Consider the following 72,089-nt stretch of genomic DNA (forward strand, 5'->3'; position numbering starts at 1 on the left):
GCTATTGGTTATTGACCGGAGACATGTCTCGGTCATGTCTACATTGTTCTTGAACCGTAGGGTCCGCACGCTTAAGGTTTCGATGACAGTTATATTGTGAGTTTATGAGTTTTGATGTACCGAAGGAGTTCGGAGTCCCGGATGAGATCGGGGACATGACGAGGAGTCTCAAAATGGTCGAGACGTAAAGATCGATATATTGGATGACTATATTCGGACATCGGAAAGGTTCCGAGTGATTCGGGTATTTTTCGGAGTACCGGGTAGTTAGGGGAGAAGCAATGGGCCTTGATGGGCTTTAGTGGGAAGAGGAGAAAGGGCCAAGGGGCTGCTGCGCCCCCCTCCCCTCTGGTCTGAATTGGACTAGGGAAAAGGGGGCGGGCCACCTTTCGTTCTCCTCCACTTCCTTCTCCCTTCCTCTCCTCTTGGTGGACTCCTACTAGGACTTGGAGTCCTAGTAGGACTCCACATCCTGGCCACACCAATTGCCTTGGCCGGCCTCCTCCTCCTCCATCCTTTATATACTGAGGCAAGGGGCACCCCATGAACACAAGTTGATCTTCATGATTGTTCCTTAGCCGTGTACGGTGCCCCCCTCCACCATATTCCACCTCGGTCATATTGTAGCGGTGCTTAGGCGAAGCCCTGCGACGATAGAACATCAAGATCGTCACCACCCCGTCGTGCTGATGGAAATCCTCCCCGACGCTTTGCTGGATCGGAGCCCGGGGATCGTCATCGAGCTGAACGTGTGCCAAGAATTCGGAGGTGCCGGTGTAACGGTGCTTGGATCGGTCGGATCGTGAAGACGTACGACTACATCAACCGCGTTGTCACAACGCTTCCGCTGTCGGTCTACAAGGGTACGTAGATCACACTCTCCCCTCTCGTTGCTATGCATCACCATGATCTTGCGTGTGCGTAGGAATTTTTTTGAAATTACTACGTTCCCAACAGTGGCATCCGAGCCTAGGTTTTTATATGTTGATGTTATATGCACGAGTAGAACACAAGTGAGTTGTGGGCGATACAAGTCATACTGCTTACCAGCATGTCATACTTTGGTTCGGCGGTATTGTTGGACGAAGCGGCCCGGACCGACATCACGCGTACGCTTACGCGAGACCGGTTCTCCCGACGTGCTTTGCACATAGGTGGCTTGCGGGTGACAGTTTCTCCAACTTTATTTGAACCGAGTGTGGCTACGCCCGGTCCTTGCAAAGGTTAAAACATCACCAACTTGACAAACTATCGTTGTGGTTTTGATGCATAGATAAGATTGGTTCTTGCTTAAGCCTGTAGCAGCCACGTAAAACTTGCAACAACAAAGTAGAGGACGCCTAACTTGTTTTTGCAGGGCATGTTGTGATGTGATATGGTCAAGACATGATGCTAAATTTTATTGTATGAGATGACCATGTTTTAAAACCGAGTTATCGGCAACTGGCAGGAGCCATATGGTTGTCGCTTTATTGTATGCAATGCAATCGCGCTGTAATGCTTTACTTTATCACTAAGCGGTAGCGATAGTCGTGGAAGCATAAGATTGGCGAGACGACAACGATGCTACGATGGAGATCAAGGTGTCGCGCCGGTGACGATGGTGATCACGACGGTGCTTCAAAGATGGAGATCACAAGCACAAGATGATGATGGCCATATCATATCACTTATATTGATTGCATGTGATGTTTATCTTTTATGCATCTTATCTTGCTTTGATTGACGGTAGCATTATAAGATGGTCTCTCACTAATTATCAAGAAGTGTTCTCCCTGAGTATGCACCGTTGCGAAAGTTCTTCATGATGAGACACCACGTGATGACCAGGTGTGATAGGCTCTACGTTCAAATACAACGGGTGCAAAACAGTTGCACACGCAGAATACTCAGGTTATACTTGACGAGCCAAGCATATACAGATATGGCCTCGGAACACGGAGACCGAAAGGTCGAGCGTGAATCATATAGCAGATATGATCAATATAGCGATGTTCACCAACGAAACTACTCCATCTCACATGATGATCGGACATGATTTAGTTGATTTGGATCACGTAATCACTTAGAGGTTTAGAGGGATGTCTATCTAAGTGGGAGTTCTTAAGTAATATGATTAATTGAACTTAAATTTATCATGAACTTAGTCCTGGTAGTATTTTGCAAATTATGTTGTAGATCAATAGCTCGCGTTGTTGCTTCCCTGTGTTTATTTTGATATGTTCCTAGAGAAAATTGTGTTGAAAGATGTTAGTAGAAATGATGCGGATTGGATCCGTGATCTGAGGTTTATCCTCATTGCTGCACAAAAAAATTATGTCCTTGGTGCACCACTAGGTGACGGACCTATTGCAGGAGCAGATGCAGACGTTATGAACGTTTGGCTAGCTCAATATGATGACTACTTGATAGTTTAATGCACCATGCTTAATGGCTTAGAATCGGGACTTCAAAGACGTTTTGAACGTCATGGAGCATATGAGATGTTCCTGGAGTTGAAGTTAATATTTCAAGCAAATACCCGAGTTGAGAGATATGAAGTCTCCAACAAGTTCTATAGCTAAAAGATGGAGGAGAATCGCTCAACTAGTGAGCATGTGCTCAGATTGTCTGAGTACTACAATCGCTTGAATCAAGTGGGAGTTAATCTTCCAGATAAGATAGTGATTGACAGAATTCTCTAGTCACCATCACCAAGTTAGTAGAACTTCGTGATGAACTATGATATGCAAGGGATAACGGAAACGATTCCCAAGCTCTTCGTAATGCGGAAATTGATGAAGGTAGAAATCGAGAAAAACATCAAGTGTTGATGGTAGACAAGACCACTAGTTTTAAGAAAAGGGCAGAGGGAAGAAGGGGAACTTCAAGAAGAACAACAAGCAAGTTGCTGCTCAAGTGAAGAAGCCCAAGTCTGGTCCTAAGGCTGAGACTAAGTGTTTCTACTGCGAAGGGACTGGTCATTAGAAGCGGAACTATCCCAAGTGATTGGCAGATAAGAAGGATGGCAAAGTGAACATAAGTATATTTGATATACATGTTATTGATGTGTACTTTACTAGTGTTTATAGCAACCCCTCAGTATTTGATACTAGTTCAGTTGCTAAGATTAGTAACTCGAAACGGGAGTTGCATAATAAACAGAGGCTAGTTAAGGATGAAGTGACGATGTGTGTTGGAAGTGGTTCCAAGATTGATATGATCATCATCGCACACACCCTATACTTTCGGGATTAGTGTTGAACCTGAATAAGTGTTATTTGGTGTTTGCGTTAAGCATGAATATGATTTGATCATGTTTATTGTAATACAGTTATTCATTTAAGCAAGAGAATAAATTGTTGTTCTGTTTACATGAATAAAACCTTATATGGTTACACACCCAATGAAAATAGTTCGTTGGATCTCGATCATAGTGATACATATAATCATAATATTGAAACCAAAAAGATGCAAAGTTAATAATGATAGTGCAACTTATTTGTAGCACTGCCGTTTAGGTCATATTGGTGTAAAGCGCATGAAGAAACTCCATGCTGATGGGATTTTGGGAATCACTTGATGCTTGTGAACCATGCCTTATGGGCAAGATGACTAAGACTCCGTTCTCCGGAACAATGGAGCGAGCAACTGACTTATTGAAAATAATACATACTGATGTATGTGATCCGATGAATATTGAGACTCGCGACAAGTATCATTATTTTCTGATCTTCACAGATGATTTGAGCAGATATGAGTATATCTACTTGATGAAACATAAGTCTGAAACATTTGAAAAGTTCAAAGAATTTCAGAGTGAAGTGAAAAATCATCGTAACAAGAAAATAAAGTTTCTACGATCTGATCGTAGAGAAGAGCATTTGAGTTACGAGTTTGGCCTTCAGTTAAAAACAATGTGAAATAGTTTCACTACTCACGCCACCTGGAGCACCACAATGTAATGGTGTGTCCGAAAGTCATAACCATACTTTATTAGATATGGTGCGATTTATGATGTCTCTTACCGATCTACCACTATCGTTTTGGGGTTATGCATTAGAGACAACTGCATTCACGTTAAATAGGGCACCATCTAAATCCGTTGAAACGACACCGCATGAATTATGGTTTGGCAAGAAACCTAAGCTGCCGTTTCTTAAAGTTTGGGACTGCGATGCTTATGTGAAAAAGTTTCAACATGATAAGCTCAAACCCAAATCGGAGAAGTAAATCTTCATAGGTTACTCAAAAGAAAATGTTGGGTACACCTTCTATCACAGATCCGAAGGCAAGTTATTCATTGCTAAGAATGGATCCTTTCTAGAGAAGGAGTTTTTCTCGAAAGAAGTGAGTGGGAGGAAAGTAGAAAACTTGATAAGGTAATTGTACCTTCTCCCTTATTGGAAAATAGTTCATCACAGAAATCTGTTCTTGTGACTACTACACCAATTAGTGAGGAAGCTAATGATGATGATCATGTAACTTCAGATCAAGTTACTACCGAATCTCGTAGGTAAACCAGAGTGAGATCCGCAACAGAGTGGTACGGTGATCCTGTTCTGGAAGTCATGTTACTAGACCATGACGAACTTGCGAACTATGAGGAAGCGATGATGAGCCCAGATTCCGCAAAATGGCTTGAGGCCATGAAATCTGAGATGGGATCCATGTATGAGAACAAAGTATGGACTTTGGTTGACTTGCCCGATGATCGGCAAGCCATAGAAAATAAATGGATCTTCAAGAGGAAGACGGACGCTGATAGTAGTGTTACTATCTACAAAGCTAGAATTGTCGCAAAAGGTTTTCAACAAGTTTAAGGTGTTGACTACGATGAGAGTTTCTCACTCGTATCTATGCTTAAATCTGTTCGAATCATGTTAGCAATTGTCGCATTTTATGAAATCTGACAAATGGATAACAAAACTGCAATCCTTAATGGATTTCTTAAAGAAGAGTTGTATATGATGCAATCAGAAGTTTTTGTCAATCCTAAAGGTGTTAACAAAATATGCAAACTCCAGCGATCCATCTATGGACTGGTGTAAGCATCTCGGAGTTGGAATATACGCTTTGATAAGTTGATCAAAGCATATAGTTTTATACAGACTTGCGGTGAAGTCTGTATTTACAAGAAAGTGAGTGGGAGCACTACAACATTTCTGATAAGTATATGTGAATGACATATTGTTGATCGGAAATAATGTAGAAATATTCTGCAAAGCATAAAGGAGTGTTTGAAAGGAGTTTTTCAAAGAAAGACCTCGGTGAAGTTGCTTACATATTGAGCATCAAGATCTATAGAGATAGATCAAGACGCTTGATAAGGTTTTTCAATAAATACATACATTGACAAGATTTTGAAATAGTTCAAAATGGAACAGTCAAAGAAGGAGTTTCTTGCCTATGTTACAAGGTGTGAAATTGAGTAAGACTCAAAGCCCGACCACGGCAGAAGATAAAAAGAGAATGAATGTCATTCCCTATGCCTTGGTCATAGGTTCTATAAAGTATGCCATGCTGTGTACCAGATCTATTGTATACCCTACCACTGAGTTTGGCAAGGGAGTACAATAGTGATCTAGGAGTAGATCACTGGACAGCGGTCAAAATTATCCTTAGTAGAATAAGGATATGTTTCTCGATTATGGAAGTGAAAAAAGGTTCGTCGTAAAGGGTTACGCCGACGCAGGTTTTGACACTAATCTAGATGAATCTAAGTCTCAATCTAGATATATATTGAAAGTGGGAGCAATTAGCTAGACTAGCTCCGTGCAGAGCATTGTTGACATAAATATTTGTAAAATACTTACGGATCTGAATATAACAGACCCGATGACTAAAATTATCTCACAAGCAAAACATGATCACACCTTAGTACTCTTTGGGTGTTGATCACATAGCGGTCTCGCTCCTGCCAGCGCTGCCTGCCTTTTTGACCCGCCGGAAAGACTAAAATGCCCTTGGCCCATTGAAAAGACTAAAATGCCCTCGGCGGGATGCAGAATTTACAAGCGGTGGCATAGCGATTATATGAGGCGAATTGGAGGCGCGGTCGTGACTACGAGTCTAGGAGGGTTTATATGTTCAATGTACTCACACCTGGTAGTCAAGTATGCACAACTGTTGAATTGCTTGGCTCTGGAGTACTCCCTCCATCCGGAAATAATTATCGGAGAAATAAATAAAAATAAATGTATCACGAACTAAAATATATCTAGATATATCTATTTCTCATACAAGTATTTTTTAGAACGCAGGGAGTATTTCATACGATCATCGAGGTTTGCACACATGAAACAAAAAGTGTACCTCGTCAACCATCCTTGGCCTAGCTAGTGGAAATTGATGGTATTCTTGATTCCTTATTCATATAAGTTACTCCCTCCGTTCACAAATATAAGATGTTTTAGATATTTCAATATGGACTAAATACAGACTAAAATAAATAAACAAACACACTAAAATACGTCTATATATATTTAAATTAGAAAAGAAAATTCAAACATCTTATAATAATGAACGGAGGGAGTGAAAGAAATATGCCCTAGAGGCAATAATAAATTTATTATTTATTTCCTTATATCATGATAAAAGTTTATTATTCATGCTAGAATTGTATTAACCGGAAACATAATACATATGTGAATACATAGACAAACAGAGTGTCACTAGTATACCTCTACTTGACTAGCTCGTTAATCAAAGATGGTTATGTTTCCTAACCATGGACAAAGAGTTGTCATTTGATTAACGGGATCACATCATTAGTTGAATGATCTGATTGACATGACCCATTCCATTAGCTTAGCACCCGATCGTTTAGTATGTTGCTATTGCTTTCTTCATGACTTATACATGTTCCTATGACTATGAGATTATGCAACTTCCGTTTGCCAGAGGAACACTTTGTGTGCTACCAAACGTCACAACGTAACTGGGTGATTATAAAGGAGCTCTACAGGTGTCTCCAAAGGTACATGTTGGGTTGGCGTATTTCGAGATTAGGATTTGTCACTCTGATTGTCGGAGAGGTATCTCTGGGCCCTCTCGGTAATGCACATCACTGAAGCCTTGCAAGCATTGCAACTAATGAGTTAGTTGCGGGATGATATATTACAGAACGAGTAAAGAGACTTGCCGGTAACAAGATTGAACTAGGTATTGAAATACCGTCGATCGAATCTCGGGCAAGTAACATACCGATGACAAAGGGAACAACGTATGTTGTTATGCGGTCTGACCGATAAAGATCTTCGTAGAATATGTAGGAGCCAATATGAGCATCCAGGTTCCACTATTGGTTATTGACCGGAGACATGTCTCGGTCATGTCTACATTGTTCTCGAACCGTAGGGTCCGCACGCTTAAGGTTTCGATGACAGTTATATTATGAGTTTATGAGTTTTGATGTACCGAAGGAGTTCGGAGTCCCGGATGAGACCGGGGACATGACGAGGAGTCTCGAAATGGTCGAGACATAAAGATCGATATATTGGACGACTATATTCGGACATCGGAAAGGTTCCGAGGAGTACCGGGTAGTTACGGGAGAAGCAATGGGCCTTGATGGGCTTTAGTGGGAAGAGGAGAAAGGGCCAAGGGGCTGCTGCGCGCCCCCTCCCCTCTGGTCTGAATTGGACTAGGGAAAAGGGTGCCGGCCACCTTTCCTTCTCCTCCACTTCCTTCTCCCTTCCTCCCTTCTTGGTGGACTCCTGCTAGGACTTGGAGTCCTAGTAGGACTCCACATCCTGGCCGCACCAATTGCCTTGGCCGGCCTCCTCCTCCTCCATCCTTTATATACTGAGGCAAGGGGCACCCCATGAACACAAGTTGATCTTCGTGATCGTTCCTTAGCCGTGTACGGTGCCCCCCTCCACCATATTCCACCTCGGTCATATTGTAGCGGTGCTTAGGCGAAGCCCTGCGATGATAGAACATCAAGATCGTCACCACGCCGTCGTGCTGACGGAACTCCTCCCCGACGCTTTGCTGGATCGGAGCCCGGGGATCGTCATCGAGCTGAACGTGTGCCAAGAACTCGGAGGTGCCGGAGTAACGGTGCTTGGATCGGTCGGATCGTGAAGACGTACGACTACATCAACCGCATTGTCACAACGCTTCCGCTGTCGGTCTACAAGGGTACGTAGATCACACTCTCCCCTCTCGTTGCTATGCATCACCATGATCTTGCGTGTGCGTAGGAATTTTTTTGAAATTACTACGTTCCCCAACAGGGAGTATATTCCTGTCATTTGTGCTAGCTGTGCTTGCTAGTTTGACTGGATTAGGTAAGTCTACAAGCAACAATTTCGACTTAACTCATGATTTCTTACCCCTTTTTTTAGAAAAGGAGGATGTACTCCCGGCCTCCGCATCTAAACTATGCATGCAAACGTATTATTAATTATTCACAAAGACTATGCAAAGTGATACATCACTAAGGCTGAAGCCATCATCTTGGTAACGTTGTTGCTACTCCTATCCCCTTGATGAAGGCGTGCCGAATGTCCGGGCCTAATACCAAACAGACATCGCACCAAAGCCTAACATCTAAAGCCGGGTGTCCCATCCCAGCCACTACCTGGATTGGGTCCCATACCGGTTTGGCACACTCTCAGTGAGCACCGTACGCTACAAGAGCTGTCACCTCCATCTTCCCTCGGTCCATCCTCAGAGCAGAACTGATGCACCGATCTTGCCAGGCCTCTCTGCCATCAACGCCACCATGACGCCAGACAACTTCCTCCTCCTGCGCGAGTCCATCTCCAATACGTGCCCATCGCCGAACCTCCGCGGCGCCATGCCGTTGGGAACCGCCGTCGGCCTTGCGGTAGATGTAACACATCTCCTCCTCTTGCCCCTGCAGCCAACACGTGCTCCAAAACGATGCCCCCAGGAAGGACAACGACATCGAAGGTGCCATCGTCGTTCGATCTGGTAGACCCAGATCTAGGGTTTCCCCCGGAGCATCACGAGTGGGGCACCATGACCTACAACAACGATGCCTCAAGAAGGGAACGACGTCATAGACACCGCCATCGTATGCCATGACCGTAGTCGGCGCGATTTTCACCATAAATCATGGCCCCCCAATCTCGCAGCTGACTAAAACCGAACGGAGCTTCGCCGTGAAGACCAAAGCCGTCGCCGGCACGCCTGCAGGGAGCCTCCAGCCGCCCGTCACCGGTCCTCCACACGCCACCGGTTGCCATGCCGGGGCGGATCTGGACGGGACGCCAGATCCGCGGCTTTTTTCGCCCATCTCCAAGCATAGACTCCACCGAGGGGAAGAGCACCATGCCGGCCATGGATCTAGCTGCCGCCGCATAGGCAAGGGAGGACGCCCTACCTGCTGCTCGCGGTTCCAACACCGGAGTCGCTCTTGTCGCCTCCGGGTGATCCTGCAGCCCCCGCCATGTCTGGCCCTCCACGCGCAGGACGAGGCACCGCAGCACCGCCACCGGACCTGCCCGCGAGCCGTCGCGCCCTGGATGAACGCGATGCCGCCGCCCGAGGATGCCCGCCAACGCCGATCCCTCGCGCGAGGAGGAGATGGGCCCCGCCGCAGCCAGCACATACCGGGCTTTGCCCAGCGGCGCGGATCGGCGGCGGCGAGGGAAGAAGAGGGGCGGCGGGACCTGAGGCGCCGGCGGCTAGGGTTGCCCCCTCGGTCGCTCGCAGGGGGAGCGACGCGAGAGTGTTCGAGAGAGGCGATTTCGTCAGTCAGATTCTCTACATGATAACTCAGGGTGCCTGGGTCCAACTAGCTTAACTATCGGCAACAAATAGAAGCATGTGGTTATATATACACTGTCCCATGTGCTGATAACGACATTCACAAGCACGTACGCGATGAGCACAAGTGGCTGCCCGTGGAGAGGCGCCACGGCCGATATGGCATGCAACACATGTTTGGGTATGCAGGTAGTAGTTGTACAAGTGATGCTGTTGCCCGTGGAAGTTGGTTTCACTAGGGCACTTCCAATACTTATCGGATTTTTGCTTAGGTGGCATATTTAAAGTATATTATATCACTAGTAGAAAAACGACCTTACGTTCACCTCGCTAGTCCCGGTTCGATTACGGCCCAGTACTAATGTGACCATTAGTCCCGGTTTCGACGGCTAGGGCACGGGCATCATTAGTTCTAGTTCGTGGTGTATCTATAGTTTCAATTTGTGTCACAAACCGGGACTAAAGGGATGGTGGCAGGCTGGGTTGAAGCAACCAACCGGGACTAAAGGGGTCTAACCTTTTAGTTTCGGTTGGGGGCTCCAACCCAGACTAACCTTTAGTCCTGGTTGGTGGCTCCAACCTGGACTAAAGGGGCTCTGCAATTTTCAAACTCTACCCCCGTCCCCCTTATCGCCTTTTCAGTTAAAAAAATAAAAGAAAATGATAAAAACTTCAAAAATTAAAATCCTTCGAGATATAGTTATGTTACTACATCTACTAGTTAGAGAAATTTAAAAACACAAATTGCGACACGTTTGGCAAATAAGTGTTATGAAAAAGTAAAATGACTATAACTTTTGCATACGATGTAGAAAAAACGTATAATATATCAAAATGTTCAACACGAAAAGCCAATTCCAATTTTGGCGGCCATAGGCCGTTTTGCAAATTTTAGAATCCTCAAATTCTGAAAGAAAAAAGTTATCGTCAAATTTAAGTTTTTTGAATTTTGGTCAAACTATGGTCAAACTACTTATTCAAATAATATTAGTGTTAATAAATAATTATTGTTTTTTAGCATAATAGTTTGAAACTCAAACGGTGAAACATATGACTTCATGCTCAAGCTAAACTCCTAAGGGTGAATAGGATTGGCAGCTTACTATTGTTAGGAAAACAACAAGTTAGACTTAGAAACTAGGGGGAATAGAACTTGAAAGTTAAGCGTACTCAGACTGGAGTAGTGAGAGGATGGGTGACCGGCTCCACACTTGAGCAGTGATGAGGGGTGATTAGATAGTAAATTGTTAAATAATTCAGAAATTTGAAAATTAGAATAAACTTCAATTTTTTCCATAATAAATAAAAAAATTCAAAAAAAATTCCTTTAGTCCCGGTTGGTGTTAGTAACTGGGACTAAAGGTCCCCAGCCCTTGGCGCGGGCTCGTGCCACGTGATGGGCCTTTGGTCCCGGGCCGTGTTGAACCGGGACTAAAGGGGGGACCTTTAGTCCCTACTCCCTCCGTCCGGTGAAGAGTGTACATCTAAAGATTTTAGGACAAATTATGAAGTGAAATAAAAAATGCATTGAAAAAGTGCATGCCACCATCTCTCTTCTCTTTAATTAACCAACCCCAATGAGCTAAGTGCATGTAAAAATTAAGAAGACCATGTGTAGATTGTTATTAGTCTAGATTACCATGTGATGAGAGAGAAGTATTTTTTTCTACTTTAAAGTGCATTGGAAAGATATAAGTACATTCTTTTGTGGACAAATTTTGAAGCCAAACGTACACTCTTTACCGGACGGAGGGAGTATCCTTTAGTGCCGGTTACAGAACCGGGACTAAAGGTCCTTACGAACCAGGACTAAAGCCCAATTCTACACTAGTGTATGATGAAGCTTGTGGAATTGAATGGTGTGACTAACAGAGATTTGTCGTGAGCAAAGTGATCAATATAGTAGATCCATTATCATTGGGACGAACATAGAGATTATTATACGCTAAGTAACATCAGAAGTGCGGTTTTTCGAAGATGAAATGTCTAATATTTTTTCGCCCGGAGAATTAATCGTACTATTGCGAGGGGGGCGGCCATCCCAGGTCTTTGCTAGCGGAGCAGGGTAACCCTTAATTACCTAGCGGCCAGCGACTAGCACCATCAAGCTCCGTCATTGTTCGTCGCCCCGGCAAATTTATATTCTTCCATCCGCCAGTAAATGTGATGACACCAATTGTATTTGGAATGCAAAAGCGTGGAACAAATTTCCTCTCTTGTGGCTAGCAGAATGCATGCATATTGACATCGATCTTTGAAAGAAAAAGGATTTCCGAGGAGCTTGCTAGAAGAGTTAAGCTATGGCTTAAATGAATCTTGCCATAATGTTAAATCTTATGCATGTTTTTCTCTTAAGTCTCTTTTCCACGACCGAGTTTCCCTACACTTCAAGACATGCACCTCATCAAATGCTAAAAAGTGACTGTTAGCATAAGTGAATAGACGGTAGGAATGTACGTAGCTACGTGCTCTCGCCTAAACGCATCTTGCTAACCTTTTCTCTCACTTTCACAAACCAGCCAGTTTTAGGTTTGCTACTCTCTTGCAAAACGGTTAACTAGCTAACCCGTGAAATCGCCTAACTCATGCTGCTTCGTTGGAGTTGGATGCGTTGACCTATTTGTAGTGAGATATCCGACTTAGGCCTTGTTCGGTTGCTGGGGTTTGTTCCCCACATGGAACTAACCCCTGCAGGGATTGGGCTAATCCCTTACCGTCACCCAACCCCCACCAGCCCCTTCCTCGCCATTCCACTGCGGCTTAAACTCTGTTCGGTTATGCCATGGAAACAGATCAAGCAGGCAAGGACCCGTATGAATTTCCAAGGACCACCGCAAGCCGTAGAAATTAAGACATGGGAGGAGAGGGGAACGAAGACGAGGAAGATGCGACTGGGAGTTTGCGGGGAGGAGGGAACGCCGGAGGTGGGGTCCTTGCAGTCACCGCCGAGCTTGCGCCGTCGCTGCAGTTCACCTTCGGGTCGCCGGCGAGCTGCGGTTGGATGCGGTGCTTCACACGGGGAGGCGAAGGGAGAAGAACGCGGCCGTCGTCTCCTCGGTCGCCATCGCCGCTGATGTCCCTCTGTCCCTGCCGTCCTCGCCGCCGTCGCGCGAGAATAGGTGTCTTGCTGTAATGTTTCGCAAGAGAGAGAGAGAGACGGGGGTTGGTTCCACGGGGTAGGAGGAGTGGCTTTTATCCCGGTGGAATCCCGCGTGGTTTTCGAGAGGTTACACTGGGGAGCGATCCCTAACGTGTTTAACCAAACGCACATAAAAGATCGACCGGGATCGAACCCCCGTCGGGGCGAAACCACGTGGTTCTGCAGGGATTTGAGCCCAATCCCGGCAGGGTGGGGTCTAACCGAACGAAGCCTTAAGGGTCATCGAGACTCAGATTCCTCAACCATACGATCCACTTGGTGCGCAAAAATTCTATGCAAGGGCAGTAGGCTCACACTAGTCATACCCGTCTTATATTCTTGCCTAGTTTATTTTATGACTTTGTTATAGTTTGCCGATCGCGGATCTGATCGCTTTGAGGCATTTTTTCTTTTTTCTCGCCTACCATAGTTTTGGTCTTATATGACTTTGCTATTTGCCGACGTGTTTTTGTGTGGGTGCGTTGGTGTTGGTCGTGTGCATCCTAGCAATGCAGAGGCCGGATGTGTTCTCATTGTGTTTATATCCTCTTAATGCTTCATTTTGAGTCAATAAAGTCCATTCTTTACCGAAAAAAGTTTATTTTATGGCCGTTTTTTGGATCCCAAGAAAGTGCTCAAAGCATGCATCGGTACCAAATGTCTTGTTGCTTGAAGAAATGTTCGGAAACCAAAAAATTTGGTAGTTTAGCCATCAAAATCTTGCATGTGCAGAATTATTGCCTCACGAAATTTGTTGTCAAACTATTCTCTTCGGAAAATAAACCATGGGCCCACTAGTTTCCCTCACCACGCCTGTACGCCTTCCTCACTCGACCAACCACACCTCATTCTTTGGAAAACTGCAAACACCCACCGAACTTCCCTATAAAAAAATTTGCATTTGACCCAAGTAGAGTTTGCCACAATACTTTCTGTTTCCGCGGAAACAGAGGAAATTAGATCCTCAACCAGTAAATGTAATTCAACATCAAATTTCAAAGACACATCACATGATGTTCATCAGTCAAAGCCCGACATCAATGTGTAGAAATATTTTTGTGTCGGGACATCGAAACACCTTCACACCACTGTTGTAGGAAATTATAAGGAGTTACAAGGAATAAATGGATTATCCACAAATTTATCGATTCTACCAGAATCATATAACATAAAGAGAATCATATAACATAAAGACTACATTTATTGACGTATATTTCTTCTCAAAATTGTTAATACTTTTTGGGCTCTGAAACAAAATCCATGGTAAGTACCTCTTGCATCATATTAGTTCGCAAGAGGAAGCAAGTTAAAGAAGAATAACAATCACCCAGCAAAAGAGTTGTATTTACCGATGTAATACATACTCCTCATAATTATTTACTACATGGAATAAATTAACATCTCATTCATAAGAAAAATTTATGAGCTAGTGAGAAAGCAAGGCTTTTAGAAAATGTGTACATGTAGACCCGACATCTATTACGCTGTATCGTACCCTCTAGATATAAGTGGAATTATGCTTCGATACTAAAAATCATTGGTAGTATATAAATCATATAATTCATGCAATTAATGGATGAAAGAACTACATACTCATATGGGTCACTTGTTTTAGATATCTATACTGAAGTTCCTAAAGGGCTTAAAATTCTGAAATTGTGCAAAATTATAAAAGTCACTCTATGACTCAAGTAAGAAAATTATACAGTACGACTAACCACACGAGTCCCTTTTTCAGAGGATTATACGAATAATGATGATTTTTTATGTTTACTCATAAAGAAATCCTGAACTTTGTTTTCTTACATCACCTCGGTGTATATCGATGACCTCATCAGCAATATCTTTACAAGACCTACATACACAAAATCATCTTAAGATGAATAAAAATTGGGTTCAACCAAATTTAACATAAGTTTACAAATTGAGCATTCTCTGAAGAATGCATATACACATCAGTCTAGATATATCCAAAACATATAGGAGAAATGTTTCTGCCATACTGTACTTGTGAGATGTGTAGTCTGTACGACCCTGTTGGCTTCCTGAATGGCTTGAACCAGATGCTGGGACAGCGGCCTCTGCGGCGGCGGAGTTCATGCCTTGGCGTAATGGTGGCGGCATTCTGCACCGAGCAGCGTCCGTTGACCCCACCGCGGTGGTGGAGGCCGGCGCCGTCGTGCACTACGGTGCTGTGATTGGCAAGGAGGTGGTCATCGGATCTGGGACCGTGGTCGGGCCTTCGGTATCCGTGGGGCAGTCCACCAGGATCGGGTATGGCGTTTTGCTGGTGTCATCTCAATGTTGAGACAGAGCAATCTCTGTTTGGTTGCAGTGATCATTTGTTGCAGATGAGTTATGTGTTGATATGTGCAGGTATAATGTTGTGTTGAGCAACTGCTCGGTGGGCGAGTTCTATACGATCCACAATGGCGCCTGCATCGGTCAAGACGGTGAGCACTTTCTCACCTAGTGTTGCAAATATGTCAATTGGCAGCATGGTATGTTCTATGCTCTACCACACTACAAAGAACATGTCACGTTACTTATTTCAGATACGTTGCACATGTTTACTAGGAACACTAAATTGCAGCTTCTCGGCTGATCAAAACAGTTCAGTTCTCTTAGTCATTTTAGCTGGTGACTTGCATCTCAAGTTTTTTGGTACTAAAGCCTATTTGGTCTGTTTATTGTCAATTTTTTAATTTTCTTTGTTTTACTGTTATAGTAGCTGAATAGTAAATATTTGGTTTATAAATTACTATCAAACAATAGGGCTTGATTTCTGATGCTATGTAGATGTAGGTGTCCATTGCTGATGTATCCCTTGCAGATTTTGGTTTCTTTGTGGACAAGGATGGACAGGTCAAGAAGAAACCACAAGTTAGTCCTCATCACTATCACTCGGTGGAAATTAAATACATGGGTGAACTGTTGGTGAAGATTACAAATAACTACTAAGTATTAAGGTTGAAGTGTTTTGTCACAATTATTGGGTTGAGTGGTGAAGAAGTTCTTGGTTAATATATGTTAAAACAAATGTGCAATGCTAGTAACAGAGAACAGAGGAAACCCAGAGGTAATGCTTTTACAACGTGACATGGAAGAAATAATGTCTTTCACTAAGAAGTGCCTACTGACTGAGTGACTCTGTATATCGTAATTTGATATTTTTTATGCATATAAAAAAAATTAGGCCTCATAGAAAAAGCTTTGTATTCTTCAGGAGCTTTATGCAAGAATTGGAGACAATGTGGAAATAGGCGCAAATACATGCATTGACAGAGGCAGGTAACTTGTCACCTTTCTATCCTTTCTAAATTTATGTATTTTGATAATGTTCGATAATTCAAAGCTCATAGAGTCGGCGTGCTAATGTCCAGGGAATGCTTAGCTTGGCTAAGGCCTCTGTTGGCTAGTCCATGATTGATCTCAATATACCTGACGAACTATGTACCCTTTCCATGCCACCATTATACATTTGACTGCAACTGATTCTTGCTAACAACTTCTAACTATATTTGTTAACTGCAGTTGGAGAGACACAATGATTGGAGATGACACGAAGATTGATAATCTGGTTCAGGTATTCTCTCCCCTGTTTTAGTTATCAGATTCAGGCTTTTCTCTCCTTTTTTGTGAATTGGCATCCCTCTTGCAGATAGGTCACAATGTGGTGATAGGAAAGTGCTACTTGATTTGTGGACAAGTAGGGATCGCAGGTTCTGCAACGAACGTATACCTTCATCTCATGGATGAAGTGTTCATTCCTCTTAGGTGTGTTATATAATTTGTCATGTGTGCCTTTTGAAATTTGTCCTATTATGTACACACAGGTTGAGTGACTACATAGTATTAGGTGGTAGGGTGGCCATCCGGGATCATGTCTCCATTGCTTCAAAGGTGCTGTTTTCTCGGCTCCGTTCTTTTGACCTTGCTTTATTTTTATTCCACAATATTTGTAATTTCCATGCAATTCTTTGTTGTCATGTGCTAAAAACTAGCTGCATTCACTAGTAGAAAAAGGGTCAAATGTGAAGCACATTAGTGCCGGTTTGAATTTGAGCCGGCACTAATGTGACCATTAGTGCCGGTTCCAATGACTAGGCGAGCGGGCATCATTAGTACCGGTTCGTGGGCAACCTTTAGTACCGGTTCATGCCATGAACCGGTACTAATGAGGCCAGTGTGGCTGTGGTCAGGCTGGGCCTCCCACGAAGACCTTTAGTACCGGTTCATGGCATGAACCGGTACTAGAGTTTTTTAGTAAGCTGGTTTTTAGTCCCACCTCGCCAAGAAAGAGGCAGTATGAGCGGTTTATAAGCCGTGAGTGCAGAGACAATGACGAAGAGGCGCAATGCTCACCTGCACGTTGATTAGCTTCAAGCCTTTCGGAATAGCATAGATTGCACTTAGCTATGTAAAGTGCAATCTACACTATTCTGAAAGGCTTGAAGCAAATTAATCACCATTGCACCTCTTTTTTATTTTTAATAACTTATTTGAACTCCGGACTACTTCTGTTCCGTATGCAGCATTCAAAGCGACGTCATCAATTTCCAACATGTTCTGACATCATTTGTTGTCTTTCAGTCATTTACCTAATTGTTTAGAGAGCTAAATAACGGTGAAATTGAAAATCACTATAAAATGAACTGTGAAAATGTTGAAATTTAGCATGGTATCATCATTTCACCCGCATAGCATGTGCGAAAGAGTAGAGAGGGTCACGGCAAAAACTGAACGCACTTCATGTACAAACTGGACAATCTCTTTCGGAGTATCAGGATTTCGGACGAGAACTCATCTGTTACACGGGCACTTCAATGTTTTTTAAACTTATTTGAACTCCGAACTTCTTTTGTGTCCAGTATGCAGCATTCAAAGCGACGTCATCACTTTCTAACATGTTCTGACATCATTAATTGTTTTTCAGTCATTTACCTAATTGTTTAGAGAGCTAAATGATTGTGAAATTGAAAATCACTACAAAACGAACTCTGAAAATGTTGAAACTTGGCATGGTATCATCATTTCACCCGCATAACATGTGCGAAAGAGTAGAGAGGGTCACGGCAAAAGCTGGACGCACTTTGTGTACAAACTAGACAATCTATTTCGGAGTATCAGAGTTTCGGACGAGAACTCATCTATTACACGGGCACTTCAATGTTTTTTAAACTTATTTGAACTTCAGACTTCTTTTGTGTTCAGTATACAGCATTCAAAGCGACGTCATCAATTTCCAACATGTCCTGACATCATTTGTTGTTTTTCAGTCATTTACCTAATTGTTTAGAGAGCTAAATGACCGTGAAATTAAAAATCACTACAAAATGAATTCTGAAAATGTTGAAACTTGCAATGGTATTATCATTTCACTCGCATAGCATGTGCGAAAGAGTAGAGAGCGTCACGCCAAAAACTGGACGCACTTCATGTACAAACTGGACAAACTCTTTCGGAGTATCAGGGTTTTAGACGAGAACTCATATGTTACACGGGCACTTCAATGTTTTTTAAACTTATTTGAACTCCGGACTTCTTTTGTGTTTAGTATGCAGCATTCAAAGCAACGTCATCAATTTCCAACATGTTCTGACATCATTTATTGTTTTTCAGTCATTTACCTAATTGTTTAGAGAGCTAAATGACCGTGAAATTGAAAATCACTACAAAATGAAGTCTGAAAATGTTGAAACTTGGCATGGTATCATCATTTCACCTGCATAGCATGTGCGAAAGAGTAGAGAGGGTCACGGCAAAAACTGGACGCACTTCGTGTACAAACTGGACAAACTCTTTCGGAGTATGAGGGTTTCGGACGAGAACTCATTTGTTACACGGGCACTATAATGTTTTTCAAACTTATTTGAACTCCGGACATCTTTTGTGTTCAGTATGCAGCATTATGCAGCATTCAAAGCGACGTCATCAATTTCCAACATGTTCTGACATCATTTGTTGTTTTTCAGTCATTTACCTAATTGTTTAGAGAGCTAAATGACCGTGAAATTGAAAAATCACTACAAAATGAAGTCTGAAAATGTTGAAACTTGGCATGGTATCATCATTTCACCCGCATAGCATGTGCGAAAGAGCAGAGAGGGTCACGGCAAAAACTGGACGCACTTCGTGTACAAACTGGACAAACTCTTTTGGAGTATGAGGGTTTCGGACGAGAACTCATCTGTTACACGGGCACTACAATGTTTTTTAAACTTATTTGAACTCCGGACTTCTTTTGTGTTTAGTATGCAGCATTCAAAGCGACGTCATCAATTTCCAACATGTTCTGACATCATTTGCTGTTTTTCAGTCATTTACCTAATTGTTTAGAGAGCTAAATGACCGTGAAATTGAAAATCACTACAAAATGAATTCTGAAAATGTTGAAACTTGGCATGGTATCATCATTTCACCCGCATAGCATGTGCGAAAGAGTAGAGAGGTCACGGAAAAAACTGGACGCACTTCGTGTACAAACTGAACAAACTCTTTCGGAGTATGAGGGTTTCGGACGAGAACTCATCTGTTACACGGGCACTACAATGTTTTTCAAACTTATTTGAACTCCGGACTTCTTTTGTGTTCAGTATGCAGCATTCAAAGTGACGTCATCAATTTCCAACATGTTCTGACATCATTTGTTGTTTTTCAGTCATTTACCAAATTGTTTAGAGAGCTAAATGACCGTGAAATTGAAAATCACTACAAAATGAAGTCTGAAAATGTTGAAACTTGGCATGGTATCATCATTTCACCCGCATAGCATGTGCGAAAGAGCAGAGAGGGTCACGGCAAAAACTGGACGCACTTCGTATACAAACTGGACAAACTCTTTCGGAGTATGAGGGTTTCGGACGAGAACTCATCTATTACACGGGCACTACAATGTTTTTCAAACTTATTTGAACTCCGGACTTCTTTTGTGTTCAGTATGCAACATTCAAAGCGACGTCATCAATTTCCAACATGTTCTGACATCATTTGTTGTTTTTCAGTCATTTACCAAATTGTTTAGAGAGCTAAATGACCGTGAAATAGAAAATCACTACAAAATGAAGTCTGAAAATGTTGAAACTTGGCATGGTATCATCATTTCACCCGCATAGCATGTGCGAAAGAGCAGAGAGGGTCACGGCATAAACTGGACGCACTTCGTGTACAAACTGGACAAACTCTTTCGGAGTATGAGGGTTTCGGACGAGAACTCATCTGTTACACGGGCACTACAATGTTTTTTAAACTTATTTGAACTCCGGACTTCTTTTGTGTTTAGTATGCAACATTCAAAGCGACGTCATCAATCTCCAACATGTTCTGACATCATTTGCTGTTTTTCAGTCATTTACCTAATTGTTTAGAGAGCTAAATGACCGTGAAATTAAAAATCACTACAAAATGAATTCTGAAAATGTTGAAACTTGGCATGGTATCATCATTTCACCCGCATAGCATGTGCGAAAGAGTAGAGAGGTCACGGCAAAAACTGGACGCACTTCGTGTACAAACTGGACAAACTCTTTCGGAGTATCAGTGTTTCGGACGAGAACTCATCTGTTACACGGGCACTTCAATGTTTTTTAAACTTATTTGAACTCCGGACTTCTTTTGTGTTCAGTATGCAGCATTCAAAGCAACATCATCAATTTCCAACATGTTCTGACATCATTTGTTTGTTTTCAGTCATTTACCTAATTGTTTAGAGAGCAAAATGATCGTGAAATTGAAAATCACTAGAAAATGAACTCTGAAAATGTTGAAACTTGGCATGGCATTATCATTTCACCCGCATAGCATGTGCGAAAGAGTAGAGAGGGTCACAGGAAAAATTGGACGCACTTCGTGTACAAACTAGACAAACTCTTTCGGAGTATGAGGGTTTTGGACGAGAACTCATCTGTTACACGGGCACTACAATGTTTTTTAAACTTATTTGAACTCCGGACTTCTTTTGTGTTTAGTAGGCAACATTCAAAGCGACGTCATCAATTTCCAACATGTTCTGGCATCATTTGCTGTTTTTCAGTCATTTACCTAATTGTTTAGAGAGCTAAATGACCGTGAAATTGAAAATCACTACAAAATGAACTCTGAAAATGCTGAAACTTGGCATGGTATCATCATTTCACCCGCATAGCATGTGCGAAAGAGTAGAGAGGGTCACGACAAAAACTGGACGCACTTCGTGTACAAACTGGACAAACTCTTTCGGAGTATGAGGGTTTCGGACGAGAACTCATCTGTTACACGGGCACTATAATGTTTTTCAAACTTATTTGAACTCCGGACTTCTTTTGTGTTCAGTATGCAGCATTCAAAGCGACGTCATCAATTTCCAACATGTTCTGACATCATTTGTTGTTTTTCAGTCATTTACCTAATTGTTTAGAGAGCTAAATGACCGTGAAATTGAAAATCACTACAAAATGAATTCTGAAAATGTTGAAACTTGGCATGGTATCATCATATCACCCGCATAGCATGTGCGAAAGAGCAGAGAGGGTCACGGAAAAAACTGGACGCACTTCGTGTACAAACTGGACAAACTCTTTCGGAGTATGAGGGTTTCGGACGAGAACTCATCTGTTACACGGGCACTACAATGTTTTTTAAACTTATTTGAACTCTGGACTTCTTTTGTGTTTAGTATGCAACATTCAAAGCGACGTCATCAATTTCCAACTTGTTCTGACATCATTTGCTGTTTTTCAGTCATTTACCTAATTGTTTAGAGAGCTAAATGACCGTGAAATTAAAAATCACTACAAAATGAATTCTGAAAATGTTGAAACTTGGCATGGTATCATCATTTCACCCGCATAGCATGTGCGAAAGAGTAGAGAGGTCACGGCAAAAACTGGACGCACTTCGTGTACAAACTGGACAAACTCTTTCGGAGTATCAGTGTTTCGGACGAGAACTCATCTGTTACACGGTCACTTCAATGTTTTTTAAACTTATTTGAACTCCGTACTTCTTTTGTGTTCAGTATGCAGCATTCAAAGCAACGTCATCAATTTCTAACATGTTCTGACATCATTTGTTGTTTTTCAGTCATTTACCTAATTGTTTAGAGAGCAAAATGACCGTGAAATTGAAAATCACTACAAAATGAACTCTGAAAATGTTGAAACTTGGCATGACATTATCATTTCACCCGCATAGCATGTGCGAAAGAGTAGAGAGGGTCACAGGAAAAATTGCACGCACTTCGTGTACAAACTAGACAAACTCTTTCGGAGTATGAGGGTTTTGGACGAGAACTCATCTGTTACACGGGCACTACAATGTTTTTTAAACTTATTTGAACTCCGGACTTCTTTTGTGTTTAGTAGGCAGCATTTAAAGCGACGTCATCAATTTCCAACATGTTCTGGCATCATTTGCTGTTTTTCAGTCATTTACATAATTGTTTAGAGAGCTAAATGACCGTGAAATTGAAAATCACTACAAAATGAACTCTGAAAATGTTGAAACTTGGCATGGTATCATCATTTCACCCGCATAGCATGTGCGAAAGAGTAGAGAGGGTCACAGAAAAAATTGGACGCACTTCGTGTACAAACTGGACAAACTCTTTCGGAGTATGAGGGTTTTGGACGAGAACTCATCTGTTACACGGGCACTACAATGTTTTTTAAACTTATTTGAACTCCGGACTTCTTTTGTGTTCAGTAGGCAGCATTCAAAGCGACGTCATCAATTTCCAACATGTTCTGGCATCATTTGCTGTTTTTCAGTCATTTACCTAATTGTTTAGAGAACTAAATGACCATGAAATTGAAAATCACTACAAAATGAACTCTGAAAATGTTGAAATTTGGCATGGTATCATCATTTCACCCGCATAGCATGTGTGAAAGAGTAGAGAGGGTCACGGCAAAAACTGGACGCACTTCGTGTACAAACTGGACAATCTCTTTCGGAGTATCAGGGTTTCGGACGAGAACTCATCTGTTACACGGGCACTTCAATGTTTTTTAAACTTATTTGAACTCCGGACTTCTTTTGTGTTCAGTATGCAGCATTCAAAGCGACATCATCACTTTCCAACATGTTCTGACATCATTTATTGTTTTTCAGTCATTTACCTAATTGTTTAGAGAGCTAAATGACCGTGAAATTGAAAATCACTACAAAATGAACTCTGAAAATGTTGAAACTTGGCATGGTATCATCATTTCACCCGCATAGCATGTGCGAAAGAGTAGAGAGGGTCACGGCAAAAACTGGACGCACTTCGTGTACAAACTGGACAATCTATTTCGGAGTATCAGAGTTTCGGACGAGAACTCATCTGTTACACGGGCACTTCAATGTTTTTTAAACTTATTTGAACTCCGTACTTCTTTTGTGTTCAGTATGCAGCATTCAAAGCGACGTCATCAATTTCCAACATGTCCTGACATCATTTGTTGTTTTTCAGTCATTTACCTAATTGTTTAGAGAGCTAAATGACCGTGAAATTAAAAATCACTACAAAATGAATTCTGAAAATGTTGAAACTTGCACTGGTATTATCATTTCACTCGCATAACATGTGCGAAAGAGTAGAGAGCGTCACGGCAAAAACTGGACGCACTTCGTGTACAAACTGGACAAACTCTTTCGGAGTATCAGGGTTTTAGACGAGAACTCATCTGTTACACTGGCACTTCAATGTTTTTTAAACTTATTTGAACTCCGGACTTCTTTTGTGTTCAGTATGCAGCATTCAAAGCGACATCATCACTTTCCAACATGTTCTGACATCATTTATTGTTTTTCAGTCATTTACCTAATTGTTTAGAGAGCTAAATGACCGTGAAATTGAAAATCACTACAAAATGAACTCTGAAAATGTTGAAACTTGGCATGGTATCATCATTTCACCCGCATAGCATGTGCGAAAGAGTAGAAAGGGTCACGGCAAAAACTGGACGCACTTCGTGTACAAACTGGACAAACTCTTTCGGAGTATTAGGGTTTCGGACGAGAACTCATCTGTTACACGGGCACTACAATGTTTTTCAAACTTATTTGAACTCCGGACTTCTTTTGTGTTCAGTATGCAGCATTCAAAGCGACGTCATCAATTTCCAACATGTTCTGACATCATTTGTTGTTTTTCAGTCATTTACCAAATTGTTTAGAGAGCTAAATGACCGTGAAATTGAAAATCACTACAAAATGAAGTCTGAAAATGTTGAAACTTGGCATGGTATCATCATTTCACCTGCATAGCATGTGCGAAAGAGCAGAGAGGGTCACGGCAAAAACTGGACGCACTGCGTGTACAAACTGGACAAACTCTTTCGGAGTATGAGGGTTTCAGACGAGAACTCATCTATTACACGGGCACTACAATGTTTTTTAAACTTATTTGAACTCCGTACTTCTTTTGTGTTTAGTATGCAACATTCAAAGCGACGTCATCAATTTCCAACATGTTCTGACATCATTTGCTGTTTTTCAGTCATTTACCTAATTGTTTAGAGAGCTAAATGATCGTGAAATTGAAAATCACTACAAAATGAATTCTGAAAATGTTGAAACTTGGCATGGTATCATCATTTCACCCGCATAGCATGTGCGAAAGAGTAGAGAGGTCACGGCAAAAACTGGACGCACTTCGTGTACAAACTGGACAAACTCTTTCGGAGTATCAGTGTTTCGGACGAGAACTCATCTATTACACGGGCACTTCAATGTTTTTTAAACTTATTTGAACTCCGGAATTCTTTTGTGTTTAGTATGCAGCATTCAAAGCAACGTCATCAATTTCCAACATGTTCTGACATCATTTGTTGTTTTTCAGTCATTTATCTAATTGTTTAGAGAGCAAAATGACTGTGAAATTGAAAATCACTACAAAATGAACTCTGAAAATGTTGAAACTTGGCATGGCATTATCATTTCACCCGCATAGCATGTGCGAAAGAGTAGAGAGGGTCACAGGAAAAATTGGACGCACTTCGTGTACAAACTAGACAAACTCTTTCGGAGTATGAGGGTTTTGGACGAGAACTCATCTGTTACACGGGCACTACAATGTTTTTTAAACTTATTTGAACTCCGGACTTCTTTTGTGTTTAGTAGGCAGCATTCAAAGCGACGTCATCAATTTCCAACATGTTCTGGCATCATTTGCTGTTTTCAGTCATTTACCTAATTGTTTAGAGAGCTAAATGACCGTGAAATTGAAAATCACTACAAAATGAACTCTGAAAATGTTGAAACTTGGCATGGTATCATCATTTCACCCGATTCTAAACGTTCATAACATCACATGCTCCGATTCTAAACGTTCATAACATCACATGCTCCATGACGTTCAAAACGTCGTTGAAGTCCCGATTCTAAGCCGTAAAGCATGGCACACTGAACTATTGAGTAGTCATCAGCTTTGCTCTGCCAGACGTTCATAACATCTGGCGTTGCTCCAGCAGCAGGCCTGGCACCCAGCGGTGCTTCCACGACGTAATTCTTCTGTGCAGCAATGAGGATAATCCTCAAGTTACGGACCCAGTCCGTGTAATTGCTACCATCATCTTTCAACTTTGCTTTCTCAAGGAACGCATTAAAATTTAACGGAACAACAGCACGAGCCATCTATCTACAATCAACATAAACAAGCAAGATACTATCAGGGACTAAGTTCATGATAAATTTTAAGTTCAATTAATCATATTACTAAAGAACTCCCACTTAGATAGACATCCCTCTAATCCTCTAAGTGATCACGTGATCCAAATCAACTAAACCATAACCGATCATCACGTGAGATGGAGTAGTTTTCAATGGTGAACATCGTTATGTTGATCATATCTACTATATGATTCACGCTCGACCTTTCGGTCTCCGTGTTCCGAGGCCATATCTGCATATGCTAGGCTCGTCAAGTTTAACCTGAGTATTCTGCGTGTGCAAAACTGGCTTGCACCCGTTGTAGATGGACGTAGAGCTTATCACACCCGATCATCACGTGGTGTCTGGGCACGACGAACTTTGGCAACGGTGCATACTCAGGGAGAACACTTCTTGATAATTTAGTGAGAGATCATCTTATAATGCTACCGTCAATCAAAGCAAGATAAGATGCATAAAAAGATAAACATCACATGCAATCAATATAAGTGATATGATATGGCCATCATCATCTTGTGCTTGTGATCTCCATCTCTGAAGCACCGTCATGATCACCATCGTCACCGGCGCGACACCTTGATCTCCATCGTAGCATCGTTGTCGTCTCGCCAATCTTATGCTTCCACGACTATCACTACCGTTTAGTAATAAAGTAAAGCATTACATCGCGATTGCATTGCATACAATAAAGCGACAACCATATGGCTCCTGCCAGTTGCCGATAACTTGTTTACAAAACATGATCATCTCATACAATAAAATTCAGCATCATGCCTTGACCATATCACATCACAACATGCCCTGCAAAAACAAGTTAGACGTCCTCTACTTTGTTGTTGCATATTTTTACGTGGCTGCTACGGGCTTAAGTAAGAACCAATCTCACCTACGCATCAAAACCACAACGATAGTTTGTCAAATAGACTCCGTTTTAACCTTCGCAAGGACCGGGCGTAGCCATACTTGGTTCAACTAAAGTTGGAGAGGCAGTCGCCCGCAAGCCATCTCTGTGCAAAGCACGTCGAGGGAACCGGTCTCGCGTAAGCGTACGCGTAAGGTTGGTCCGGGTCGTCTCGTCCAACAATACCGCCGAACCAAAGTATGACATGCTGGTAGGCAGTATGACTTGTATCGTCCACAACTTACTTGTGTTCTACTCGTGCATATAACATCAACATCATTAACCTAGGCTCGGATGCCACTGTTGGGTTTCGTAGTAATTTCAAAAAATTTCCTACGCGCACACAGGATCATGTGATGCATAGCAACGAGAGGAGAGTGTTGTCTACGTACCCAACGCAGACCGACTGCGGAAGCGATGACACGACATGGAGGAAGTAGTCGTACGTCTTCACGATCCAACCGATCAAGCACCGAAACTACGGCACCTCCGAGTTCGAGCACACGTTCAGCTCGATGACGATCCCCGGACTCCGATCCAGCAAAGTGTCGGGGAAGAGTTTCGTCAGCACGACGGTGTGGTGACGATCTTGATGAACTACAGCAGCAGGGCTTCGCCTAAACTCCGCTACAGTATTATCGAGGAATATGGTGGCAGGGGGCACCGCACACGGCTAAGGAATCGATCACGTGGATCAACTTGTGTCAACTTGTGTGTTTAGAGGTGCCCCTGCCTCCGTATATAAAGGAGCCAAGGGGGGAGGGTGCGCCGGCCAGGAGGGAGAGGCGCAGGAGGAGTCCTACTCCTACCGGGAGTAGGACTCCCCCCCCCAATCCTATTCCAACTAGGATTCCCAAGGGGGAAAGAGGGAGAGGGGTGGCCGGCCACCTCTCCTAGTCCTAATAGGACTAGGGGAAGGGGGGAGGCGCGCAGCCCCCTTGGGCTGCCCCTTTCTCCTTTCCACTAAGGCCCATGATGGCCCATATGGCTCCCGGGGGGTTCCGGTAACCTCCCGGTAACCCGGTAAAATCCCGATTTCACCCGGAACACTTCCGATGTCCAAACATAGACTTCCAATATATCAATCTTTATGTCTCGACCATTTCGAGACTCCTCGTCATGTCCGTGATCACATCCGGGACTCCGAACAACCTTCGGTACATCAAAATGCATAAACTCATAATATAACTGTCATCGTAACCTTAAGCGTGCGGACCCTACGGGTTCGAGAACAATGTAGACATGACCGAGACACGTCTCTGGTCAATAACCAATAGCGGGACCTGGATGCCCATATTGGCTCCTACATATTCTACGAAGATCTTTATCGGTCAGACCGCATAACAACATACGTTGTTCCCTTTGTCATCGGTATGTTACTTGCCCGAGATTCGATCGTCGGTATCCAATACCTAGTTCAATCTCGTTACCGGCAAGTCTCTTTACTCGTTCCGTAATACATCATCTCACAACTAACATATTAGTTGTAATGCTTGCAAGGCTTATGTGATGTGTATTACCGAGAGGGCCCAGAGATACCTCTCCGACAATCGGAGTGACAAATCCTAATCTCGAAATACGCCAACCCAACATCGACCATTGGAGACACCTGTAGTACTCCTTTATAATCACCCAGTTACGTTGTGACGTTTGGTAGTACCCAAAGTGTTCCTCCGGTAAACGGGAGTTGCATAATCTCATAGTCATAGGAACATGTATAAGTCATGAAGAAAGCAATAGCAACATACTAAACGATCGGGTGCTAAGCTAATGGAATGGGTCATGTCAATCAGATCATTCTACTAATGATGTGACCTCGTTAATCAAATAACAACTCATTGTTCATGGTTAGGAAACATAACCATCTTTGATTAACGAGCTAGTCAAGTAGAGGCATACTAGTGACACTCTGTTTGTCTATGTATTCACACATGTATTATGTTTCCGGTAAATACAATTTTAGCATGAATAATAAACATTTATCATGATTATAAGGAAATAAATAATAACTTTATTATTGCCTCTAGGGCATATTTCCTTCAGTCTCCCACTTGCACTAGAGTCAATAATCTAGATTACACTGTAATGATTCTAACACCCATGGAGCCTTGGTGCTGATCATGTTTTGCTCGTGGAAGAGGCTTAGTCAACGGGTCTGCAACATTCAGATCCGTATGTATCTTGCAAATCTCTATGTCTCCCACCTGGACTAGATCCCGGATGGAGTTGAAGCGTCTCTTGATGTGTTTGGTCCTTTTGTGAAATCTGGATTCCTTTGCTAAGGCAATTGCACCAGTATTGTCACAAAAGATTTTCATTGGACCCGATGCACTAGGTATGACACCTAGATCGGATATGAACTCCTTCATCCAGACTCCTTCATTTGCTGCTTCCGAAGCAGCTATGTATTCCGCTTCACATGTAGATCCCGCTACGACGCTTTGTTTAGAACTGCACCAACTGACAGCTCCTCCGTTTAATGTAAACACGTATCCGGTTTGCGATTTAGAATCGTCCGGATCAGTGTCAAAGCTTGCATCAACGTAACCTTTTACGGTGAGCTCTTTGTCACCTCCATATACGAGAAACATATCCTTAGTCCTTTTCAGGTATTTCAGGATGTTCTTGACCGCTGTCCAGTGATCCACTCCTGGATTACTTTGGTACCTCCCTGCTAAACTTATAGCAAGGCATACATCAGGTCTGGTACACAGCATTGCATACATGATAGATCCTATGGCTGATGCATAGGGAACATCTCTCATATTCTCTCTATCTTCTGCAGTGGTCGGGCATTGAGTCTTACTCAATTTCACACCTTGTAACACAGGCAAAAACCCTTTCTTTGCTTGATCCATTTTGAACTTCTTCAAAATTTTGTCAAGGTATGTGCTTTGTGAAAGTCCAATTAAGCGTCTTGATCTATCTCTATAGATCTTAATGCCTAATATGTAAGCAGCTTCACCGAGGTCTTTCATTGAAAAACTTTTATTCAAGTATCCCTTTATGCTATCCAGAAATTCTATATCATTTCCAATCAGTAATATGTCATCCACATATAATATCAGAAATGCTACAGAGCTCCCACTCACTTTCTTGTAAATACAGGCTTCTCCGAAAGTCTGTATAAAACCAAATGCTTTGATCACACTATCAAAACGTTTATTCCAACTCCGAGAGGCTTGCACCAGTCCATAAATGGATCGCTGGAGCTTGCACACTTTGTTAGCTTCCTTTGGATCGACAAAACCTTCCGGTTGCATCATATACAACTCTTCTTCCAGAAATCCATTCAGGAATGCAGTTTTGACATCCATCTGCCAAATTTCATAATCATAAAATGCGGCAATCGCTAACATGATTCGGACGGACTTAAGCATCGCTACGGGTGAGAAGGTCTCATCGTAGTCAATCCCTTGAACTTGTCGAAAACCTTTTGCGACAAGTCGAGCTTTGTAGACAGTAACATTACCATCAGCGTCAGTCTTCTTCTTAAAGATCCATTTATTCTCAATTGCTTGCCGATCATCGGGCAAGTCAACCAAAGTCCATACTTTGTTCTCATACATGGATCCCATCTCAGATTTCATGGCTTCAAGCCACTTTGCGGAATCTGGGCTCACCATCGCTTCTTCATAGTTCGTAGGTTCATCATGATCTAGTAGCATGACTTCCAGAACAGGATTTCCGTACCACTCTGGCGCGGATCTTACTCTGGTTGATCTACGTGGTTCAGTAGTATCTTGATCTGAAGTTTCATGATCATTATCATTGGCTTCCTCACTAACCGGTGTAGGTGTCACTGAAACAGTTTTCTGTGATGAACTACTCTCCAGTAAGGGAGCAGGTACAGTTACCTCGTCAAGTTCTACTTTCCTCCCACTCACTTCTTTCGAGAGAAACTCCTTCTCTAGAAATGATCCATTCTTAGCAACGAATGTTTTGCCTTCGGATCTGTGATAGAAGGTGTACCCAACAGTTTCCTTTGGGTATCCTATGAATACACATTTCTCCGATTTGGGTTCGAGCTTATCAGGTTGAAGCTTTTTCACATAAGCATCGCAGCCCCAAACTTTAAGAAACGACAACTTTGGTTTCTTGCCAAACCATAGTTCATAAGGCGTCGTCTCAACGGATTTTGATGGTGCCCTATTTAACGTGAATGCGGCCGTCTCTAAAGCATAACCCCAAAATGATAGCGGTAAATCTGTAAGAGACATCATAGATCGCACCATATCTAGTAAAGTACGATTACGACGTTCGGACACACCATTGCGCTGTGGTGTTCCGGGTGGCGTGAGTTGTGAAACTATTCCACAGTTTTTCAAATGTACACCAAACTCGTAACTCAAATATTCTCCTCCACGATCAGATCGTAGAAACTTTATTTTCTTGTTACGATGATTTTCAACTTCACTCTGAAATTCTTTGAACTTTTCAAATGTTTCAGACTTATGCTTCATTAAGTAGATATATCCATATCTGCTCAAATCATCTGTGAAGGTGAGAAAATAACGATATCCGCCACGAGCCTCAATATTCATCGGACCACATACATCGGTATGTATGATTTCCAACAAATCTGTTGCTCTCTCCATAGTACCGGAGAACGGTGTTTTAGTCATCTTGCCCATGAGGCACGGTTCGCAAGTACCAAGTGATTCATAATCAAGTGGTTCCAAAAGTCCATTAGTATGGAGTTTCTTCATGCGTTTTACACCGATATGACCTAAACGACAGTGCCACAAATAAGTTGCACTTTCATTATCAACTCTGCATCTTTTGGTTTCAACATTATGAATATGTGTATTACTACTATCGAGATTCAGTAAGAATAGACCACTCTTCAAGGGTGCATGACCATAAAAGATATTACTCATATAAATAGAACAACCATTATTCTCTGATTTAAATGAATAACCGTCTCGCATTAAACAAGATCCAGATATAATGTTCATGCTCAACGCTGGCACCAAATAACAATTATTTAGGTCTAATATTAATCCCGAAGGTAGATGTAGAGGTAGCGTGCCGACCGCGATCACATCGACTTTGGAACCGTTTCCCACGCGCATCGTCACCTCGTCCTTTGCCAGTGCCCGCTTATTCTGTAGTCCCTGTTTCGAGTTGCAAATATTAGCAACAGAACCAGTATCAAATACCCAGGTGCTACTGCGAGCTCTAGTAAGGTACACATCAATAACATGTATATCATATATACCTTTGTTCACCTTGCCATCCTTCTTATCCGCCAAATACTTGGGGCAGTTCCGCTTCCAGTGACCAGTCTGCTTGCAGTAGAAGCACTCAGTTTCAGGCTTAGGTCCAGACTTGGGTTTCTTATCTTGAGCAGCAACTTGCTTGCTGTTCTTCTTGAAGTTCCCTTTCTTCTTTCCTTTGCCCTTTTTCTTGAAACTAGTGGTTTTGTTAACCATCAACACTTGATGCTCCTTTTTGATTTCTACCTCCGCAGCTTTCAGCATTGCGAAGAGCTCGGGAATAGTCTTGTTCATCCCTTGCATATTATAGTTCATCACGAAGCTCTTGTAGCTTGGTGGCAGTGATTGGAGAATTCTGTCGATGACGCAATCATCCGGAAGATTAACTCCCAATTGAATCAAGTGATTATTATACCCAGACATTTTGAGTATATGCTCACTGACAGAACTGTTCTCCTCCATCTTGCAGCTATAGAACTTATTGGAGACTTCATATCTCTCAATCCGGGCATTTGCTTGAAATATTAACTTCAACTCCTGGAACATCTCATATGCTCCATGACGTTCAAAACGTCGTTGAAGTCCCGATTCTAAGCCGTAAAGCATGGCACACTGAACTATTGAGTAGTCATCAGCTTTGCTCTGCCAGACGTTCATAACATCTGGCGTTGCTCCAGCAGCAGGCCTGGCACCCAGCGGTGCTTCCAGGACGTAATTCTTCTGTGCAGCAATGAGGATAATCCTCAAGTTACGGACCCAGTCCGTGTAATTGCTACCATCATCTTTCAACTTTGCTTTCTCAAGGAACGCATTAAAATTTAACGGAACAACAGCACGAGCCATCTATCTACAATCAACATAAACAAGCAAGATACTATCAGGGACTAAGTTCATGATAAATTTTAAGTTCAATTAATCATATTACTAAAGAACTCCCACTTAGATAGACATCCCTCTAATCCTCTAAGTGATCACGTGATCCAAATCAACTAAACCATAACCGATCATCACGTGAGATGGAGTAGTTTTCAATGGTGAACATCGTTATGTTGATCATATCTACTATATGATTCACGCTCGACCTTTCGGTCTCCGTGTTCCGAGGCCATATCTGCATATGCTAGGCTCGTCAAGTTTAACCTGAGTATTCTGCGTGTGCAAAACTGGCTTGCACCCGTTGTAGATGGACGTAGAGCTTATCACACCCGATCATCACGTGGTGTCTGGGCACGACGAACTTTGGCAACGGTGCATACTCAGGGAGAACACTTCTTGATAATTTAGTGAGAGATCATCTTATAATGCTACCGTCAATCAAAGCAAGATAAGATGCATAAAAAGATAAACATCACATGCAATCAATATAAGTGATATGATATGGCCATCATCATCTTGTGCTTGTGATCTCCATCTCCGAAGCACCGTCATGATCACCATCGTCACCGGCGCGACACCTTGATCTCCATCGTAGCATCGTTGTCGTCTCGCCAATCTTATGCTTCCACGACTATCACTACCGTTTAGTAATAAAGTAAAGCATTACATCGCGATTGCATTGCATACAATAAAGCGACAACCATATGGCTCCTGCCAGTTGCCGATAACTTGGTTACAAAACATGATCATCTCATACAATAAAATTCAGCATCATGCCTTGACCATATCACATCACAACATGCCCTGCAAAAACAAGTTAGACGTCCTCTACTTTGTTGTTGCATGTTTTACGTGGCTGCTACGGGCTTAAGTAAGAACCAATCTCACCTACGCATCAAAACCACAACGATAGTTTGTCAAATAGACTCCGTTTTAACCTTCGCAAGGACCGGGCGTAGCCATACTTGGTTCAACTAAAGTTGGAGAGGCAGTCGCCCGCAAGCCATCTCTGTGCAAAGCACGTCGAGGGAACCGGTCTCGCGTAAGCGTACGCGTAAGGTTGGTCCGGGTCGTCTCGTCCAACAATACCGCCGAACCAAAGTATGACATGCTGGTAGGCAGTATGACTTGTATCGTCCACAACTTACTTGTGTTCTACTCGTGCATATAACATCAACATCATTAACCTAGGCTCGGATGCCACTGTTGGGTTTCGTAGTAATTTCAAAAATTTCCTACGCGCACACAGGATCATGTGATGCATAGCAACGAGAGGAGAGTGTTGTCTACGTACCCAACGCAGACCGACTGCGGAAGCGATGACACGACGTAGAGGAAGTAGTCGTACGTCTTCACGATCCAACCGATCAAGCACCGAAACTACGGCACCTCCGAGTTCGAGCACACGTTCAGCTCGATGACGATCCCCGGACTCCGATCCAGCAAAGTGTCGGGGAAGAGTTTCGTCAGCACGACGGCGTGGTGACGATCTTGATGAACTACAGCAGCAGGGCTTCGCCTAAACTCCGCTACAGTATTATCGAGGAATATGGTGGCAGGGGGCACCGCACACGGCTAAGGAATCGATCACGTGGATCAACTTGTGTCAACTTGTGTGTTTAGAGGTGCCCCTGCCTCCGTATATAAAGGAGCCAAGGGGGGAGGGTGCGCCGGCCAGGAGGGAGAGGCGCAGGAGGAGTCCTACTCCTACCGGGAGTAGGACTCCCCCCCCCAATCCTATTCCAACTAGGATTCCCAAGGGGGAAAGAGGGAGAGGGGTGGCCGGCCACCTCTCCTAGTCCTAATAGGACTAGGGGAAGGGGGGAGGCGCGCAGCCCCCTTGGGCTGCCCCTTTCTCCTTTCCACTAAGGCCCATGATGGCCCATATGGCTCCCGGGGGGTTCCGGTAACCTCCCGGTAACCCGGTAAAATCCCGATTTCACCCGGAACACTTCCGATGTCCAAACATAGACTTCCAATATATCAATCTTTATGTCTCGACCATTTCGAGACTCCTCGTCATGTCCGTGATCACATCCGGGACTCCGAACAACCTTCGGTACATCAAAATGCATAAACTCATAATATAACTGTCATCGTAACCTTAAGCGTGCGGACCCTACGGGTTCGAGAACAATGTAGACATGACCGAGACACGTCTCTGGTCAATAACCAATAGCGGGACCTGGATGCCCATATTGGCTCCTACATATTCTACGAAGATCTTTATCGGTCAGACCGCATAACAACATACGTTGTTCCCTTTGTCATCGGTATGTTACTTGCCCGAGATTCGATCGTCGGTATCCAATACCTAGTTCAATCTCGTTACCGGCAAGTCTCTTTACTCGTTCCGTAATACATCATCTCACAACTAACATATTAGTTGTAATGCTTGCAAGGCTTATGTGATGTGTATTACCGAGAGGGCCCAGAGATACCTCTCCAACAATCGGAGTGACAAATCCTAATCTCGAAATACGCCAACCCAACATCGACCATTGGAGACACCTGTAGTACTCCTTTATAATCACCCAGTTACGTTGTGACGTTTGGTAGTACCCAAAGTGTTCCTCCGGTAAACGGGAGTTGCATAATCTCATAGTCATAGGAACATGTATAAGTCATGAAGAAAGCAATAGCAACATACTAAACGATCGGGTGCTAAGCTAATGGAATGGGTCATGTCAATCAGATCATTCTACTAATGATGTGACCTCGTTAATCAAATAACAACTCATTGTTCATGGTTAGGAAACATAACCATCTTTGATTAACGAGCTAGTCAAGTAGAGGCATACTAGTGACACTCTGTTTGTCTATGTATTCACACATGTATTATGTTTCCGGTAAATACAATTTTAGCATGAATAATAAACATTTATCATGATTATAAGGAAATAAATAATAACTTTATTATTGCCTCTAGGGCATATTTCCTTCACTCATCTGTTACACGGGCACTACAATGTTTTTTAAACTTATTTGAACTCCGGACTTCTTTTGTGTTTAGTAGGCAGCATTCAAAGCGACGTCATCAATTTCCAACATGTTCTGGCATCATTTGCTGTTTTTCAGTCATTTACCTAATTGTTTAGAGAGCTAAATGAACGTGAAATTGAAAATCACTACAAAATGAACTCTGAAAATGTTGAAACTTGGCATGGCATCATCATTTCACCCGCATATCATGTGCGAAAGAGTAGAGAGGGTCACGGCAAAAACTGGACGCACTTCGTGTACAAACTGGACAATCTCTTTCGGAGTATCAGGGTTTCGGACGAGAACTCATCTGTTACATGGGCACTTCAATGTTTTTTAAACTTATTTGAACTCCGGACTTCTTTTGTGTTCAGTATGCAGCATTCAAAGCGACGTCATCAATTTCCAACATGTTCTGACATCATTTGTTGTTTTTCGGTCATTTACCTAATTGTTTAGAGAGCTAAATGACCGGGAAATTGAAAATCACTACAAAATGAACTCTGAAAATGTTGAAACTTGGCATGGTATCATCATTTCACCCGCATAGCATGTGCGAAAGAGTAGAGAGGGTCACGGCAAAAACTGGACGCACTTCGTGTACAAACTGGACAAACTCTTTCGGAGTATCAGGGTTTCGGACGAGAACTCATCTGTTACACGGGCACTTCAATGTTTTTTAAACTTATTTGAACTCCGGACTTCTTTTGTGTTCAGTATGCAGCATTCAAAGCGACGTCATCAATTTCCAACATGTTCTGACATCATTTGTTGTTTTTCGGTCATTTACCTAATTGTTTAGAGAGCTAAATGACCGTGAAATTGAAAATCACTACAAAATGAATTCTGAAAATGTTGAAACTTGGCATGGTATCATCATTTCACCCGCATAGCATGTGCGAAAGAGTAGAGAGGGTCACGGCAAAAACTGGACGCACTTCGTGTACAAACTGGACAAACTCTTTCGGAGTATCAGGGTTTCGGACGAGAACTCATCTGTTACACGGGCACTTCAATGTTTTTTAAACTTATTTGAACTCCGGACTTCTTTTGTGTTCAGTATGCAGCATTCAAAGCGACGTCATCAATTTCCAACATGTTCTGACATCATTTGTTGTTTTTCGGTCATTTACCTAATTGTTTAGAGAGCTAAATGACCGTGAAATTGAAAATCACTACAAAATGAATTCTGAAAATGTTGAAACTTGGCATGGTATCATCATTTCACCCGCATAGCATGTGCGAAAGAGTAGAGAGGGTCACGGCAAAAACTGGACGCACTTCGTGTACAAACTGGACAAACTCTTTCGGAGTATCAGGGTTTCGGACGAGAACTCATCTGTTACACGGGCACTTCAATGTTTTTTAAACTTATTTGAACTCCGGACTTCTTTTGTGTTCAGTATGCAGCATTCAAAGCGACGTCATCAATTTCCAACATGTTCTGACATCATTTGTTGTTTTTCGGTCATTTACCTAATTGTTTAGAGAGCTAAATGACCGTGAAATTGAAAATCACTACAAAATGAATTCTGAAAATGTTGAAACTTGGCATGGTATCATCATTTCACCCGCATAGCATGTGCGAAAGAGTAGAGAGGGTCACGGCAAAAACTGGACGCACTTCGTGTACAAACTGGACAAACTCTTTCGGAGTATCAGGGTTTCGGACGAGAACTCATCTGTTACACGGGCACTTCAATGTTTTTTAAACTTATTTGAACTCCGGACTTCTTTTGTGTTCAGTATGCAGCATTCAAAGCGACGTCATCAATTTCCAACATGTTCTGACATCATTTGTTGTTTTTCGGTCATTTACCTAATTGTTTAGAGAGCTAAATGACCGTGAAATTGAAAATCACTACAAAATGAACTCTGAAAATGTTGAAACTTGGCATGGTATCATCATTTCACCCGCATAGCATGTGCGAAAGAGTAGAGAGGGTCACGGCAAAAACTGGACGCACTTCGTGTACAAACTGGACAAACTCTTTCGGAGTATCAGGGTTTCGGACGAGAACTCATCTGTTACACGGGCACTTCAATGTTTTTTAAACTTATTTGAACTCCGGACTTCTTTTGTGTTCAGTATGCAGCATTCAAAGCGACGTCATCAATTTCCAACATGTTCTGACATCATTTGTTGTTTTTCGGTCATTTACCTAATTGTTTAGAGAGCTAAATGACCGTGAAATTGAAAATCACTACAAAATGAATTCTGAAAATGTTGAAACTTGGCATGGTATCATCATTTCACCCGCATAGCATGTGCGAAAGAGTAGAGAGGGTCACGGCAAAAACTGGACGCACTTCGTGTACAAACTGGACAAACTCTTTCGGAGTATCAGGGTTTCGGACGAGAACTCATCTGTTACACGGGCACTTCAATGTTTTTTAAACTTATTTGAACTCCGGACTTCTTTTGTGTTCAGTATGCAGCATTCAAAGCGACGTCATCAATTTCCAACATGTTCTGACATCATTTGTTGTTTTTCGGTCATTTACCTAATTGTTTAGAGAGCTAAATGACCGTGAAATTGAAAATCACTACAAAATGAATTCTGAAAATGTTGAAACTTGGCATGGTATCATCATTTCACCCGCATAGCATGTGCGAAAGAGTAGAGAGGGTCACGGCAAAAACTGGACGCACTTCGTGTACAAACTGGACAAACTCTTTCGGAGTATCAGGGTTTCGGACGAGAACTCATCTGTTACACGGGCACTTCAATGTTTTTTAAACTTATTTGAACTCCGGACTTCTTTTGTGTTCAGTATGCAGCATTCAAAGCGACGTCATCAATTTCCAACATGTTCTGACATCATTTGTTGTTTTTCGGTCATTTACCTAATTGTTTAGAGAGCTAAATGACCGTGAAATTGAAAATCACTACAAAATGAACTCTGAAAATGTTGAAACTTGGCATGGTATCATCATTTCACCCGCATAGCATGTGCGAAAGAGTAGAGAGGGTCACGGCAAAAACTGGACGCACTTCGTGTACAAACTGGACAAACTCTTTCGGAGTATCAGGGTTTCGGACGAGAACTCATCTGTTACACGGGCACTTCAATGTTTTTTAAACTTATTTGAACTCCGGACTTCTTTTGTGTTCAGTATGCAGCATTCAAAGCGACGTCATCAATTTCCAACATGTTCTGACATCATTTGTTGTTTTTCGGTCATTTACCTAATTGTTTAGAGAGCTAAATGACCGTGAAATTGAAAATCACTACAAAATGAACTCTGAAAATGTTGAAACTTGGCATGGTATCATCATTTCACCCGCATAGCATGTGCGAAAGAGTAGAGAGGGTCACGGCAAAAACTGGACGCACTTCGTGTACAAACTGGACAAACTCTTTCGGAGTATCAGGGTTTCGGACGAGAACTCATCTGTTACACGGGCACTTCAATGTTTTTTAAACTTATTTGAACTCCGGACTTCTTTTGTGTTCAGTATGCAGCATTCAAAGCGACGTCATCAATTTCCAACATGTTCTGACATCATTTGTTGTTTTTCGGTCATTTACCTAATTGTTTAGAGAGCTAAATGACCGTGAAATTGAAAATCACTACAAAATGAACTCTGAAAATGTTGAAACTTGGCATGGTATCATCATTTCACCCGCATAGCATGTGCGAAAGAGTAGAGAGGGTCACGGCAAAAACTGGACGCACTTCGTGTACAAACTGGACAAACTCTTTCGGAGTATCAGGGTTTCGGACGAGAACTCATCTGTTACACGGGCACTTCAATGTTTTTTAAACTTATTTGAACTCCGGACTTCTTTTGTGTTCAGTATGCAGCATTCAAAGCGACGTCATCAATTTCCAACATGTTCTGACATCATTTGTTGTTTTTCGGTCATTTACCTAATTGTTTAGAGAGCTAAATGACCGTGAAATTGAAAATCACTACAAAATGAACTCTGAAAATGTTGAAACTTGGCATGGTATCATCATTTCACCCGCATAGCATGTGCGAAAGAGTAGAGAGGGTCACGGCAAAAACTGGACGCACTTCGTGTACAAACTGGACAAACTCTTTCGGAGTATCAGGGTTTCGGACGAGAACTCATCTGTTACACGGGCACTTCAATGTTTTTTAAACTTATTTGAACTCCGGACTTCTTTTGTGTTCAGTATGCAGCATTCAAAGCGACGTCATCAATTTCCAACATGTTCTGACATCATTTGTTGTTTTTCGGTCATTTACCTAATTGTTTAGAGAGCTAAATGACCGTGAAATTGAAAATCACTACAAAATGAACTCTGAAAATGTTGAAACTTGGCATGGTATCATCATTTCACCCGCATAGCATGTGCGAAAGAGTAGAGAGGGTCACGGCAAAAACTGGACGCACTTCGTGTACAAACTGGACAAACTCTTTCGGAGTATCAGGGTTTCGGACGAGAACTCATCTGTTACACGGGCACTTCAATGTTTTTTAAACTTATTTGAACTCCGGACTTCTTTTGTGTTCAGTATGCAGCATTCAAAGCGACGTCATCAATTTCCAACATGTTCTGACATCATTTGTTGTTTTTCGGTCATTTACCTAATTGTTTAGAGAGCTAAATGACCGTGAAATTGAAAATCACTACAAAATGAACTCTGAAAATGTTGAAACTTGGCATGGTATCATCATTTCACCCGCATAGCATGTGCGAAAGAGTAGAGAGGGTCACGGCAAAAACTGGACGCACTTCGTGTACAAACTGGACAAACTCTTTCGGAGTATCAGGGTTTCGGACGAGAACTCATCTGTTACACGGGCACTTCAATGTTTTTAAACTTATTTGAACTCCGGACTTCTTTTGTGTTCAGTATGCAGCATTCAAAGCGACGTCATCAATTTCCAACATGTTCTGACATCATTTGTTGTTTTTCAGTCATTTACCTAATTGTTTAGAGAGCTAAATGACCGTGAAATTGAAAATCACTACAAAATGAATCTGAAAATGTTGAAACTTGGCATGGTATCATCATTTCACCCGCATAGCATGTGCGAAAGAGTAGAGAGGGTCACGGCAAAAACTGGACGCACTTCGTGTACAAACTGGACAAACTCTTTCGGAGTATCAGGGTTTCGGACGAGAACTCATCTGTTACACGGGCACTTCAATGTTTTTTAAACTTATTTGAACTCCGGACTTCTTTTGTGTTCAGTATGCAGCATTCAAAGCGACGTCATCAATTTCCAACATGTTCTGACATCATTTGTTGTTTTTCGGTCATTTACCTAATTGTTTAGAGAGCTAAATGACCGTGAAATTGAAAATCACTACAAAATGAACTCTGAAAATGTTGAAACTTGGCATGGTATCATCATTTCACCCGCATAGCATGTGCGAAAGAGTAGAGAGGGTCACGGCAAAAACTGGACGCACTTCGTGTACAAACTGGACAAACTCTTTCGGAGTATCAGGGTTTCGGACGAGAACTCATCTGTTACACGGGCACTTCAATGTTTTTTAAACTTATTTGAACTCCGGACTTCTTTTGTGTTCAGTATGCAGCATTCAAAGCGACGTCATCAATTTCCAACATGTTCTGACATCATTTGTTGTTTTTCGGTCATTTACCTAATTGTTTAGAGAGCTAAATGACCGTGAAATTGAAAATCACTACAAAATGAACTCTGAAAATGTTGAAACTTGGCATGGTATCATCATTTCACCCGCATAGCATGTGCGAAAGAGTAGAGAGGGTCACGGCAAAAACTGGACGCACTTCGTGTACAAACTGGACAAACTCTTTCGGAGTATCAGGGTTTCGGACGAGAACTCATCTGTTACACGGGCACTTCAATGTTTTTTAAACTTATTTGAACTCCGGACTTCTTTTGTGTTCAGTATGCAGCATTCAAAGCGACGTCATCAATTTCCAACATGTTCTGACATCATTTGTTGTTTTTCGGTCATTTACCTAATTGTTTAGAGAGCTAAATGACCGTGAAATTGAAAATCACTACAAAATGAACTCTGAAAATGTTGAAACTTGGCATGGTATCATCATTTCACCCGCATAGCATGTGCGAAAGAGTAGAGAGGGTCACGGCAAAAACTGGACGCACTTCGTGTACAAACTGGACAAACTCTTTCGGAGTATCAGGGTTTCGGACGAGAACTCATCTGTTACACGGGCACTTCAATGTTTTTTAAACTTATTTGAACTCCGGACTTCTTTTGTGTTCAGTATGCAGCATTCAAAGCGACGTCATCAATTTCCAACATGTTCTGACATCATTTGTTGTTTTTCGGTCATTTACCTAATTGTTTAGAGAGCTAAATGACCGTGAAATTGAAAATCACTACAAAATGAACTCTGAAAATGTTGAAACTTGGCATGATATCATCATTTCACTCGTATAGAATGCGCGAGAGACTAGAGAGGGTCACGGCAAAAACTGGACGCACTTCGTGTACAAACTGGACAAACTCTTTCGGAGTATCAGGGTTTCGGACGAGAACTCATCTGTTACACGGGCACTTCAATGTTTTTTAAACTTATTTGAACTCCGGACTTCTTTTGTGTTCGGTATGCAGCATTCAAAGCGACGTCATCAATTTCCAACATGTTCTGACATCATTTGTTGTTTTTAAGTCATTTACCTAATTGTTTAGAGAGCTAAATGACCGTGAAATTGAAAATCACTACAAAATGAACTCTGAAAATGTTGAAACTTGGCATGGTATCATCATTTCACCCGCATAGCATGTGCGAAAGAGTAGAGAGGGTCACGGAAAAAACTGGACGCACTTCGTGTACAAACTGGACAATCTCTTTCGGAGTATCAGGGTTTCGGACGAGAACTCATCTGTTACACGGGCACTTCAATGTTTTTTAAACTTATTTGAACTCCGGACTTCTTTTGTGTTCAGTATGCAGCATTCAAAGCGACGTCATCAATTTCCAACATGTTCTGACATCATTTGTTGTTTTTCAGTCATTTACCTAATTGTTTAGAGAGCTAAATGACCGTGAAATTGAAAATCACTACAAAATGAACTCTGAAAATGTTGAAACTTGGCATGGTATCATCATTTCACCCGCATAGCATGTGCGAAAGAGTAGAGAGGGTCACGGCAAAAACTGGACGCACTTCGTGTACAAATGGATAATCTCTTTCAGAGTATCAGGGTTTCAGACGAGAACTCATCTGTTACACGGGCACTTCAATGTTTTTAAACTTATTTGAACTCCGGACTTCTTTTGTGTTCAGTATGCAGCATTCAAAGCAACGTCATCAATTTCCAACATGTTCTGACATCATTTGTTGTTTTTCAGTCATTTACCTAATTGTTTAGAGAGCTAAATGACCGTGAAATTGAAAATCACTACAAAATGAACTCTGAAAATGTTGAAACTTGGCATGGTATCATCATTTTACCCGCATAGCATGTGCGAAAGAGTAGAGAGGGTCACGGCAAAAACTGGACGCACTTCGTGTACAAACTGGACAATCTCTTTTCGGAGTATCAGGGTTTCGGACGAGAACTCATCTGTTACACGGGCACTTCAATGTTTTTTAAACTTATTTGAACTCCGGACTTCTTTTGTGTTCATTATGCAGCATTCAAAGCGATGTCATCAATTTCCAACATGTTCTGACATGATTTGTTGGTTTTCAGTCATTTACTGTGAAATTGAAAATCACTACAAAATGAATTCTGAAAATGTTGAAACTTGCAATGGTATTATCATTTCACCCGCATAGCATGTGCGAAAGAGTAGAGAGGGTCACAAAAAAACTACTCAGAAATAAATAGAAGAAAATAAATAAAGCACAAAAGAAAAAAAACTATATAAAAAATTACTCAAAAATAAATAGAAGAAAATAAATAATGCAGAAAAGAAAAAAACTATTTAAAAAATTACTCAAAAATAAATAGAAGAAAATAAATAATGCAGAAAAGAAAAAAACTATGTAAAAAATTTGTTGGGGCGCTGCCGAGTGGGCCTGCCAGACCTAGGGTGTGCAAATGCAGGCCCAGAAAGGCCAGCAGACTCACAGGGCAGCGCGCCCTAGTTAGGCCGAGAAGCCTGCTATATAGAGAAGTTCGAAGGAGCAGCCGCAGCTGGGTTTATAAACCAGTGCGGCTACCCTTCGCTCGGCGAGGTGGGACTAAACATTGTGCACCGCCGGTGGCAGCCACAACCATTAGTACCGGTTGGTGGCTCCAACCGGTACTAATGATTGGGCCTTTAGTACTGGTTCGTGGCACGAACCGATACTAAAGGGGCCGTTTCCCGCCCTTGGCCTGGCGAAAATTGGCCTTTAGTACCGGTTGGTGGCTCCAACCGGTACTAAAGACCCCTCCTATATATATGGCACTTACAAGAAATTCAGTTTCATCGACCACCACTTTTTCTCGATCCAACTTCTTCGCCGCGTCCGTCGCCCATCGCGCGCCGCCCTCGCCGCCCCCGCCGCCCGTCGTCGCCGTCACCGCTGTCGTCCCCGCCACCCGTCGTCGCCGTCACCGCCGTCGCCCCCGCCGCCCGTCGTCGCCGCCTCGCCCGCCGCCCGTCCCCGTCGCATCGCTCGCCACCGCCCATACGCCGCCGCCCCCTGCTCGTACAAACACACACATACACACACACACACAGACAGACAGACACACACACACACATACACACACACACAGACACACACATACACATTGTTTTTACTTTTTTTCTATTTTCTGTTGTTTAGATTAATGTTAGATAGATTACGTAGATAATAATGTTAGAATGTTAATGTTAGATGAATTATATGGAAAAGATGTTAAATATTAATGTCAATTTTAGATGAATTAGCTAGATATTAATTAGGTATATATATGAGATTTGAACTAGTTGAATTAATATAACTAGTTTATTTTTAGTATGAAAATTAATAGAACAAGTTTATTTTTAGTAAGAAAATTTAGGTATATGAGATTTGATGATCTAATCAAAATATTACTATATAGAACTACCTACTTTATTTTAGTAAGAAATTAATAGAACTAGTTTATTTTTAGTAAATGCTTAGTTGAATTAATAGAACTAGTTTATTTAGTTGAATTAATAGAACTAGTAAGTGTTTAATGTTTCACCTATATATGAACATATGTTAGATATTAATGTCAAATGTTAGATGAATTAGATATAAATTATATGTTAGATATATATTTAATTTAGTTATATGAGATTTCATTATCTAATTAACATTTTATTATATAGAACTAGCTACCTTATTTTTAGTAAGAAAATTAATAGAACTAGTTTAGTTGAATTAGTTGAATTAATTAGTTGAACTAGTTAGTTGAATTAGTTCAATTAATTAGGTATATTTTTCGTAAGTGCTTAGTTGAATTAGTTCAATTAATTAGTTGAACTAGTTGAATTAACAGAATTAGTTGAATTAATAGAACTAATAAGTGTTTAATGTTTCACCTATGAACATAGGAATGTCGTCTGACGACGAACACGATTTCATTATGTGCGAATACTGCGAAGACCAGCGCGGCCTGTGCGGCAGAAATTTTCTAGTTGATGATAGACGCTTCAGCATCAAGCTGGATGAGAACTTCGAAGTGGATACAGTAAGTCACAACGACAAGTCTTTTTTCGTAATTAAGCATGACTTATGCTTCATTTGCTTCAACTTTTAATTTTAATTTTTCACTATTCTACTAGCGTATCCCCTGCCATGCAAGAATTTTTGTCTTGGATAAGATAGGTTTCAGTCCTAACGAAACTATGGAGGTAAAAAGAGTTTACTTGAAGACCGAGCATGGTTATACCTTCAACGTCAAATTATACAATGCAGACACATACACCTATTTTGAATGCAAAACTTGGCAAGCACTATGCAAGGCTTATGCATTTGAGCCTGATATGGTTATCACCTTTGATATTCGTCCGGAAGATGATATTGAAGGTAATAGAGACATCTGGGTCGATGTGCAGACGCCTCCAGTTCTACCATTATGTGAGTTTCTCAACCATATTTATGTCTTCGATATGAGATTATTTGAACCAGTTGAATAATTAATAGATCTCAATTTATATTGACAGCTTACTTCCAATCAAGCAAACATGTCCGGCGCTTGGTAGACAGGACCGTCCACTGTCCCGGGGCTGAACTAAACTGCGAGGAGACAAGTCATTATGTTTCATGGCTTGAGGATCTTGATGCTGTCAAGACAAATTTCTTTCCTGCACTTAGAAATGTTAGTACTCAAAACGTGCGACCAATAGTGTTCGTACTGAACTACGGTCACATATATTTAGGAAAGATGGTAAGATTTCTACTATTTCTCCTCAGTGCATCTTTTGCATACATTATTTTTTAAGCTAAACTTCATTGCTAAGTATGTTACTATACGATGTTCTTCAACAGGGACTCCCGATGAATGTTGTGCCTGATTGGATCAAGACTAAAGGTACCATGAATATTGTTAGCTTACGGCCAAGATATCCTACAATGCACTTTAGTGCATTCAGGATTTCTAATAGCGAGGAATGCTTAATAGTAAAAGACTGGAGCAAAATTGTGAACGATCACAGAGAAGTACTAGGGGGCAGCAATCAGAAGCGCAACCCACGATTAGGAGACAGGTTCATCTGCATGCTCCAATATGATGAATCAGCAAAGCTATACATGTTCTATGCTATTTTACCTGAGAGAGAGAGCAGCAGGATTGATTAATTAGCTAGTTCATGCTCTTAGTACTTGTCCTCTCATGTCCGTGTTCTTCGTCCTAAACTTAATCTCAAAGAGTGATTTGCTTTTGTGGTGTTATGAACGCTTATAATATCATTACCATGTTGAACTCGATGATATCTTTGCTATGAAAACCGTTGGTGATGATATATATGATGCAAGAGTTTTTATATTAATATGATGATGATGATGATGATGAGTTATTATATCATTTATGAAAGAAACTACATATTAATTTCAACTGGATGGATTCTAGCTAAGTGATCAAGTATATGCCATATCCATATTACCTCGATCACTTAATTAGGTGATCAAGTATATATAATATGGATATGACATATACTTGATGACTTATCTAGGATCCACGCATCTAATCAAACTAATCTGCGGTACATTCATCAAATGATTTAACAACTCATTATAATGTAAAACAATCACTAAATTAAATTGAAAACACAAAATTAAAGTAAAAATAAAAAATAAAACCAAAACACACCCAAACATTTAGTACCGGTTGGTGTTACCAACCGGTACTAATGTCCTACGCGCCCACGGAGCTGACTCGTGCCACGTGGTTGCCCTTTAGCACCGGTTCATGATGAACCGGTACTAAGGGGGGGGGGGCTTTAGTGCCCACAATTTAGTGCCGGTTACGGAACCGACACTAAAGGGCCTGACGAACAGGTTCTATTGCCCGGTTCTGCACTAGTGATTTCTCATCGTGCTCTAGTGCCTGATAGCACTTCACAAGTAACTCAGGTTGCAGGGAGAACGTGTCTTACTTCTCACCTTGTTAAGCAACTGACTGTGACACAACAAATCCATTTACGACTTCATCTTCATATCCAGTGGTGACAACAAAGAAACAAATGCTCAAGCAAAACATGCATTTCATTCCTGTTGGTATCCATGGCAAGCATCCAGATAGTACTGGTCTAAACATTTGACCAAGATCTAGTTGATAACATCATATTTTGATTGCCCACAATTTTTTTCCACCGCCCTCGTAAATTTATTTTCCTCGGTCCAATTACAGGTTAGACTTGCTGCAAATAGTTTGGTGACAAAGGACATTCAGGAGCCCGGTGACTATGGCGGATTTCCAGCTGTAAGCATTTCAGTATAGCAATGTCCACATTTCTAGCTTGTGTTCCTCATTTTACCATCTGCTTACTAAGTACTCGATATTCATATTGAATTTAGGTCCCAATAAATGAATGACGTCGACAAACTGTGAACTTGCGCTTGTTTTCGAAGAAACACCATGATAGAAGATAGTATCTCTGCAATCCCAGTGACATCAAATGTGTTGAACTTGATTCTCTTGAAGTGAAGTTGCAATATCTCACTACACAACTAGCATTGAAATTGGTATCCGAAACAATCTTCACCATGGAAGTTGGATTCTTTATTGTTTAAACTTGTATACTTACTACTATTAAAGAGTGCCGTAGTGCTGCACGACATGCATTGCTGCCAAGAGGATTAAAGGATGGTTTGTGAAATTGTGAGGCTATCGTCAAGTACACACATATTTTTAGCTATCGTTTGAGTTGATTATACTACACCATGTAGCTAATTATTTAGTGTGGAGAAGTTTATCAGTTACACAAGATTAAGTTTTAGTGTAAAAAGTGTTCGAACCAATACAAAAAATCTCAATCCAAGAAACAAAAGTCTATGTAAGAAACAATTTTGGGATACATTCCTTCAGCAAGACATAAATCGGGACACACAGTGCAGTTCTGATACAAACTAAAATTTGTTCTTGCAGGACAATCTCAATATTGTACTCAGGATGACATTCCTTTTGCAAGACCAGCTTGTAGATCTTCACACTGTCGTAGCTTGTCCACCTTTGAGTTCCCCAGATGAATGGCTGGAAATTCTCATCAAGTTTCCAAGTTGAACTCAAGTTACTTTGTTTTGACTTGAACTCACGTTCCCAATGCATCACATTTCTACAAAATCAATGCCACTCAGGCACTCAATATCCTCCTGTACATGAAGCTAACTAAAACCAAGCTTCCGCATCCAACCAGCCATAAGAGTGGTATGAGAGATGAAATTTTTTTCTTACTGTTTTCAGCATTCTACTATGGTGGCTATGCGATTTTATGAAGCTGCAGCAATGAAACTTAAATATATAGTGCAACAACCTTGCTGAAGTACTTAGGGCATGTCTGGTTGGCATCCACTGTTTGCCACACTTTTCTGCCATGAGTGTGGCAAGTGTTTGGTTGTAGCCACAGTTGTGGCTGCCACATTGTGCTATTTGGATTGTGACTATCTTTTCCATATATTTCCACATTATTTTTGCCACATTTGTCACACTTGCCTTATTTGAGTTGCTCAAATTGCTAGCCACACTTTGGCTTGCCTAAGGGAATCTTGCCACACTTTTTGTGTCTATGACATGTGGGGTTTACTACCCATAAAAAAATTCTAACCTTAGGTGTGGCTAGGACCAAACACACACCTAGCTTGGTCAAATTTGCCTAAGGTGAGGTGTGGCAAAGTGTGGCAAGAATTTTTTTATGAGAAGTGAACCCCACATGTCATAGACACAAAGAGTGTGGCAAGATTCCCTTAGGCAAGCCAAAGTGTGGCTAACAATTTGAGCAAAGGGGCTGTTTGGTTTCTAGTCATACCTTGCCACACTTTGCCACACCTAACCTTAGGCAAGTTTGACCAAATTAGGTAGGTGTTTGGTTCTAGCCACACTTAAGGCAATAATTTTTTTATGAGCAGTGAACCCCACATGTCATAGGCACAAAAAGTGTGGCAAGATTCGATTAGGCAAGCCAAAATGTGGCTAGAAATTTGAGCAACTCAAGTAAGGCAAGTGTGGCAAAAATCATGTGGCAACATATGGCAAAGATAGTCACAATCCAAACTGTTGGAAATATGCCCTAGAGGCAATAATAAAAGTATTATTATTATATTTCCTTTTTCATGATAATTGTCTTTTATTCATGCTATAACTGTATTATCCGGAAATCGTAATACACGTGTGAATACATAGACCACAATATGTCCCTAGTGAGCCTCTAGTTGACTAGCTCGTTGTGATCAACAGATAGTCATGGTTTCCTGGCTATGGACATTGGATGTCGTTGATAACGGGATCACATCATTAGGAGAATCATGTGATGGACAAGACCCAATCCTAAGCATAGCACAAAGATCGTGTAGTTCGTTTGCTAGAGCTTTGCCAATGTCAAGTATCTCTTCCTTCGACCATGAGAGCGTGTAACTCCTGGATACCGTAGGAGTGCTTTGGGTGTATCAAACGTCACAACGTAACTAGGTGACTATAAAGGTGCACTACAGGTATCTCCGAAAGTATCTATTGTTTTATGCGGATCGAGACTGGGATTTGTCACTCCGTGTAAACGGAGAGGTATCTCTGGGCCCACTCGGTAGGACATCATCATATGCGCAATGTGACCAAGGAGTTGATCACGGGATGATGTGTTACGGAACGAGTAGAGTGACTTGCCGGTAACGAGATTGAACAAGGTATCGGTATACCGACGATCGAATCTTGGGCAAGTAAAATACCGCTAGACAAAGGGAATTGTATACGGGATCGATTGAGTCCTTGACATCGTGGTTCATCCGATGAGATCATCGTGGAACATGTGGGAGCCAACATGGGTATCCAGATCCCGCTGTTGGTTATTGACCGGAGAACGTCTCGGTCATGACTACATGTCTCCCGAACCCGTAGGGTCTACACACTTAAGGTTCGATGACGCTAGGGTTATAAAGGAAGTTTGTATGTGGTTACCGAATGTTGTTCGGAGTCCCGGATGAGATCCCGGACGTCACGAGGAGTTCCGGAATGGTCCGGAGGTAAAGATTTATATATAGGAAGTCCTGTTTCGGCTATCGGGACAAGTTTCGGGGTCATCGGTATTGTACCGGGACCACCGGAAGGGTCCCGGGGGCCCACCGGGTGGGGCCACCTGCCCCGGGGGGCCACATGGGCTGTAGGGGGTGCGCCTTGGCCTACATGGGCCAAGGGCACCAGCCCCAAGAGGCCCATGCGCCTAGGGAACCCTAGAGGGAAGAGTCCTCAAGGGGGAAGGCACCTCCGAGGTGCCTTGGGGAGGATGGACTCCTCCCCCCCTCTTGGCCGCCGCACCAGATGCCATCTGGATGCTGGCCGCCGCCCCTTGGGGTGGGAAACCCTAAAGGGGGCGCAGCCCTCCCCTTCCCCTATATATATGAGGCCTAGGGGCTGCCCATAACACGCGATTTGATCTCTCGTTGGTGCAGCCCTGCCCCTCTCCCTCCTCCTCTTCTCCCATGGTGCTTGGCGAAGCCCTGCGGGATTGCCACGCTCCTCCATCACCACCACACCGTTGTGCTGCTGCTGGATGGAGTCTTCCTCAACCTCTCCCTCTCTCCTTGCTGGATCAAGGCGTGGGAGTCGTCACCGGGCTGTACGTGTGTTGAACGCGGAGGTGCCGTCCGTTCGGCACTTGATCATCGGTGATCTGAATCACGATGAGTACGACTCCATCAACCCCGTTCACTTGAACGCTTCCGCTTAGCGATCTACAAGGGTATGTAGATGCACTCTCCTTTCTACTCGTTGCTGGTCTCTCCATAGATAGATCTTGGTGTTACGTAGGAAAATATTTGAATTTCTTCTACGTTCCCCAACAGTGGCATCATGAGCTAGGTCTATTGCATAGATTCTTTGCACGAGTAGAACACAAAGTAGTTGTGGGCGTTGATGTTGTTCAATATGCTTACCGTTACTAGTCCAATCTTGTTTCGACGGTATTGTGGGATGAAGCGGCCCGGACCGACCTTACACGTACTCTTACGTGAGACAGGTTCCACCGATTGACATGCACTTGGTGCATAAGGTGGCTAGCGGGTGCCAGTCTCTCCCACTTTAGTCGGAACGGATTCGATGAAAAGGGTCCTTATGAAGGGTAAATAGCAATTGGCATATCACGTTGTGGTTTTGTGTAGGTAAGAAACGTTCTTGCTAGAAACCCATAGCAGCCACGTAAAACATGCAAACAACAATTAGAGGACGTCTAACTTGTTTTTGCAGGGTATGCTTTGTGATGTGATATGGCCAACAAGAATGTGGTGAATGATATGTGATGTATGAGATTGATCATGTTCTTGTAATAGGAATCACAACTTGCATGTCGATGAGTATGACAACCGGCAGGAGCCATAGGAGTTGTCTTTATTTATTGTATGACCTGAGTGTCATTGAAGAACGCCATGTAAACTACTTTACTTTATTGCTAAACGCGTTAGTCATAGAAGTAGAAGTAGTCATTGGCGTGACAACTTCATGAAGACACGATGATGGAGATCATTATGATGGAGATCATGGTGTCAAGCCAGTGACAAGATGATCATGGAGCCCCGAAGATGGAGATCAATGGAGCTATATGATATTGGCCATATCATGTCACAACTATTTGATTGCATGTGATGTTTATCATGTTTATGCATCTTGTTTACTTAGGACGACGGTAGTAAATAAGATGATCCCTTACAAAATTTCAATAAGTGTTCCCCCCTAACTGTGCACCGTTGCTACAGTTCGTCGCTTCTAAGCACCACGTGATGATCGGGTGTGATGGATTCTTACGTTCACATACAACGGGTGTAAGACAGTTTTACACAGCGAAAACACTTAGGGTTAACTTGACGAGCCTAGCACGTGCAGACATGGCCTCGGAACACGGAGACCGAAAGGTCGAGCATGAGTCGTATAGTAGATACGATCAACATGAAGATGTTCACCGACGTTAACTAGTCCGTCTCACGTGATGATCGGACACGGCCTAGTTGACTCGGATCATGTGATCACTTAGATGACCAGAGGGATGTCTATCTAAGTGGGAGTTCATAAGATGAACTTAATTATCCTGAACATAGTCAAAAGACCTTTTGCAAATTATGTCGTAGCTCACGCTATAGTTCTACTGTTTTAGTTATGTTCCTAGAGAAAATATAGTTGAAAGTTGACAGTAGCGATTATGCGGACACTAGAACGCTTATGTCCTTAATGCACTGCTTAGTGTGCTGAACCCCAAACGTCGTTTGTGGATGTTTCGAACATCAAACATACACGTTTTGATAACTACGTGATAGTTCAGTTAAATGGTTTAAGTAGAGGCACCAAAGACGTTTTTTGAAACATCGCGAAACATATGAGATGTTTTGAAGGCTGAAATTGGGATTTCAGGCTCGTGCCCACGTCAAGAGGTATGAGACCTCCGACGATTTTCTTAGCCTGCAAACTAAGGGAGAAAAGCTCAATCGTTGAGCTTGTGCTCAGATTGTCTGAGTGCAACAATCACTTGAATCGAGTGGGAGTTGATCTTCCAGATGAGATAGTGATGTTTCCCCAAAGTCATTGCCACCGAGCTGCTAGAGCTTCGTGATGAACTATAACATATCAGGGATAAATAAGATGATCCTTGAGGTATTCACGATGTTTGACACCGCGAAAGTAGAAATCAAGAAGGAGCATCAATTGTTGATGGTTGGTGAAACCACTAGTTTCAAGAAGGGCAAGGGCAAGAAGGGATACTTCATGAAACGGCAAATCAGCTGCTGCGCCAATAAAGAAACCCGAGATTGAACCCAAACCCGAGACTAAGTGCTTCTGTAATAAGGGGAACAACCACTGGAGCAGCATTACCCTAGATACTTGGTAGATGAGAAGGCTGGCAAGGTCGATAGAAGTATATTGGATATACATTATGTTAATGTGTACTTTACTAGTACTCCTAGTAGCACCAGGGTATTGGATACCGGTTCGGTTGCTAAGTATTAGTAACTCGAAATAAAAGCTACGGAATAAACGGAGACTAGCTAAAGGTGAGCTGACGATATATGTTGGAAGTGTTTCCAAGGTTGATATGATCAAGCATCGCACGCTCCCTCTACCACCGAGATTGGTGTTTGCGTTGAGCATAGACATGATTGGATTATGTCTATCGCAATATGGTTATTCATTTAAGGAGAATAATGGTTACTCTGTTTATTTGAATAATACCTTCAATGGTCTTACACCTAAAATGAATGGTTTATTGAATCTCGATCGTAGTGATACACATTTTCATGCCAAAAGATATAAGATAGTAATGATAGTACCACTTACTTGTGGCACTGCTGTGTAAGTCATATTGGTATAAAACGCATGAAGAAGCTCCATGTTGATGGATCTTTGGACTCACTCGTTTTTGAAAAGTTTGAGACATGCGAACCATGTCTATTGGTGTATATGCATGAAGAAACTCCATGCAAATGGATCGTTCGGACTCACTTGATTTTGAATCACTTGAGATATGCAAATCATACCACATGGGCAAGATGACTGAAAAGCCTTGTTTTCAGTAAGATGGAACAAGATAGCAACTTGTTGGAAGTAACACATTTTGATGTGTCCAATCCAATGAGTGCTGAGGCATGCAGTGAATATCGTTATGATCTTACTTCACAGATGATTCGAGTAGATGTTGAGAATATTTACTTGATGAAACACAAGTCTGAATTATTGAATGGTTCAAGTAATTTCAGAGTGAAGTAGAAGATCATTGTGACAAGAGGATAAAATGTCTATGATATGATCATAGAGATGAATATCTGAGTTACGAGTTTTGGCACACAATTAAGACATTGTGGAAATTGTTTCGCAATTAATACCGCCTAGAACACCATAGTGTGATGGTGTGTCCGAACATCATAGTTGCACCCTATTGGATATGGTGCGTACCATGATGTCTCTTATCGAATTACCACTATTGTTCATGGGTTAGGCATTAGAGACAACCACATTCACTTTAAAAAGGGCACCACGTAATTCCGTTGAGATGACACCGTATGAATTATGGTTTAGAGAAACCTAAGTTGTCGTTTCTTAAAGGTTTGGGGCTGCGACGCTTATGTGAAAAAGTTTCAGGAGTAAGCTCGAACCCAAAGCGGATAAAATGCATCTTCATAGGACACCCAAAACAGTTGGGTATACCTCCTAATTCAGATCCGAAAGCAATATGAATTGTTTCTAGAATCGGGTCCTTTCTCGAGGAAAGGTTTCTCTCGAAAGAGTTGAGTGGGAGGATGGTGGAGACTTGATGAGGTTATTGAACCGTCTCTTCAACTAGTGTGTGGCAGGGCACATGAAGTTGTTCCTGTGGCACCTACACCAATTGAAGTGGAAGCTTATGATATTGATCATGAAACTTCGGATCAAGTCACTACCAAACCTCGTGGGATGACAAGGATGCGTACTACTTCAGAGTGGTACGTAATCCTGTCTTGGAAGTCATGTTGCTGGACAACAATGAACCTACGAGCTATGGAGAAGCGATGGTGGGCCTGGATTCCGACAAATGGTTAGAAGCCATGAAATCCGAGATAGTATCCATATATCAGAACAAAGCATGGACTTTGATGGACTTGCCCGATGATCGGCAATCCATTGAGATAAATGGATCTTTTAAGAAGAAGACGGACGTGGATGGTAATGTCACCATCTATGAAGCTCGACTTGTGGCGAAGTGTTTTCCGACAAGTTCAAGGAGTTGACTACGATGAGATTTTCTCACTCGTAGCGATGCTTAAAGTCCGTCGGAATCATGTTAGCATTAGCTGCATTTATGAAATCTGGCAGATGGATGTCAAGACGAGTTTCCTTACCAGTTTTCGTGAGGAAAGGTTGTATGTAATACAATTAGAAAGTTTTGTCGATCCTAAGGATGCTAAAAGGTATGCTAGCTCCAGTGATCCTTCTAAGGACTGGAGTAAGCATCTCGGAGTTGGAATGTACGCTTTGATGAGATGATCAAAGATTTTGGATTTATACAAAGTTTATGAGAAACTTGTATTTCCAAAGAAGTGAGTGGGAGCACTATAGAATTTCTGATGAGTATATGTTGTTGACGTATTGATGATCAGAGATGATGTAGAATTTCTAGAAAGCATATAGGGTTATTTGAAAGGTGTTTTTCAATAGAAAACCTGGATTAAGCTACTTGAACATTGAGCATCAAGATCTATAAGGATAGATCAAAATGCTTAATAATACTTTCAAATGAGCACATACCTTGACATGATCTTGAAGGTGTTCAAGATGGACCAGTCAAAGAAGGAGTTCTTGCCTGAGTTGTAAGGTACGAAGTTAAGACTTAAAGCTCGACCACGGCAGAATAGAGAGAAAGGACGAAGGTCGTCCCCTATGCTTAAGACGTAGGTTCTTCAGTATGCTATGCTGTGTACCGCACCTGAAGTGTGCCTTGCCATGAGTCAGTCAAGGGGTACAAGAGTGATCCAAGAATGGCTCACAGGACAGCGGTCAAAGTTATCCTTAGTAACTAGTGGACTAAGGAATTTTCTCGATTATGGAGGTGGTAAAAGAGTTCGTCGTAAAGGTTACGACGACGCAAGCTTGACACCTATCCGGATACCTCTGAGTAGAGAGACCGGATACATAAAATGGAGCAATAATTTAGAATAGCTCCAAGTAGAACAGTTATTTGGAATAGCTCCAAATAGAGCGTGGTAGCTACATCTAGGAGATGACATAGAGATTTGTAAAGCACACACGGATCTGAAAGGTTCAGACCCGTTGACTAAAACCTCTCTCACAAGCAACATGATCAAACATAAAACTCATTGAGTGTTAATCACATACTGATGTGAACTAGACTACTGACTCTAGTAAACTCTTGGGTATTAGTCACATGGCGATGTGACCTGTGAGTGTTAATCACATGGCGATGTGAACTAGATTATTGACTCTAGTGCAAGTGGGAGACTGTTGGAAATATGCCCTAGAGGCAATAATAAAAGTATTATTATTATATTTCCTTGTTCATGATAATTGTCTTTTATTCATGCTATAACTGTATTATCCGGAAATCGTAATACACGTGTGAATACATAGACCACAATATGTCCCTAGTGAGCCTCTAGTTGACTAGCTCGTTGTGATCAATAGATAGTCATGGTTTCCTGGCTATGGACATTGGATGTCATTGATAACGGGATCACATCATTAGGAGAATCATGTGATGGACAAGACCCAATCCTAAGCATGGCACAAAGATCGTGTAGTTCGTTTGCTAGAGCTTTGCCAATGTCAAGTATCTCTTCCTTCGACCATGAGAGCGTGTAACTCCTGGATACCGTAGGAGTGCTTTGGGTGTATCAAACGTCACAACGTAACTAGGTGACTATAAAGGTGCACTACAGGTATCTCCGAAAGTATCTATTGTTTTATGCGGATCGAGACTGGGATTTGTCACTCCGTGTAAACGGAGAGGTATCTCTGGGCCCACTCGGTAGGACATCATCATATGCGCAATGTGACCAAGGAGTTGATCACGGGATGATGTGTTACGGAACGAGTAAAGTGACTTGCCGGTAACGAGATTGAACAAGGTATCGGTATACCGACGATCGAATCTTGGGCAAGTAAAATACCGCTAGACAAAGGGAATCGATACAGGATCGATTGAGTCCTTGACATCGTGGTTCATCCGATGAGATCATCGTGGAACATGTGGGAGCCAACATGGGTATCCAGATCCCGCTGTTGGTTATTGACCGGAGAACGTCTCGGTCATGACTACATGTCTCCCGAACCCGTAGGGTCTACACACTTAAGGTTCGATGACGCTAGGGTTATAAAGGAAGTTTGTATGTGGTTACCGAATGTTGTTCGGAGTCCCGGATGAGATCCCGGACGTCACGAGGAGTTCCGGAATGGTCCGGAGGTAAAGATTTATATATAGGAAGTCCTGTTTCGGCTATCGGGACAAGTTTCGGGGTCATCGGTATTGTACCGGGACCACCGGAAGGGTCCCGGGGGCCCACCGGGTGGGGCCACCTGCCCCGGGGGGGCACATGGGCTGTAGGGGGTGCGCCTTGGCCTACATGGGCCAAGGGCACCAGCCCCAAGAGGCCCATGCGCCTAGGGAACCCTAGAGGGAAGAGTCCTCAAGGGGGAAGGCACCTCCGAGGTGCCTTGGGGAGGATGGACTCCTCCCCCCCTCTTGGCCGCCGCACCAGATGCCATCTGGAGGCTGGCCGCCGCCCCTTGGGGTGGGAAACCCTAAAGGGGGCGCAGCCCTCCCCTTCCCCTATATATATGAGGCCTAGGGGCTGCCCATAACACGCGATTTGATCTCTCGTTGGTGCAGCCCTGCCCCTCTCCCTCCTCCTCTTCTCCCATGGTGCTTGGCGAAGCCCTGCGGGATTGCCACGCTCCTCCATCACCACCACGCCGTTGTGCTGCTGCTGGATGGAGTCTTCCTCAACCTCTCCCTCTCTCCTTGCTGGATCAAGGCGTGGGAGACGTCACCGGGCTGTACGTGTGTTGAACGCGGAGGTGCCGTCCGTTCAGCACTTGATCATCGGTGATCTGAATCACGACGAGTACGACTCCATCAACCCCGTTCACTTGAACGCTTCCGCTTAGCGATCTACAAGGGTATGTAGATGCACTCTCCTTTCTACTCGTTGCTGGTCTCTCCATAGATAGATCTTGGTGTTACGTAGGAAAATATTTGAATTTCTGCTACGTTCCCCAACACAAACAGCCCCTCAAGTTAGGCAAATGTGGCAAGTATGGCAAAACTAATGTGGCAATATATGGCAAACATTGTCGCAATCCAAACAGAGCTAGCTAACTTTTGTCACAAGTGTGCAGGGCAACTAAGGGCATGTTTGGGACTGCCCCGCTCCCTAAAATTTAGCTCCGCTCTAGAAAATGCAAGTCAAACGGTGTAGGTCCATGATATACTGCTCTGCAAAAAAGAGAGTAGAATCTAGGGTACAACTCAGTGTTTTTGTGAAGCTCTTGAGGGGGTGCTCTAAAAACTCTAGAAGCTAAAGTTGGGAGAAAATTACGCACCATTGCCACCAGTAAGTGGATACCTATTTGTTTATCCTTACGTCATCCAATCAAATAGGTCATTTTCACCAAAATTTTAATTCTTGAAGTTGGAGCTAGCTGGAAGACAAACATGATAAAGTGCTCTTTGGTGGAGCTGCAACTCCTATATGAAACTGCTCCAAAGTGGATTTGGTGGTGTGATGTTAATTTTGGTGGAGCAGAGCAGTCCCAAACATGCCGTAACATACCCTTATCATGTGGCTATGATAAATGATGACAAGTAATGAGAATGTCGTCATTTAGCCTTTAAGTTGGAAAAAAATGAGTATTTTTCATAATAAGATAAATTCCACAACAATCTTTTCTTGTATGACTGCTTTTTTTTGCAGAGTGATGAACAAAGTTTAATGAAAAATAAGTATATTACCATATATATACTCCTCCAATGACTAGAAATGAAAGATTATTAACATAACATATAAAACTTTAAGTTGAAAGAATGGTTTTTGAAATTGGCATTCATATTACACCATAAAGTCGGTAAAAGTAATTAATGTGCATTTAAAAGAGCCCACAAAAAGCATGTGAAAAGGGTTGACTCCGATCTACAATAGGTTGGTTGGTGGCCCAACTAAAATTTTGGAAAGCAATTATCTTTGTAAGTTGTCCTCAAAAAAAAGAAAATTTGGCTTTGTAAGTTCAGAAAAAAATGAAGTTATTTGAATACTTAAAACATTCTGCACTCAATCAAATATTTTTGAGGGTGCACTCTTGTGCGAGTCAAATGTTATTTGCCGTGTTGGAAGATTGAATAGATTCTGTCAGAAACTCACACATATCGTATTGAAAGCTCTTGTTTCAAGTTTTCGTCATAAGATGGAGTGCTCACCGGTCACAGGTGCAGTACTTTGCCAAACTACCAAAATGCCATCAGTGCTGTTGGGCTAGCTAAGCTACCAAGTGGCACCCGAGACGAGTTCTTGCCGGTATCTATGCTGAGCAGTTGACCACAATTTAGCTACTAATCATTTGCTAAATTGCGAGTTGTTCCAGGTAGTGATGCATGTAATGCTTGTGTCTATCATAAAGCAATGCAAACATTACGACTCCCAATGTAAACAAATATAAGACGTTTTAGGTCACTAAGTATTTGTTACAGAGGGAGTAGTAAGCAAACGATCTTGCGAGCCAAATTTCACAACATAGATAGAGAGCTCGAGTTGGCATAAGGACATGTCCATTAGACAAACCGCGGTTTCAAGGTCTTGCCAATAATTTCTCATACAAGAATAAGAAAAGCACACGAGTTCTCAATCTGTCCAAAATTTTACCAAGCAATATATGCAGTGTATATATCAGTGTAGAGACCATCAGTTTCACAACAACAAAAAATCAGTGGAGAGGATTAGCCAACATCCACTCACAATCCTTATTTTCTGCTCTTCATCCATCTATTTTCGCACAAATAGATTTAGCTTTGATTCGGTTACTCATGCTGGTGTAATCACTTGCTAATTTCTTTTCTTTGGGGGCGAAATTCTGTAAGCACTAATCTATTGTTATATCCCATCACATTCCTATATGAAAATAAACATATTAGTTGTGTGTTACAACATAATTAAGTTTGGCACTGTAATGAACAGGCAGAGTGGAAAACAAATAAACAATGACAGTAAAGGGAATAATTTGTGCAACCAAGAACTCTGATGTACTGGAATACAGTAACATTTGGCGAAATCGCCTTTCTTTAGAAAACTAAGATAGGTGCTCACCTCGGACGCCTGTGTGGAATTCGTATTTCCTGTCCCTGACACTGCACCTCGCAGATCCTCTTTGGGTTCTTGGAAGATGTCTAGTTGTGCTTCTGAAGCAACATCCAATCTCACTGTATCAACCATGTTAGCCCTCACTTCACTGATAATCCCACCTTGTTGTTCAGGGTCTATATCCATGATTGACACTGCCCCCTCTTGTTCAATCACAACCCTGTCATTAAAAATAGCGTCTTACTTGCATGTTTTCGCATCGTAGGTAATGATAAGTAATGCTATAAATGTGACATGCACGGTCGAACAGATATAAAGTTTGGAGCGTGCCGAACAAACTCTATATATGTACATTCAAGCAAAGGCATACACATATGTTAATTTTCAGAAAAGTAAAGCATGATAGCAATACTCCAAATCTAAGGTAGACAATAAGATTGAAGAAGATGAAGAGAATGGCAGGTGAATTGTCACCTTACTGATCCCATCAGATTGACACCGCGAACTTTGCTATAACCTAAGTCAATGATCCTCACAATCCTGGAGAATATGAAGCGGCCACTTAAAAGAGAAAGGAGAAGCAAACGGTAACTACAAGAGCAACAACGATGGCATGAACTTTGGTGCTAAGTTACCTAAAATTAGCAGAGCTGAACACATGAAGAGTGCCATCTTTTAAGCCTATAATTAGATATGGATGATCAGGAAGAAGACATAGAACTGAAAGAACTGGAGCCATGAGAGCTCTTATTGTATAGACACACACCCTGTTCTCCAGGTCCCATATCTGAATTGACAGAATCAAGCAGCAATATTATGCATATCAGATATATAGAACAGAATACATCTTTTAGAATGAAAGTATCATACCCTGGAGGTCAAGTCATCTGAGCCAGAAATCAGATACTGTTGATCAGCATGTGCGAAGAAATCAAGGCAGTTCACTCGAGCCAAATGCCCAAACAGAGTGTAGCTAGATTTCGGGGAGTCAAGGTTCCAAACCTGGACAAAAAGCGTGCATAATATCAAGTTTGCAATCAAGGTATAATATTAGAACTAGTGTTTCATTGCGTATTAAGTTTTGGTTAGTGCAAAGGAAAAGGAACATACCTTTACTGTCTGATCTGCGAACGCGCTAGCAAAACAATTGGCATCCTTTGGGTTGAAGGTGATCTGACGGACAGTTCGAGAGTGTTTGTCGTCGAAAGTTCGTGTGCACTCCCAGCCATTTTCCCCGTTCCAAAGCCTAATCGGGCTTTCATAAGCTAAGGAAAGCACATATGGCTGGGTTGGATGGATGGTCATTGCTGTGACATTGGAAGAACCAGCTCTGAAACTCACGATCTGTTGTACTATCTCTTCTTCCGTAGGTGCACACATGGATGAAGCCATCGTCTGCACCAACGATAAGAAAAGAAAAGAAAATGTGTGTAGTAGCCAAGGCTGAAGCCGACTGCATTACAGTCGGCACGGTTTAGTGCTGCAATTTCAGTCTATTTTCAAAAAAAATGCTGCAATTTCAGTGTGGATGAACTACAGAAGGCCAGGAGGGCGAAATGGTGTGTGTTTGTAGGTTTGGGGAGGAAGACTCGGTGGCTACTACGGCATAAAAGGAAGGACGACACCGTACAAGGAAGGAACTGTCAGGACCTAGCTATGATTTAAGGTGTAGGACAAGAAATCAGAGAGAATTCGCAAGGGAAGATACCCCGATCTGGGTGCTGTATTGATCTATAGGCGTTGCCGTGTATGTTTAAGTTTCTGCCATCGGGCGAATTGGGGAAAAATCATATCCGCTAATCCACAACCTGGCCGCTTTATAGGTGAACAAGTTACTTCTCTTGACGGTAACTTGTTGGAACGGTAACAATATCTTCACAGTAGATTGTATCTAACGGCTAGCGATGAAAGTAACTTGAAGAGCTACCAGAACCGTCCGATAACTGAACCGGTATTTGCTAGATGAGCTACAGTTAACTTAAGATGTATCTTCAGTATACAGCAGGCCTGACATTGCCTCCTCCTGAAGAAGCGACGTGACCTCACGGCGTTATGCTGCTGGTCCTCCACTCTTCAGTAGTTGTGCGGAAGAACTATGGAAATGCATGCTTGATGAAGTCCGCATCTTCCCATGTTGCATCCTTAGGAGCTAAATTTTCCCACTGAATTAAGCTCTTTATGACAGGAAAATTTCGTCTTGGTACTTGTCCGACTTCCAATATTGCAGCCGGTCCCATCTTGACAGTTCCATCCTCATTGACCATAGGCAGATCATGGCTATGTATTGATTTCCTACCCAAATGTTTCTTGAGCTGGCTGACATGAAACACTGGGTGCATCTTCACCCGTTCTGGGAGCTATAGCTTGTAAGCACTGTTGCCAATCTTTTGAACGACAAGAAAGGGCCCATAATATTTGTTCTGTAATTTAAGTGCGCCTCTAAATCCAAAGGCAGCCAGCCTGTAAGGAGCCATCTTCAGATACACCAGATCTCCCTCCACAAATTGTCTTTCAACTCTTTTCAAATCAGCATATATACTTTTTCATTCTATTTTGTGCTTACACTAGATTTTCTTTCAGCTGATCCAACATGTGCTGTTTAGAGCTAAGGAAATCCTGAGCTTCAGTGTCCTCTGGTCCAGGTATAGCCAGTTCAACAATTAATGGAGGAGGAAATCCATATAGTTCTTGAAAGGGTGACATTTTCAGAGCAGTATGGTAGGTGGTATTATACCGGTATTCAGCCAGGGGGAGCCAAGCTAGCCACTTCTTTGGTTCTTGAGTTGTCATACATCTCAAATAAGTCTCTAAGCATTGGTTTATCCTCTCTGTCAGCCCATCTGCCTGGGGATGATATGCTGAGCTATATCTCAACTCAGTCTTATATGCAGCAAAAATGTCTTTCCACAGCTGGCTTGTGAAAATTCTATCTCTATCAGAGATGATCAAAGTAGGTGGCCCATGTAATCGAATGATGTTATCCACAAAGGCCTGGGCTACAATTTGTACTGAATAAGGATGTGATAATGGAATAAAGTGAGAGTATTTGGTGAACCTGTCCACCACTACTAAAATCACATCCTTGCCTTGAGAGTTGGGCAATCATTCAATAAAGTCCATAGAAATATGCCGCCAGGCCATATCTGCTAGTGGTAGAGGATCCAATAAGCCAGGTTGCAAGCAATTTTCATGTTTGGCTCTCTGACAAACATGACAAGATGCAATGTATGTTTCCACTACTTGTTTTAAACCAGCCCAATAGAAAATCCCTTTAATTCTCTGATAAGTTGCTCTCATTCCTGAATGTCCACCTATAGGAGAGTTATGCAGTGCGGCAATTAATCTTTCCTTCAAATTGGGGTCATTTCCCACAAGGATTTTGCCTTTAAACTTGATAATACCAACATGAATACTGTAGTCCGAATTGTCCTCTGCTTTATGTAATAACAGTTTCTCTTGCAGTTTCTTGGTGGTAGGATCCATTTGATAGCTGAGCAGTAGTTCTTCAGCCCACACAGGTGTGAAAGAATAAATTGACATGCATTTAGGAAACATCCTGTAAAGAGCATCTACTACTCTATTTGTTATGCCTTTCTTGTACTGAATTGTGAAGTTAAACTCCAACAACTTCATCATGAGTTTGTGCTACACTCCTTCTGTGATTTTCTGATCAGGAATGAACATGAGGGATTGTTGATCAGTTTTAATGATCAGACAGTTACCCAATAAGTAGTGCCTCCATTTCTTTAGAGCTTCTAGTATTGCTAATGCCTCTTTCTCATAAGTAGAAAGAGTTGCATTCCTTGGACATAATGCAGAGCTATAATAAGAAAGGGGTCTTCCTTCTTGCATTAATACAACTCCAATTCCATGACCAGAAGCATCACCCTCTAGCACAGATGGTTTTGCAAATTTAGGAAGAGCCAAAACTGGAGCAGTGACCAAAGCTTGCTGGATTTTGCTGAAAGCAGCACCATGCTTAGTTGCCCAAGAGAATTTTCCTCTCTTTAAAAGATCATGAAGAGGTCTACAGATGATACCATAGTGCTGTATGAATCTTCTGTAGTAACCTGCTAGTCCCAAGAAGCCTCTTAACTTGGTCACTGATACGTCTCCAACGTATCTATAATTTTTGATTGTTCCATGCTATATTATATCCTGTTTTGGACATTATTGGGCTTTATTATACACTTTTATATTATTTCTGGGACTAACCTATTAACTGGAGGCCCAACCCAGAATTGTTGCTTTTTGCCTATTTCAGAGTTTCGCAGAAAAGAATATCAAATGGAGTCCAGACGGAATGAAACCTTCGGGAACGTGATTTTCGGAACGAACCTGATTCAGCGGACTTGGACCCTACGTCAAGAAAGCAACCAGGAGGGCACGAGGTAGGGGGGCGCGCCTACCTACGAACACTACCAGATATGGAGCCAAAACGCTAATTCCACCGCCGTACTTTCTGTATCCGTGAGATCCCATCTTGGGACCTTTTCCGGAGCTCCGCCGGAGGGGGCATCGATCACAGAGGGCTTCTACATCAACACCATAGCCTCTTAGATGAAGTGTGAGTAGTTTACTTCAGACCTTGGGGTCCATAGTTATTAGCTAGATGGCTTCTTCTCTCTTTTTGGATCTCAATACAATGTTCTCCCCCTCTCTTGTGGAGATCCATTTGATGTAATCTTCTTTTGCGGTGTGTTTGTTGAGACCGATGAATTGTGGGTTTATGATCAAGTTTATCTATGAACAATATTTGAATCTTCTCTGAATTCCTTTATTTATGATTGGTTATCTTTGCAAGTCTCTTCGAATTATCAGTTTGGTTTGGCCTACTAGATTGATCTTTCTTGCAATGGGAGAAGTGCTTAGCTTTGGGTTCAATCTTGCGGTGTCCTTTCCCAGTGACAGTAGGGGCAGCAAGGCACGTATTGTATTGTTGCCATCGAGGATAACAAGATGGGGTTTATATCATACTGCATGAGTTTATCCCTCTACATCATGTCATCTTGCTTAAAGCGTTACTCTATTCTTTTGAACTTAATACTCTAGATGCATGCTGGATAGCGGTCGATGTGTGGAGTAATAGTAGTAGATGCATGCAGGAGTCGGTCTACTTGTCTCAGACGTGATGCCTATATACATGATCATACCTAGATATTCTCATAACCATGCTTAATTCTGTCAATTGCTCAACAGTAATTTGTTCACCCACCATAATACTTATGCTCTCGAGAGAAGCCACTAGTGAAACCTATGGCCCCCGGGTCTATTTTTCATCATGTTGATCATCCGTCAACAAGCTATTTCCTTTTCTGTTTATTTTGATTCCTTTACTTTGCATATTTATCATAAAAATACCAAAAATCTTATCTTATCATATCTATCAGATCTCACTTTCGTAAGTGACAGTGAAGGGATTGACAACCCCTTTATTGCGTTGGTTGCGAGGTTTTTTTATTTGTTTGTGTAGGTGTGAGGGACTCGTGCGTGGCCTCCTACTGGATTGATACCTTGGTTATCAAAAACTAAGGGAAATACTTACGCTACTTTGCTGCATCACCCTTTTCTCTTCAAGGGGAAACCAACGCAGTGCTCAAGAGGTAGCAAGAAGGATTTCTGGCGCCGTTGCCGGGGAGTCTACGCAAAAGTCCACATACCAAGTACCCATCACAAACCCTTATCTCCCGCATTACATTATTTGCCATTTGCCTCTCGTTTTCCTCTCCCCCACTTCACCCTTGCTGTTTTATTCGCCCTCTCTCTCCGTCCTCCTCCTCTTTCTCTATTTGCCTCTTTTTGCCCGTCTCTTGTTTGCTTGTGTGTTGGATTGCTTGCTTGTCACGATGGCTCAAGATAATACCAAATTGTGTGACTTTACTAATACCAACAACAATGATTTTATTAGCACTCCGATTGCTCCTCTTACCGATGCTGAATCTTGTGAAATTAATACTGCTTTGCTGAATCTTGTCATGAAAGATCCATTTTCCGGCCTTCCTAGTGAAGATGCCGCTACCCATCTAAACAACTTTGTTGATTTGTGTGATATGCAAAAGAAGAAAGATGTGGACAATGATATTGTTAAATTGAAGCTATTTCCTTTTTCGCTTAGAGATCGTGCTAAAGCTTCGTTTTCGTCTTTGCCTAAAAATAGTATCGATTCGTGGAATAAGTGCGAAGATGCTTTTATCTCTAAGTATTTTCCTCCCGCTAAGATCATCTCTCTTAGAAACGATATCATGAATTTTAAGCAACTTGATCATGAACATGTTGCACAAGCTTGGGAGAGGATGAAATTAACGATACGTAATTGCCCTACACATGGTTTGAATTTATGGACGATTATACAAAAATTTTATGCTGAATTGAATTTTGCTTCTAGTAATCTTTTAGATACGGCCGCAGGAGGGACTTTTGTGGAAATCACTTTAGGAGAAGCTACTAAACTCCTAGATAATATTATGGTTAATTAATCGCAATGGCACACTGAAAGATCTACTAATAAGAAAGTGCATGCGATAGAAGAAATTAATGTTTTGAGTGGAAAAATGGATGAACTTATGAAATTATTTGGTAATAAAAGTGTTTCTTCTGATCCTAATGATACGTCTTTGTCTACTTTAATTGAGAATAATAATGAATCTATGGATGTAAATTTTGTTGGTAGGAATAATTTTGGTAACAATGTGCATAGAGGAAACTTTAATCCTATGCCGTATCCTAGTAATTCCTCTAATAATTATGGTAATTCCTACAACAATTCTTGTGGAAATTTTAGTAAGATACCCTCTGATTTTGAATCTAATATTAAACAATTCTTATATTGCAAATCAGTTTAACATGGATAAATCCAAATTAAACTGGGGGCTAATGTCGGGGATATACCCCGCGGTATGACCCGGCCGGAAGTATGACCCGGCCGGACTTGGCGCTTCATCGTAACCCACCGGAGGATTGGCGACTCACAGGTCTGGCGGTTCACTGGTGTGAAGACTCACGAGCCTGGAGACTTAATGATGGCCCCGACGGTGGGTCAGACGTAGGACAAGGGCCCAAGGCCCGGTAGGCCGGCTCATGTTATTGTGGGCCGGCTTAAGACGGAAGACGTGAGGAATATTTCCTTTACAGGGAAGCAATACCCGTACTTGTATACGACTTGTAATAGAGAATAAGTTAGTTCTAATCTAACTAGGACTCTACATGTAAACCGTCTCTCCAAACTTATATAAGGAGGGGCAGGGCTTCCCAAAGAGGGACAAGCAACAAGAAACAATATCTAGGGCTAGACACAAAGGGGGAGCCGGCTTATGCGGCCACTCTCTCGTGATGATAATGAGATCTAGCCACAAACAGCATGTAGGGGTATTACCGGATGATGTTTCTCGGGGCCTGAAGCTATCTAAATCCTTGTCTTGTGTTGCGTCTCTCGATTCCGCTCAACCCCCTCAAGCTACTACAAAGATGCGTTGGCCTCACGACTAAGTCCTGACACTAAGGACATCTACCGTGACAATTCTACGACAGTTGACGCCCACCGTGGGGCTCGCGCACGGTGATGTTGAGTTTTTATAGGGAATTCTTCAGGGATCAAGAAGATCAATTGGTTGGATGATAAAGGAGCGGCAAGTTCATCAGTTATGTTCAGAATTATGATTAATTTTGGAGTTGGCATATACAAGATTAGGGTTACAGCTTCCTATGCGCGGCCGCCGATGCAACCTGTGGTGGAACCTGTTTCGCCGGCGTCTCAAGTGTCAACCTGTAACTCGCCGAAATTGGCAGGATTAAAGTCTGAAGTTTCATTTAGCTGGTTCACCGTGTCCGGTGGGAATACCAACTGTGTAAATCGCCAACGCATACAAGGCCAAAGTCCCGAAGCGATCGGTGGAATTGTTTACACGATCAGTTGGAAATCAACAAAAAAGAGAGAGATACCATGACCCGGAAGGAATCACGGACTGAAGCTCCGCCTTTGACTCGGCTCCGTATCAAGCAGTGACCGCCGGACAACTGTTTGTTTCCGTGAACAACCGCCGCGCGGTTTCAGTTTGATCTCGAGCTACCGCGAGCTTGCCCTGACGAGGAGCCGGCCTGGCCTTAAGCTGCTCTGCTTTACCTCCTTCGACCACGCCCTTTGACCCGCCAAGGTCGTCGCGGCTCCTCCATGGTACAGCCGCCGAGCCTCCGCGGTCGTTGGGATATATGCCGAATCGCCGCGCTTGCTTCGAGTCACCTGAGACCCTGCGCGACCTTGTCGCTGAGTCACTGGGCTGTACTACGGCCCCGCCTTGCGTCGCCTCCGTTTGGTCCGTCGCTACGGCCCGTCCCCACCGATGCGGTGCAGAGCCGCCTTTGCTACACCGCCGGAGAGCCGCCCCTGACTGTTGGTTCTACCCGAGCTGCCGCATCTAGCGCCCCTTTGAGCCCGCTCCGCTGTCGTCATCCGCTTCGCTCCTTCAGCCGCCGTCATTCAAAAACCGATGCCGGCTCGTCCCTCCATCTCGTGGGTCGCCGCGAGCTGTGGACGTATTGCTTCTGAAACCGCCCCGGCTTCATTCTGGTTTTCATCGAGACTGCAGCGCCTTCAAACAACTGACCCTCTGTCGTGATGCCCCGGGTTGCCGGTGGTCTTGTTCCGGCCTACTTCTGCGTCTCCCTTAGCTGGCTTGCGCCTCGAGTCCCTGCTAGGTCGCTTCCACCCTCGTGGCCATGCTGGTTCGTCTCACCGCGTCCGAGCTGTCGTGTCGTTTCAAGGAGCCCCGTTGCCTGAAGCTGTTATTACCACGGAGTCGCCGCTATGCTCGCCTCTGCTACGTGACCCGCCACTGCGGCCCCTGCTCTACCGTATTGGTCCGACGTCCCCGAGCCGCCCTAGCTACGTTCCTGTTCTGCCATAGAACGGCATGTACGCCCCTGAAGAAGAAAAAGACAACAAAAGTTTATATGGACACATGGATTGAGGAAGTAGCCAAGTAGGGGATGTTCATGTATGGCTGTATGCTGCTGCAAGCAATCTGAGTATTTCTTCCGTAGATGCCGGGACAGACCTGGTGGTTAAAGGTGATCTGTTGTCGCAAAAATACTACTGCAAGTGCTGCAGAAAATGACTGACTTATGAAGCTACAGTACCGCTTCTGCTGCTTCCTCCACATGAAGAAAAACAATTCATCTATTGTAACCAAGTGCTAGTTGGGTGCTCACGTCAAGATCAATTAAAAATCATTAGTACTATGACCAGCGAGCCGCTGTACGAGGACAATTATCCACTAGCACCATCAATCATTGAGCCACCCAGTTGTCGCACAAGAGTCCTTTTCTTCCATCCGGACCTCGTGCAAACCTTCGCTCTGAGCCGCTGCTGTACTGGCTCACCTTCGCCGAGAGCCGTCGAGTTGCTGTGAGCCGCCGTCTGCCTTCGCGCGCTGATACGCTTTCAACGTATCTATAATTTTTGATTGCTCCGTGCTATATTATCTACTGTTTTGGACTAACCTATTAACCGGAGGCCCAGCCCAGAATTGCTGTTTTTTTTGCCTATTTTAGGGTTTTGAAGAAAAGGAATATCAAACGGAGTCCAAACGGAATGAAACCTTCGGGAACATGATTTTCTCAACGAATAAGACCCAGGAGACTTGGACCCTACGTCAAGGCACAAGAAAGGAGGCCACGAGGTAGGGGGGCGCGCCTGCCTACCCCAGGCGCGCCCTCCACCCTCGTGGGCCCCCTGTTGCTCCACCGACGTACTCCTTCCTCCTATATATATACCTACGTACCCCCAAATGATCAGATACGGAGCCAAAACCCTAATTCCACCGCCGTAACTTTCTGTATCCACGAGATCCCATCTTGGGGCCTGTTCCGGAGCTCCGCCGGAGGGGGCATCGATCACGGAGGGCTTCTACATCAACACCATAGCCCTTCCGATGAAGTGTGAGTAGTTTACCTCAGACCTACGGGTCCATAGTTAGTAGCTAGATGGCTTATTCTCTCTTTTTGGATCTCAATACAATGTTCTCCCCCTCTCTTGTGGAGAACTATTTGATGTAATCTTCTTTTTACTGTGTTTTTGTTGAGACCGATGAATTGTGGGTTTATGATCAAGTCTATCTATGAATAATATTTGAATCTTCTCTGAATTCTTTTATGTATGATTGGTTATTTTTGCAAGTCTCTTTGAATTATCAGTTTGGTTTGGCCTACTAGATTAATCTTTCTTGCAATGGGAGAAGTGCTTAGCTTTGGGTTCAATCTTGCAGTGTCCTTTCCCAATGACAGTAGGGGCAGCAAGGCACGTATTTTATTGTTGCCATCGAGGATAACATGGTGGGTTTTCATCATATTGCATGAGTTTATCCCTCTACATCATGTCAGCTTGCTTAAGGCATAGCCTCCTACTGGATTGATACCTTAGTTCCCAAAAACTAAGGGAAATACTTACATGACTTTGCTGCATCATCCCTTCCTCTTCGGGGAAAACCAACACAGTGCTCAAGAGGTAGCACACGCAGCCATAGCCGGTTTCCCATGCCTCGGCGACCAGAGCAGTACCGACATGCCGCCGGTTTCAAACTGGAGTAGGAGAGTCATCGCACTGCCGTGCTGCCAAGTCGCCGTCGCCGTCGGGTAGTTCTTTCCTTGAGCCGCGAGGGACTTGTTATTGCCTTGCCCGAGTTTCAAGCCGACGCCGCCCAGGCCGTCCAAATTGTTTATCCATTAAAATACAAGGTGCTATTTTTTCTATCTATTTTAAAAGTACATATTAATTTATCCAAGAACAATTGCTCTGGCCTGCGATGTTTTTGATGTAGGACAATTGTTCACTACATCAACACGATGTGGTTGACTCGCCCGTTCGCGTGGCTTACCGCGTCCATACCGGTGCCGACTCTCCCCGTCCACACCGGCTTACAACGCCGCGGCCGATTCATCTGTCTACTCGCAGGGCCGACTCGCCCATGATTGATTTCAGCTTCACCATGGTGATCATCGACTCCACGGTTGATATTTTCTGGCCTAACATATCAGGGATTATTATATCACTGAGCTATTGGATAACTCATGCCGGTTTACATCACGGTTAAATATGGAGAATCTCAAGCCAACTCGAGTCGTCTTGAGACTCGGGGGCTACAATGACATGACTCGGGAACTCTGGGTCATTGGAGGGAACGATAACCCGGTTCCAGAGGCCACCGCCATATAGATGAAAATTTAAAGACTGCCAGGAAATTGCTGGTTCAAATTAAAGATTCCGGTTTAAAATCCGGCTCAAGAGACATCTTTCTCCCGCAAAGCTTTGAAGCTCTCAAATCCGGTTCAACATATGGCTCAAGGTAAATTTGCCTCTTACAAAACTTTGAAGCTCTCAAATCCGGTTTAAAGTTCCGGTTCAAAAAGAATTAACCTCTCGCAAGTTCGAGTTCTCAAACAAATTAAGGGTTGCCTAAAGAGAACTTGCTGCCATGGTGCGCGGTTCAAACATGGGTATCCTGCCTTACGGCTTATCTTATTATGGTCACTAGGGGGCTTCCTGTTCAAACATAGGTTGTATTCGAACCAAAGAGAACATAGCTGTCGGTACCCTTTTGATCGGCACACTGCCTGTTGGGGAACGTAGTAATTTCAAAAAAATTCCTATGCACACGCAAGATCATGGTGATGCATAGCAACGAGAGGGGAGAGTGTGATCTACGTACCCTCGTAGACCGACAGCGGAAGCGTTATGACAACGTAGTTGATGTAGTCGTACGTCTTCATGGCCCGACCGATCAAGCACCGAAACTACGGCACCTCCGAGTTTTAGCACACGTTCAGCTCGATGACTATCCCCGGACTCCGATCCAGCAAAGTGTCGGGGAAGAGTTCCGTCAGCACGATGGCGTGGTGACGATCTTGATGTTCTACCGTCGCAGGGCTTCGCCTAAGCACCGCTACAATATTATCAAGGAGTATGGTGGAAGGGGGCACCGCACACGGCTAAGAAAACGATCACGTGGATCAACTTGTGTGTCTAGGGGTGCCCCCTGCCCCCGTATATAAAGGAGCAAGGGGAGGAGGCCGGCCGGCCCTAGGGCGCGCCAAGGAGGAGGAGGAGTCCTCCTCCTAGTAGGAGTAGTACTCCCCTCTTTCCTACTCCTACTAGGAGGGGGAAAGGAAGGGGGAGAGGGAGAAGGAAAGGGGGGCGCCGCCCCCCCTCTCCTAGTCCAATTCGGACCAGAGGGGAGGGGGCGCGCGGCCCACCCTGGCCGCCCCTCTC

General features: G+C 42.7%; 1 pseudogene; it reads left to right on the top strand.

Annotated features, from left to right (window-relative positions):
* Window positions 1-12,574: 12,574 nt before the first annotated feature.
* Window positions 12,575-47,452, top strand: LOC123101568 (probable UDP-3-O-acylglucosamine N-acyltransferase 2, mitochondrial; annotated as a pseudogene).
* The last annotated feature ends 24,637 nt before the right edge of the window (window positions 47,453-72,089 follow it).

Source organism: Triticum aestivum, chromosome 5A (assembly GCF_018294505.1).
Source record: "Triticum aestivum cultivar Chinese Spring chromosome 5A, IWGSC CS RefSeq v2.1, whole genome shotgun sequence".
NCBI classification, from domain to species: Eukaryota; Viridiplantae; Streptophyta; class Magnoliopsida; order Poales; family Poaceae; genus Triticum; species Triticum aestivum.